Consider the following 72,089-nt stretch of genomic DNA (forward strand, 5'->3'; position numbering starts at 1 on the left):
TCTGGTCTTTGAAGATCTTGACTCTATTTGTGTTTATATGACGGGCTGGGGATTTAATTTGAACCGCATCCTGTGAAAACTGTTACTTCTAACCAAACTTTATAATCACAGGCGAATGAGACGGGGGCAGGGGGTCTAGGGGAGGTGATAGCATCTTACGAACTTACGACTGGGAAATTAAGCACGTTTTGAAGAAAAGACCCCCCCCCCCCCCCCTTTTTTAGGGTAGATCCTGAATCCATCTGTAACGTATCTTTTTGTTTCTTTTTAGGCGACAAGGAGGAGGAAATATTGCATGAGGTAGTGCACCTATTAAAAATGGATTCTTGGATTCAGCATAAAAGTTTGACTCAGAAAACATTTTCAAACTTCTTTGGCCTCAGAAGAGTTATTAAAAGAACCGTAGATCTATGACTATATGTACATGACTGGTTTCCTTAACGTACTATAGTCAATCTAATTAAAATTAGCTCCACTATTACATGTGGATCTAACACCAGCCAGTTGTAATGTAAAACTGAAGACTGATTTTTATTTTTTATTTTTTTTAAATAAATAAATAAATAATTTTTCATGTAAAATTGAAGACTGATAACCCACCCCGTACGTATTGGTATGGTTAGCTGTACTGCGGCCACTAAAATAGACTCGGCCGATATTTTTAGAATTTGTATACTCCCAAATAATGTTATAAAAGGCGAAGTGTGATTGGTCAATATTTAAATTACTATTTACAGACGAAATGTTACCTGGACATTGGGGACTACGCAGTGTTGTTATTTTTAAATCACTGGCAGGATTCTGCAAGTAAGGTTTTGATTGGTGGACATGAGCTCCAACTGGCTGGTGTTAGATCCACATGTAATAGTGGAGCTAATTTTAATTAGATTGGTACTATAGTATGTGTTAGTTTATGCTACTAGTCATTTAAATATGTGGAACTCAGGACACTGTAGAAAGTTTATGACAGATTCCTTTCGATTCCAGTGAACTGTCACCAACACTCTGTTTATTATCACTGGAACATGTCATAAGTTAGAATATCAATCAGTGTTTTAAACTACACGGTTATTTAGGAGCAGATACTGAAGCAGATTAGACAATCTCCATCCAGTCTATAGGGGCGGGATTTGGCTCAGTCGGCTCGCCTGAGGTGTTTGCGTCGCATGATCGAACCACCTCGGTGGATCCATTTAACTAATTGGATTGTTTCTCGTTCCAACCAGTGCACCACAACTGGTCAAAAGGCCGTGGTAAGTGCGTTCCTGTGTAAGAAAGTGCATATACAAGATCCCTTGCTACTAATACAAAAATGTAGCGGGTTTTCCTTACTAAGACTAAAAGTCTGAATTACCAACTGTTTGACATCCAATAGCCGATGATTAATTAATCAATGTGCTCTAGTGGTGTCGTCAAAGAAAACAGACTTTAAACTGAAATGTAGCCATGCTATTAAATACCAAGGTGAAATGTTTCATCGTTAATACTTTCTTCACATCATGTCAAAACATAACCATTTGACACGTGCTACTTTCTACAGAGAGGGACAATTCATATGAACGTCATCTACCGGTACATGTACGTGCACCATTTTTAAATTTGCACAAATTCAATGTGGATTAATTCTCGATGTTAAGAGGCTGGGCTGAGAGTCGACATGCTTGAACCGTAACTGGATATAAACATGTGAAACTGTTTTGCATTTGTAGACGTTTTTTCCAAGTTATGTAATGGTCCAGTTGTCCACGTGATAGTGCATCCCTCCTCTCTTCCCTCCGTCCTGCTTGACCATCCTCCCCCTTTCTACTCAACTTTATACTGTTTACCCTCCCCTCCTTTTTAACACCTCTCTTGTCTGTTATCCCTACCCCTCCAGCTTGGTAGCCCTTCTACCTTCCTGCTTGACAACCTTCTTCCCTTCTATTTAACACTCCCTCTCCTACCTGACAATCCTTCCATCCTGTTTCCTGCCGGATATCTCCCCTCATGCAGTGTAGCCATCCTACCTTGCTTCTCCTACCTTCTACCATCCTGCTTTACAACCTTCTACCATCCTGCTTGAAAACCTTCTACCACCCTGATAGACAACCGTCTACCACCCTTTGTGACAACCTTCTACCATCCTGTTTGACAACCTTCCACCATCCTGCTTTACAACCTTCTACTATCCTGCTTTACAACCTTCTACAAATCTGTTTGACAACATTCTACCACCTTGTCTGACAACCTTCTACCATCCTGTTTGACAACCTCCTACCACCCTGTTTGACAACCTTCTACCATCCTGTTTGACAACCTTCTACCACTCTGCTTGACAACCGTCTACCATCTTGCTTAACAGCAATAGGCCATCCTGTTTAACAACCTTCTACCATCCTGCCTTACAACCTTTTTGACAACCGTCTACCATCCTGTTTGACAACCTTCTACCACCCCGTTTGACAACCATCTACCATCCTGTTTGACAACCTTCTACCACCCCGTTTGACAACCTTCTACAGCCCTGTTTAACAACCTTCTACCATCCTGCTTGACAACCTTCTACCATCCTGCTTGGTAACCCTCCTCACCTCTAACCTGACTATCGCATTCCACAACCTATGTGACAGAAGACTGGTTCTATCTTCCAGTCATGATGAAATGCCCTCTGCTTCAGAAGGTTTTATCCTCCAAAAGAGTCACAATGGCCCACTGTTTGTTTTGTAACTTCAAAGCGTAGAGATGGAAGGTTGGTGTCTGAGAGGCGTTTAGTGAAAGACGGAACGGAATCGAGGTGCTGACTGAACTACCAGAACCGAGAGCGGACCGGGATCTATTCGAGTCGTGTCGCTCGCGTCAAAAGACTTCAGACAAGCATGCCGCTGCCAAACAAAACAAGACTTGGTTTAAATAACACCAGAAATAGTGAGACTTCTATCCCCGAGTCCTTTATGTTTCGCTGACGTTGAACCAACCTTTAACAACACAAGAAATAACCGACTATCAAAGTCGCTGTAACTGACGTTAAAACAACCTTTAACAACACAAGAAATAACCGGCGATCAAAGTCGCTGTGACTGATGTACTCTTTGATTTGTGATTTCTTCCTCTCTGTTTTTTTTCTTCTTCTTAACACCCAAGTATTTTAAACTACCGTGACCAAGAGAAATGTTGATCCAAGCATGTACTGTAAAACTGAGAAAAAGCAGACTCCCCTCAAAAGACGAAAGGCTGTTCTTCAAGGGTCGTACCTGGGATGCACTGACAAAGCCATGCAAGTGGGCGGCCATGCCCCCCCCCCCCCCAATCACACCTCTTCGTTTCCTACTCTTTTTAATATTTGCCTGTCGCCCCATAACAAGACTCGCTGGCAGTGTGAGTGCCCCACACCTCCTCAATGTAGATTTCCCACAAATATAAAATGCAGGCTGCGCCAATGGTTCGGGTAGCAGTACAAAAATAATCGGGGAACAGTAATAACGGGTCTTCTTCAGGCGAACAAAAATAGATTTTTAAACTGAAAATAGCATTTTTATTATTATTTTTGTTTGTTTGGGGGTGGGTGGAGGTGGGGGCGGTTGGGAGGTTGTTTAAATTTCCCTCATTTTTCTCACGCAAGTTTCGGTCCTAGGCCCGGTAACATGAAGCACTCGTAACACATTATGTATGGTGTGTGTCTGACATAAGTGTTACATGTGCTTTATGTTACAGGGCCCTATCTTCTTGTCTTGGAGAAGATCTTGGTTCTTTTTCAGGTTGTTGTTGGTGCCCCACGACTGGTCTATCAAAGTCCGTGGTATGTACTATTCTGTGTGTGAAAATTGCATAAAAGAGGCATTGCTGTTAACGAAATAAAAATGTATCGAGTTTTCCTTGAAAACATGTCAGAATGATCAAATGTTTGACATCCAGTAGCCATGAATAATTTATCAGTGTGCTCTAGTGGTGTCGTTAAACAAAACACACTAACTTTATAACTTTGACCAAAAAACCCCAAACAACCCCACTCCCACCCCAGACCAACTCCCCCCCCCCCCCCCAAACAACAACAAAACAACATCAACGTATGTACCTTGGAGATATTCGTGTTTATCTTCTCAATATTTCATTCAATGGCAAGCGCTCCCTGAAAAATTTATGTTCTCAGACTCGTTTTAACTAGTGTAGATTTACCGACTACGCTATTTGCAGCATGCCACTGTGGGCTGTCTCGCCCATGAGTGAAAAGTAAGTTCATTATAACATTGTCTGCGCTGAAGAAGATTTATGTATTTTCGCCTTTTCGGTACGATGCCATTATACCTGCCAAGAAGAACAAACTAAGTGACGCTTTTCGTCAACAACTATTTGTGGTAATTACCTAAAGGTAGTTCATGTTTAGACTAGTGTGAAACACACAAAGTAAATGGAAGTAAATAAATAAATAAATAAATAAAATAAAATAAAATAAATGAGTGAGTGTGAGTGAGTGAGTGAGTGAGTGAGTGAGTGAGTGAGTGAATGAATGAATGAATGAATGAATAAATAAATAGTAAATTATATTAGATTAATATAATTAAAATAGTTGAGCTTATAGGTGAAAAAGATGTACACACCTGGCAGAAAGTACGATAGTTAGTATATAAGGGTTCGAATCCAAATTTAAAGGGAAGCAAGTAATACTGGCAATGAAACTAATTGAAAATTACAGTTGTATGCAGAAGGTTGAACAAAATATGTAAATTACATTAAGTTTGAATTCCTTTGATATTCTCCCCTAAAATATTTATTTTAAGACAAACTTTTAAATGTATGGGGTTTTATAAAGAATGGTCAACTGTTTGACATTCTATAGCGAAGATTACTTAATCAATGTGCTTTTGTGGTGTCGTTAAACAAAAACTTTAAACTGAAATCTAGCCATGCTATTAAATGCCAAGGTGAAATGTTTCATCGGCGATTAGTTAAAATATGAGATGTTTAAACCATGTACTACCCGAGATACTCTCGGTTTACAACAAAACGTCAATTAATACCATTACTAACGATTTCTCATTCAGAATGATTAATTTAAAATAGATTTTAAGCTGAGATAGAAACCGAACCGTTGACGTGAAACACAAAGTTCAGTTGACCTTCTCTCAAAGTGTATTTTAACCATGGATATAAGTTGTAGAGTCAACGATAAAACAGTCCAACATGTAAGATTATTATGTAAAGAGCAAACACCTGACAAACACGTTCTTCGTAAATATTTATTACATTTATTATAGAATTTTCAAATAGGAAAATATGCACATGCAATCTTTTGTTAAACCACACAAAATACATTATATTTTGTAATTTATTATGTACAAATTGGTTTACTTTTAAAAATAAATGTAAAGAAAAACTGAACGCTTCACTGCACTCTCATCAAAAGGTTAGCAACTTAACCATGGCACCGGAAGTTGTTCACAAGTGGAACGTGAATTCATGAACCATGTGGAAAAATAGAGAAATAAAAATAATAATGGAACCCACCCCCAAAAGAAGTCGTAATAAATTAATAAATAAAATACAGTCGACCCCAAACTACTGTTGAATAAAATACAATTATTGTGGGTTTCAAGTGAAACCAAACACCAATATGTGAAAGGTTACATACTACATATTTAATGTAAGAATTCTCCTTGAACATATATCCCCAAATAACAAATTATAAGGAACGTCTTCGATTATTTTGAGTAATTTATTCATTCAGTGGTCTTAAGTTTATTGCAGCTTTATTATTTGCAGCTTTGTCATTTATTTATTTATTTATTTATTTTAAAACTATAAAGTACAGCACGTGAATTTGTTTATTTTCCTTTTTAGTCAATTAATTTGCCTTAGCCATTATTTATATTGTGTTTGTGGTAACAACTTAATAAGTTTCACCTTACGTACGATCATTATATTGTTTTGAAATTAAAGATATATGAACTATCTTGTCTCTTACAAGCAAATGATCCGAACTGCACTACACGTTTTGAGTTTTGTTTCATCTTAAAGTCATTCCTGATATAAAATGAATTAAACGTTCATTTTCATTAACTGCCTTATTACTTCGAGTACTCTCAACAACTAAAGATATAGAATTGGTCCCGATATAAAACCATTATCGATGGTTAGCTGTCTCTTCTGATCCAATAAATAAATCCGTGATCATAGTGAACATTTTGAAAGAAAAAAAATAGTAGGCAGAATTTACAAAGCCTGTTTTTCTTAAACGCAGGTTTTTAAGCATTGTAAATGTATACACGCGTGTAAGATAAACATGCTTTTTAAATTCAGCCTAGTATGTTACGAATTTATTAAAGTTCGAGATAAGGCCGCGTTTTAGCATTGGCCGAATTTACATAGTCTGTTTTTCTTAAATACAAGTGTTGAAGCATACTAAATGTATGTAGTAACAGATGTATAAGTCTAAAACAGGCTTTGTAAATTTGGCCACATATGTTTATGTTTTTATGTTAACGTATATATTTCATCAGATACATATTCGTTTTAACCAGAGCAACAAAGTGGGAATAAATATCGGAATGGGAGTGATTTAAGTTATTTTTTTTATATAGTTTTGATTGTGCGTTGTTATTAAAGCAATATTTGGGATGTTACTTCAGAAATATCTCAAATATAGTCGTCATTTTGATTTTACATTTTGGATCTCACTAGGATTGTAGGATTGAGGTTCAACAACAACAACAACAACAACAACAACAAAAACAAAACCCTTTGCCATGCGTTATCTCGCTTGGTCATATGCAACCGCCCTCCTACAAACCTAACTGGAAATATTAAAATTGAGATCCGGTGGAAGTATGATTTTTTTTTTTCTTCCATTATTGATATGCTGGTTTGGGTATTATGATGCTGGGTTTTGTGTGTGTGTGTGATTTGGTTACCTTGGTAACCATTGCATAGATCTCACTCAATATGTACAAGTATTTCAACATGTGGATAATTCAGAGTTACTCTAAATGTTATGGACGGACAAACAAGCATGGCTTCTATTAAAAACATAATTGGTTCTTTTGGACAACCATAAGCACACTGTTCCGAAAAGCGGAGTTTTCACTCGGATTCAAAGGGAAGTTGGCAAACCGCTTTTACAGCATATTGAGTCGAGAATCTCTTGATCTCCTGGTAGTCCAATCCAGATTCTGAGAATACTCAGAGTCCAGAATATTGTTATGTCGTGATGGTCTAACCAGAATACTGAAAGTCCAAAATCATGAGATATCGCGATAGTCCAATCCAGATACTAAGAAAACTGAAGTCCATAATATTGCGATGCCGTGATGGTCTAAACCATGAAAGTCCAGAATATTGTGATGTCATGACAGTCCAATCCAGATTCTGAGAATACTGAAAGTCCAGAATCTTGTGACGTCATGACAGTCCGATCCAGAATCAGAGACAACTGAAAGTCTAGACTGTTGTGATGTCAAGATAGTCCAATCCAGAATCTGAGAAAACTGAAAGTCTAGACTGTTGTGATGTCAAGCTAGTCCGATCCAGAATCTGAGAAAACTGAAAGTCTAGACTGTTGTAATGTCAAGATAGTCCAATACAGAATATCAGTCTGGAATCTTGTGTTGTAGTCCAAATCAACTGTTGAGACTAGTATACTTCATGTACGTACCTGTAATCGATCGCTTCGAATAGCATCGCATGCTGACACCTGATAACAACTGTCTACACTATTATTAACAATAGCTTATTGTGTTTATAATTTAATCATCAGTTCATGATCCAAACCAACTGCCAAAAGTCTTGCAACGACTTCGCAGTTGAAACCAATTTCTGAGAAATTGTAAATGTATTGAGTTGTTTCTCATCCAAATGTTTTGTTGAAAATCCTGTGATGTGTTGATCGTCCACAAATCGTCTTTATAAAATGTCTATGGTGTTGACAGAGATCGTAACGAGATCACTATTATTGTTTTTGTTTTCTCATACCATTCATATGACATCCATTGGAATAAAATACCCAAACAGCAAATTCATTTGAATGTATTCACAACCGTCGTTGTATGAACGAACATTCCAAACTTACATACAGTGACACGAAATGTCAGAGCCACGCATAATTATTATATAGCCAACATTTAAGACCACTTAAAATCCGTATGTAAAATAGCACCAGTTGACACTTTATGGCTATATTATAGTTTTCAATCAATAGTCAGTAATATTTTGTTTTGCATACTGATTACAACAATTCGTCTTGCTCTGTTTGAACAACCGATATCGAAATGGAAGCACCGATTGTAAACATTAAACAAAACCTGCTGCCACGAGAATTGTAAGCAGTCGTTGATATGAATATATCAAGGACTGACTTTAAACAATGCAATATCCTTTGTGACTGTGGAAGGCACCTTATTGTCATTAAAAGAGGAACAATCTCCCTATTAGAGTAAATATAAACAATGGAAGAATAAACATGTTCTCATTGCGTGTCCTACAAAACATGGAGTGAAATTCTAAATTTCACGACACCCACACATCGTTATCCACCCGTTAGAGTGCCAGCATTAAAACACCTTATGGATTTAACTAGATTCTAAGACAAAAACGTATTCCACATTCCATTGTTAGTGAGAACTGTTACCAAGACGACTACTTCACGTCACCATGATGGACGCCAACCTGAATCCAGTCGGGCGTTATTTGTATCGGCCGAGGTCAACCGGAACCATCTGAAGTGATCTGAAACGAAATGACAAAGACATTGTAAATACAAGATACATCAAGATGAGTTTCACGTACCATGAGAGTGATTTATTAGTTTTGTTTTCCACTAGGAAAGGTTAGAGTACAATATTTCACAAAAACCGTCATTCTGTTCGCGTGTAGGTTACTCAACTTTAAATTTAGGCGAACTGCCAGTCACTTTCGCGGTGAACCGTTACACAATCTGAAATTTAAAGTTGCACACTTTTGAAGATACTAACCCAGTAATTGCAACGCAATTTTGAGATAATTAATTAGGATTAGTACGTAAATAAAATTCACGTAACCGAACAATTGGTTACCTAAGCAAAATTCACGTGAACCGACTTCCGGTTACCTACGATTTTGAAATGTTGTCCCATGAGAGTGTCTAATACAGAGATTAAAGGAGCAGACCCTAGTTTCAACCTGTGATAATTAACACCAAGTTAATTAACAAACCTGTAGCACATATGGCTATAATTACAATAGAGAGAAATAAGAGTCGGTGACGTTAAAACGGAGAAATACCATCTATAAATAGACTATATTTCGGTTCCACAACCGTTACATCTATGAGGTATGTGTGTTTTTAGAATTGTAAAAAAAAAAATGCAGATCGTGATATCACAACCATCAGGATGACTAGAAACACTTTGGATGTACGGGAATGGATAATAAATGTCTAATTTCATTTATCAGAAACGTTTATAATAGGGCCTAGTGAAACATACGCCGTCATTCACTTAATTTTGTCGAGATATAACTGGGCATTAATTTTTGTTCATGTTCCTGCTGATAGTGCGGTTTACGCCAAGACTGTCAAATGCCATGCAAATTTTTGCAGACGTTTGAAAACCTGACACAATGCCATTTGAAAAATGTTTTTATTGTAGAGCACTTGTCTAAAGTGCAGGGGCACGTCGGATCGTTCCTCGTCGGTTCACCTATTGTGTTAGATTTCGACGATCCGATGATCAATGTCTTTTGTTTTGTTAAGCAGAACAAACTTTTTACCCTTTTTAAAATGAACGTGCATCCAAATGAATGTTAGATTGTTCTTTTGACGGTCGTACCTAGATAGGGATACGGAAAACCTGTTAACGTGCCCCTATTGCCAAAAGGTTTAGGCACCCCCCTCCCCCGGGACCAGCATCTGGGTAACCAGTAACGGTCTAGAGTCAGTCCACACCATGGAACATGAGAGAGAGCCCCTTTATTATATGGCCCCGTTCCACGAAGCGATCTTAGCCCTAAGATTGGCTTAGGCGCATAGCTACCCTATGCACTTAAGTTGATCTTAGGGCTAAGATCGCTTCGTGGAACGGGGCCCTGCAAGACTGCATTTTCCCATATAGGTAAACATTGAAAACTTTAATACAAAGAAAATGTTGCCGGTTTTCTATTTGTTAACCCATACATTAGTCATTTGGTTTTATACATCAATAACAATATAGGAAATTTTCGAAACTGCGTGTTATGTCTAGAAATATGAACGTACTGCGAAGAAAATGTTTTCTACGTTGTTTGCGCACTTAGACTGGCTTACATTCGTAACGGAATCGATAACTTTGGCGCCAAAAAGACACGACTGGTTCTCCTAAAGTGAGTTATTCGCCGCTGAAAGAGTGAGTTTGTTATTAATTTTGCCACACAAGTTATTTGAGAAGTGCTATGCATGCATAGAACGCGGCAAATAAATACACAACGAGAAAAAGCCTTCCCCGAGTCAAATTGCACAAACAAAGGTTTACAATTTTGTGATAAACCTGTCTCCATGTTAACGTGTATAAATAAAACTTGAAATAGTGTTATGCAAGTGACTGTGTAGTGCATGCATAAACTATGAAACAGTGTTATGCTAGTGATCGTGCATTGCACGAAATCGTGAGATCTGCAAGTCTAGAAGGCCAATAAACGTGTCTGGGTATCTAAGAGCGCGAATAGCTCTTGTTTATTTCCTACAGTCCATGGAAGAAAATAAACAAATGTCTTGTTAAACATTCCCGGAAGACACATACAAATTATTATTAGGGTTATTTGGTCAGTTGGGCCGGTTTATTTGTCACACTTTGTTGCAATGGACTGGGCAACGTGCGCACGGTATGTTAGCGTTAGTGTAAACAGTGCTTGGGTCAGTTAGTTTGTGTTAGCACCTAACTCATAAGTTCAGGTAATCACACGTCTAAAGAGTTTTATACTGCTTGGTGAGACCCAGGGTTCGACAAATCCTATCTACAAAATCGTCAGCAGATTGTCAAAGTTGGGAACTTACAATCCTCATCACAGCAAGTACTGACCGGTGTCCCCCAAGGCTCAATTCTCGGTCCACTACTATTTATTATCTACTTAAATGATATACCCTTGTATGCCAAACACTGCTCTATTGACATGTATGCCGATGATGCAACCATGCACACATATGGTAGTAACCTAACAGAACTAGAGTTAAATTTGCAGGTGGATTTATTGGGCATTCAAAAGTGGTGCACAAATAACAATATGGCTCTTAATCTTCAGAAAACAACTTGTATGTTAATAAGTACAACATACAAAATATCCAGGCAGCACTCAATACAAATTACACTAAACAATGAAAAACTTAATGCAGTAAAATCGCAAAAGGTACTTGGTGTTTATATAGATGAGTCACTGACCTGGACAGTACACATTAGAAAAGTGATTTCAAAATTGGCCTCGACTATCTCACTTCTCAGGAGACTTAATATATACTTAAATCAAGCTGCCAAAACAGTTTTCTATAATGCATACGTTGTTCCAATTCTCGACTTTGCTGCTACTGTTTGGGGACACTGTGCTAAGGAACAAGTGGTTCAAATTCTAAAAATGCAAAAACGTGCAATGAGAATAATTTTAAACAAACCATTAATAACTCCATCTAAAGACATGTTCAGGGAACTAAATATTTTACCTTTCCCTGACAGAATAAAATACCACATTGGCATAATGGTATATAAAGCACTAAATGGCTTCTCCCCAGAATACATTACATCTTTCCTTACCCCAATATCTGAAACCTGTAATTATAACCTAAGATCCTCTAACAAAAACAAACTTCAGTTACCAAGGCCTCATACTGAACTATATAAAAAATCCTTCAGTTACTCAGGTGTTCAGATATGGAATACAATACCCCTTGATATTAGACACCAGAAGTCAGTTGCGAACTTTAAATCCAGCCTGAAACAATATCTCATGGATGTTTATTTGGCTGATTAATTTTTATTCTATATAATGATTATGTTTTGAGACTTTAGTGTCAATATTACACAACTAACAGATGTCTGTTAAATGTAAGATTTCTCTAGTCAATATGTATGTATGCATTATTATAATAGTATAGTACTTAGTATATATGTATTTTCTTTTCCAGTATTTCAATGTATTGTTGAGGGCCAAGTGGAAGATTAGCTTGTGCTAAACCTGTCACCCTCATTAAATAAAGTTATTATTATTATTATAGCCCTCGGTCCAGGCTAGTGAAGTCAGGGCCGTACCCTGATCAAAATCCTGGGGGGGGGGAGGGTTGGGAAGTGTGTGTGTGTGTGGGGGGGGGGGGCACTACTTTTTATAAAAAATAAAACACTATACAAATTAAACCCTGAGATGTGTATGCTATTTTCTGGAGTAAAAACAAAAGTGAGATTCTCGGGGGGGGGGGGGGGGGCAGCGGGCCCTCCTGCCCCCCTGCCCCCCGGAGGGTACGGCCCTGGAACTTTGGTCTGGGCTAGTGGAAACTATTCACTTGTGTTACTATAATACATAAGACACTAACCAGAGCTTCTACGAGGGTTATTGACTTTCTCAAACATTTGTAAAACACTGTGATAACAACTGCAATCGTGATGAAATGTCGAGAGATAGAGATACATTCCTATACCTAAATACTGAAATTTGTATGCCCAAATACTGGACTGGGCCGTTTGACTGTTTGGTCAGTGATATTGTATAGTACATTTCACTTTAAAACCACACACACACACACACACACACACACACACACACACACACATTTATTTATTAATCTTCAGCTACTGGATGTCAAACATTTGATAATATTGACATAGTCTTAGAGGAAACCCGCTTCATTTGGTAAGACTTCCGAACATTCCAGCATTCAGTTCATTCAGGCTTAGGTTTAGGGATAAGGTTAGTGATAGTATCAGCATGCATGCTGGAACGTTCGGAAGTCTTTCCCTTCATTTTTCCATTAGCAGTAAGGGGTCTTTTAGATCCCCTTTCCCACAGAGAGAATACAATATACCACGGCCTTAGATATGCGTAGGGTACTGGTTGGGATGGGGTAAATACAATCAGATAATGGGTCCACCGGCGGGGTTCGATCTCACGATCCAAGCACTTCAGGTGAGTGCCCTACCGACTGCGTTAGATCATGCCCTATGTTAAAGACATTTGCCTTGGTTACTAAACCTTGCGCGGAGTAATATCAAAGATGTGGAGAGTGCGAAATTGCGCGGAGTGATATGAAGATGTTGAGGGAAGTGTGGGAGAGTGGCTGTCACGTCTGATGACTCGCCACAGCTGCACTGTCGTCTGATACTGACGTCTGACACTTTCCTCCACGTTTCTCCCCCCGGCGCGCGCGGGAACACGCAGACGGCAGAACACACGTAGCCGTTAGAACACTTGGGCATACTCGCACAGAACACTACAAGTATTGTCAAACAGTACTTGGAATAAAACTGTAATTATTATTATATATTTTCTTATTTTGGCTCTGTATGATTTTCTTATTTTGGTCCTTTATCACTGTAGCAAACACGTAACCGTTAGAACACTTGGGCACACTCGTACCACAAACAGAACGCTATTGTCAAACAGTACTTGGGAAAAAACCCTATAATTACTTAATTATTTTCTTATTTTGGCCCGGTATGATTTTAAAAAATTTGGTCCTGTATGACTGTAGCACACACGTTATCTTTAGAACACTTTCGCATACACTACATGTATTGTCAAACAGTACTTGCAAAAAAGACTCCTGTAATTACTTTATGCTATTTTCATATTTTGGCCCTACATATACATGTTGGCTGATTCCTGTTCGTCAGTTCTTATGTTGACTAAATGTTCTGCACAGATGGAAGTAAATTAATAGACACAATGCAAGATTCCTTATAGTGTTGATCCAAATTAAAGTTTGATTAAGGCGACTGGTCAAGAACAAGGTGCATAATATCACCCCACGACAACCTCCACACCACACCTCTCCACAAACTACTGAGATTTTCACATATTATGGTAGATTGTGTTAGCGATTTGGCCAATATTGTTAAAATATCTGTAACGAGTAGACCTATATGCAGATGGTGCCACCGACACAGTTCGTTCTGTTAAATGTCTATCCATATAGGGCCTAAGGATATCTAGGATAGAGCTCTCCCAACTGGTTTATTAAATGTAGAAACAGGTCCGCACCAAACTTGCCCGTATGACAACATCCTCCAATGTTAATAGACAACAGGTTGATCACACACCCCACAATCATGGCTGAAACTAATTAACACGATGGGGCGGGGGGGGGGGGGAGCTAGGTTACGATGTCGTAATTATACTATGGGTTTTGATTCTAATTTTAGAGGGGGGAAGAGATGTGACAGGCAGAAGGGGGATGGAAATATATTTGAGATATTTATACTTCAAGTAGTCGTACTGTTATGCCATTGATTTTCATTGTGTATTTTTCACAAAATGTCAAAACATATAATTCTTCATTGTTATATATTGTATCAAGAAAACAGTACCACGAGGGTTTTGTAAACCTCTGCCGAAAATTAAGTTGTTCTCACAAAAGAAAATTGAAAAGCGAAATGTAGCAATAATTGATAAGTAAGGTATCTTTGCATATCAAACGAAAATAATAATAGGTTTTTCTGGTAGCGGCGTCAAGTGGACGACAGACAAGGGGGAGAATGTAACTCGGTCCTGTGTTCCTGTCTCGAGTTACGCGAACCGCCAGTTGAAACAGATAGATATCGCTTGATTGTTCTACACACTAACGAGAACAGACACGGGGGTCTTCCAATCGCGATACGCGCTCACTGTTATTCCCCCAGGGCCGGGACTGTAGCCGGACGAATTACCCCTTTCAGTGAACGAGTCGTCTGCGGATGAACGGCTACTTGAAGGCATATCGACGCTGGAGAAGTTGCAGCTTTGATGCTATTACCTTAGCCTGTCTCTCGCTTTTATGATCTTTTAAGATGTGTTCAGTCGGGGTGAGGGCAGCAACCAATCTTGTAAACAGCGAACAAACTTCCGAGATGCCGTAACCGTTGGCGGAAATCACCACGGAAGAAGTAGGATAACTTGTGCAATACTTTTTGTATAATTATTTTATATTATATCGAGGAGTTATCCAGGTTTGGTTGTGTCCAAAGATTTAACGGTTAAATGTTCAGACAAATCCAAACCTAAAGCAATCTGATTTACCTTTCCAAAATCTATAGTTTTTATTATTATTATTACTCCCATTATATGTATGTCTAAAATAACGGTAATAAAGAAATATTTGTTAAAATTATAAATAAATCAATAAATCAATAAATCGATATGCAATCACTAAAACCTATTGTTAAAATAGCGAAAATGGAAAACGTCAAAAACGTTAATCGAGTGAATATGAATTAGATGTGTATTAGATGGTTACCTTCCAAATTAAAACCATGTTACAAGAATTTCAAGTATTTGTGGCAATGCTACAATGCTGTCAAAAGTGCTGTTGGGTTTGATCTCTATTTGACATAACTAGTTCTGGTTTCAACCCTCGATATGCAATTACTACAAAGACGATTGTTAAAATAGCAAAAATGGAAACCGTCGAAAACGTATTACATGTAACATGGTTATATGGTGAATTAAAACTATTGGACAAGAAATTCCGTTATTTTGTGATCATGCTACAGCGCTGTCAAAGGTATTGTGTGCTTTGATCTCTGTTTGACTTTTACTATACAGTAATATAATAAGGTAGTGTTTGGGTCATTGTGGTTGCTAATAATGCATTCTAATTATATGCAAGATGATAAGCCATATGCCTCCAATAGTGTTTATACATTTTGTTTTATGCGTGCAATATTTCCAGTAAATAAACACCAATAATCCATTAACAATTTAATATCAGTCTCATGCTTTATTCATGTTCAGAGTACCATTAGAATTACAAGTCCTATGTGATGAAACTTAAAAGGAATGGAGATCATTCAATAAATGGAATTTGGCGTTAATCGTTTGATGCCAATCGTTTATCATTTCGGTTTTATAAGCTTGTCTGTAGGTAGAATCATTACGGAATGCAGAACATAAAATACAACCAACAGAATCGTTTGACATGTTACTTCTTTCATTTATTAATTTGATAATTAAATTAAAACTTGTAATATTTGATTAGGGTAAAATCATCACAACTGTCTTTGTTCAGGCCCTAGGTCGAAAATTATTGAGGATCAGTAAATGAAGTTTGGCGCCAATCGTTTCACGATTTCGGTTTGGACGTGAAATAAAAATACTAGTATCAAAATCATTTGATGTCCATACAGATATTAGTCATATAAAATGTTTGTTTTTTTCATTTATTAATTTGATAATTAAACGGAAACGTTTAATTTTCGATTAGGGCAAAAGCCACATGTCTATACATCGCTGCCTCTGCACATTCCCTCGTCCCAGGAACTTCAAAGCTACCTGTAATATTTAAGAATTTTGAAAAAAAAGGTAGCTGTAAGTAACCTCGAAAACACCGCTGTCCACGACATACATTTGAGCCCGGCCCACGTGCACACAGCGCATTAGTGCGGAAATAACCATTAATTAGAGCTCAAAGGCGGGGAGACGCACGTGCGCTCGGATTCTGCCACGGCTCAACTAGCGTGTAGTGTCCTCGTCTCGCTCACCGCTAAATTGGACCAAAGTGATGCTGGCGAGAGTTTAATTTGGGGGCCACTTAACTCCATGTTCTCTGTATCGGCTCGCAACGTACAGTACTCTGCAGGTTCTCGTGGGCCAAATCAGTCCCCATTGACGATAATGTTAATATTTTCTAATGAAATTAATATAAGTGCTCAACACAACCAGGCAGTACACCAATAAAAAGTGTGATGTCTCTCATTTAATCTACCTGCAAGAAAATTGTGGATGTGAGATTTAACACCCTTTAACAACCCTCACGTGTGCTGAAAATTGGAAATTCCATTTTAGGTACACTTCACCATAGGAGTAGGGGCTCCCATTTGTTTAAGGGGCCAGGCTGTCTTTTGCCCCAATTAAAAGAAAATACCCGAATTAGAATAACAACATTTATTCATATTAACATTACTATCAAACAGCTATATAGCGTTGCAAACGAATCACTACGTATTTTTACATGGATTAAACTCATTTTACGGTTAGAATGATGGGAATACATTGTAAAAAGGTATCAGACTAGAATTTTAGGTTTTGTTTCAGCACTAGGGAGGCAATTGCCCGCCCCTTTTCTCGTACGCCCATTCTCTTCACAGGTTTCAGCCTCTAGTATATACTGCATAACAGCTGTATACTAAATACAAATGTATTGATGTACTGGCAAAAAATAATAGTATTTCCACACAAAAAAAAACAATATCAGGTTTTACTAACAATCAGATGATGACTTGCAAAGCTCTAGATACGTTTACTCTGTGAATAGTTGGCGGAACTCTTTGATTTGGTACAGGTTCCATTAGACCAAATCAATTCCTATTGCCGGTAATGTTAACGTTTACTAATAAAACTGATATAAGCAGCGTTTCAACACACCCAGGAAGTACAGCAATAGAAAGTGTGGCACCTCACATCTAATCTAGCTGCAAGAAAATGGGGGGTCACGTATCATTTAAGAGATTTAATTTATGTTTTTAATAGCAACCGTCATTTTTGCTGAAAATTGCAGTTCCATTTTTGGGGGTACCCCGCATTAGTTTCAACCTCTGGTATATACTGCATAACAACTGTATAACAAATAAAAGTGTATTTATTTATTGTCAATGGATAATAGTATTAGCACAAATAATCAATGTCACATATTACTACCAATCCCACCCGCAGCTGCTTTTACTCCGTAAATATTTGACGGTGCACGTCGAACCTTGACACGGTACTCTCTTCTTTGGTACTATGCAACCTACAGTGCAACTCGTACAGTGACGTACGGATAGCGCGTCTCAGTTCTGCAATAGCTACGTTTAGTCCAGAAGGAGGCAAACGTACCCTTGGCAGTTTTGTTAAACCTACCTATTTATCTTACAACACTGTGGAATTTCTCTCTAAAACTTATACATGTAGTTTCTTGCTTGAAATAGTTTATCTTTTTTGACGTCTAGTCACGTGGAATTTACTTGTGAGTCACCTGCAAATTGTGCCAGCACTCCATAAACCACAATTTTCAAATAATTTCTGGAGACGAGAAAATGTCTATGTTAAGATCATTTGAAGAGTTCCGAATTATCGAACAACCTGGCGATTCAGCACGATGTAGTTCTAACTCTGGCGTAGCGGGGGGGGGGGGGGGGGGGGGGGGGGGGGGGGGGGGGGGGGGGAGGGATTAGGTATGAGCTATTAACCCTTTTTCTCCCCATCATCACCTTTAATATTTGCCTGTCGCGCCATAACACGAGTTATAGACAGCATGGATGTCTCCCTAATGTCGGTATTCTCCATATAAAATCCGGCTACACTAGTGGTTCGAAAAGCCAGTATCATCAAAATTCTGTTACTGCTGACCCGCCACACCAAGAGTGTCTGATAGGACAAACACGAATATACAGTATGTACAGAAATAATATTTTTAAAGTTTGTTTTATTTAGCGACAGCACCAGAACACATGGCAGGCGCGGATCCAGTATTTTTTAACAGAAGAGGCCCAAAACACGTTGTAGTTTTTGAAAATAGAATTTAAAGGCCCTTGACAGGTGGACGGGATATCTTTGTATTTTTTTGTATTCTGTAATATATATTGTTTTACCAAAAATAGGGTGGGGGGCCTTGGGCGCGGCCCTGAATCCGCGCCTGCATTGGTTAATTAATCATCGGCTATTGCATGTCATATATTTGGTAATTTTGACATATATATAGTCTTCAAAGGATACCCGCTACATTTTGTATAACAGCAAGGTCTTTTATATGCATTTCCTACAGACAGGACAGAATATACCACGGCCTTTGATGTACCAGTTATGGGACATTGGTTGGGGCGGGACAAAACCCAATGGGTCAATAGTGCAGGAACGATCAAACGATCCAAGCATTTGAAACAAGTGCACTACCGACTGGGCTACATCCTGCCCCCGACAACCATAACAAATACGGGTATTACAGAAATATATATTGTAAGAAAGAAACTATGTTTCATCAACAAGTTCCGAGCCCCTGACAACCATAACAAATACGGGTATTACAGAAATATATATTGTAAGAAAGAAACTATGTTTCATCAACAAGTTCCGAGCCCCTGACAACCATAACAAATACGGGTATTACAGAAATATATATTGTAAGAACAGAGAAACTATATATTGTAAGAAAGAAACTATGTTTCATCAACAAGTTCCGAGCCCCTGACAACCATAACAAATACGGGTATTACAGAAATATATATTGTAAGAAAGAAACTATGTTTCATCAACAAGTTCCGAGCCCCTGACAACCATAACAAATACGGGTATTACAGAAATATATATTGTAAGAAAGAAACTATGTTTCATCAACAAGTTCCGAGCCCCTGACAACCATAACAAATACGGGTATTACAGAAATATATATTGTAAGAAAGAAACTATGTTTCATCAACAAGTTCCGAGCCCCTGACAACCATAACAAATACGGGTATTACAGAAATATATATTGTAAGAAAGAAACTATGTTTCGTCAACAAGTTCCGAGCCCCTGACAACCATAACAAATACGGGTATTACAGAAATATATATTGTAAGAAAGAAACTATGTTTCGTCAACAAGTTCCGAGCCCCTGACAACCATAACAAATACGGGTATTACAGAAATATATATTGTAAGAAAGAAACTATGTTTCGTCAACAAGTTCCGAGCCCCTGACAACCATAACAAATACGGGTATTACAGAAATATATATTGTAAGAAAGAAACTATGTTTCGTCAACAAGTTCCGAGCCCCTGACAACCATAACAAATACGGGTATTACAGAAATATATATTGTAAGAAAGAAACTATGTTTCATCAACAAGTTCCGAGCCCCTGACAACCATAACAAATACGGGTATTACAGAAATATATATTGTAAGAAAGAAACTATGTTTCATCAACAAGTTCCGAGCCCCTGACAACCATAACAAATACGGGTATTACAGAAATATATATTGTAAGAAAGAAACTATGTTTCATCAACAAGTTCCGAGCCCCTGACAACCATAACAAATACGGGTATTACAGAAATATATATTGTAAGAAAGAAACTATGTTTCATCAACAAGTTCCGAGCCCCTGACAACCATAACAAATACGGGTATTACAGAAATATATATTGTAAGAAAGAAACTATGTTTCATCAACAAGTTCCGAGCCCCTGACAACCATAACAAATACGGGTATTACAGAAATATATATTGTAAGAAAGAAACTATGTTTCATCAACAAGTTCCGAGCCCCTGACAACCATAACAAATACGGGTATTACAGAAATATATATTGTAAGAAAGAAACTATGTTTCATCAACAAGTTCCGAGCCCCTGACAACCATAACAAATACGGGTATTACAGAAATATATATTGTAAGAAAGAAACTATGTTTCATCAACAAGTTCCGAGCCCCTGACAACCATAACAAATACGGGTATTACAGAAATATATATTGTAAGAAAGAAACTATGTTTCATCAACAAGTTCCGAGCCCCTGACAACCATAACAAATACGGGTATTACAGAAATATATATTGTAAGAAAGAAACTATGTTTCATCAACAAGTTCCGAGCCCCTGACAACCATAACAAATACGGGTATTACAGAAATATATATTGTAAGAAAGAAACTATGTTTCATCAACAAGTTCCGAGCCCCTGACAACCATAACAAATACGGGTATTACAGAAATATATATTGTAAGAAAGAAACTATGTTTCATCAACAAGTTCCGAGCCCCTGACAACCATAACAAATACGGGTATTACAGAAATATATATTGTAAGAAAAAGAAACTATGTTTCATCAACAAGTTCCGAGCCCCTGACAACCATAACAAATACGGGTATTACAGAAATATATATTGTAAGAAAGAAACTATGTTTCATCAACAAGTTCCGAGCCCCTGACAACCATAACAAATACGGGTATTACAGAAATATATATTGTAAGAAAGAAACTATGTTTCATCAACAAGTTCCGAGCATGGGTTTGTTGGTTTTGTTTCATCAACAAGTTCCGAGCCCCTGACAACCATGGGTTATGTTGGTTTGTTTGTTTTTGTTTGTTTGTTTTGTTTGTTTTTTTTTTTTTTTTTTTTTTTTTTTTTTTTTTGGGGGGGGGGGGGGGGGTTTCTTGTTAGAGGAATATGTTCCTAGGTACGAACAGTTGCCTCGATTGTTATTTCAACTGCCAAATTTACAAGTATTCATGCAATACAAACACGTGAAAAGACTATAGGCCGAATTTATTACGCTTGTTTTTCTTAAACGCAGGTGTTTAAACATTGTAAATATATGTAGTTACACACATGTAAGACATAAACAGGTGTTTAAACATTGTAAATATATGTAGTTACACACATGTAAGACATAAACAGGATTTCTAAATTTGCCTATGTATTCAAATTCAACATACATCACTTACAATGCATTGTTGTAAAGTGCGAAACAGCGTTAAAGTATTTTATATATGTTTTTGTCCATGTGTCTGTTTAGACTCCTGCATCAGGCCGGGTTTGGCCGACTAACTGCCGAGTGTGGCTGACTAACTGCCGAGTTTGGCCGACTAACTGCCGAGTTTGGCCGACTAACTGCCGAGCTTGGCCGACTAACTGCCGACATCCAGTGGAGAACTCGGTGAAGCTTTGAATGTGGAATCAGTATCCCAGAGAACTCCAGTGTCCTCTTTGGTTAACACTCTCACTTGGTGGGAAAATCTTCTCTTCCTGTCATAAAAACGCTAAATTCAATAACGTTACCGGTACGATAAGTAGTCAGATAAGTATCTGTACAATATCCTATTAACGCTGAAACCACAACGGTTGATTCCTTTAATTATTCAAACAGAGCAAAAAACTAAACTAGTTAAACAACTCATGTTGTAACAAATGTATTTATTGCCGTCACGTGAAACGTTTTACCAAAATGTGTTTTATATATCCCAAGGCATAATTCATAATAGTGAGAATCAGATTTGGATAGCTCGTGAGATATGAACATAATAATATAAACCTGATATCACGTAGTGCTTAGAGGATACACGTGCTTAATGTTGTTACTAGCATTCATTAATATAGAGCCACTGTTACAGTGGTAGAGCTTTAGTCAAAGTTTGATATATTTAGACAACTCTATAACTGTCTGATACACAGTTCTGAAAGATTACAATATTATAGACATGTACTGTGTATTTTGTAATGCAGTACAATGCTTGTTTTATTAACTCCATGTGATTAATTATATATATATGCTTGAACTTTAATTAGATATAGGCTCGTTAAATACTACAAAATTAAATTAAATTATATGACGTTTTTGTTTTAACTCTGCATGAAGGAAGGTAATTACTGTAACATTGCTTAGAAACTTTCTCTCTCTCTCTCTCTCTCTCTCTCTCTCTCTCTCTCTCTCTCTCTCTCTCTCTCTCTCTCTCTCTCTCTCTCTCTCTCTTGTTATATGTATAAATAACAAAATTAATGGCGAAATGTGTACACTTTTTATTTCAATGGACATTACCGTAACAAATAACCAGTTAACAATATATCAGTTAAATTAAAGAAAAAAAGAGAGAGAAAAAGAAGAAAGATTATATACATGTACTTAAGTCATAAAGCAAGAATATTTTTTTGTAAAAATCCATAGACCTTTCGGTACTCGTATGATTGAATTACCTGATGTCGGAGATACAGAACACCTTGAGCAAATTAGCCAGAATAAAACGTCGCACTCAAATACCGTGACTGCATGTATTCACGAAAAAATAACCTCGCTGCGTGTGTACAGCGAGAAAACTCACATTGTCTGCAAAAAGGAAGACACAGGGATGATTTGCAAACTGTTTCCCATCTATCAGCCATATTGGATTACAGCGGCACCAAGCGGACGTCGCAGTGTGATACACTTGTTCCCGACTTCCTGTGATGTATCTAACGACATATACCTCCTCCAGTTTACCGCCTATGATGTATCTAACAACAAAGTCGCCTTGAGTTTTACTTACATTGCAAGTACGAGCGTGTATTTTATTTCGCTTTTCACGCAGGTGTCCATTTTTGATGCGAATTCCGATCACCCGGATGAAGAAGGCAAAGACCCGAGAAGACTTCCCAGCATTATTTTGCCGACATTTATTTTTGATTTATTGAAAGTATCAAAAAGCCACACTTTTAATACATCAGGCAAAGCCACCGATTAACAAATGAGAAAAACACCTAAGCATATTTTGGAGCGAGGTCATTCGGGATCGAGAATTCTATTAAAATGATATACCTTGTCAGTGCTCGGGCTGGGTCAGGAACAAATTGCAATACTGGTTTTAAAAAGTCGCCGCATTCAAATTTCTATAGCCACATTAAGAAAAATCGTAGAACTTTAAAAATATATGTAACAATCAATAAAATAAACCACGTCATTTCATATTATTATAATATTGTGTATTATATCATATACATGTCAGATATATAAACATTCCAAGCAGATTGCCATCTCAAAACGTTTATTTGGTAATTTGTGGAGTAGCTGTAAACTGCTACTGAGATTTGTTTGTACCTTCAATAAATATGGAACGGAATCTACCGATTCCCCAGAAGCTAAAGCTAACATGAATCAGACGCAGTGAACTGACACTAGTTTGGGGAACATTTTTTTTCTGTCTAGTAACAATTCAAGATTTCGAACCCACCATAATAACAGGCGCATTTGTAGTCATGCCACATGCAAGGTGTGTGTGTGTGTGTGTGTGTGTGTGTGTGTGTGTGTGTGTGTGTGTGTGTGTAGGGGATTTACTGAGATGCCATATTCGTTATACCTAACTGGCGATGCTTTTGTATTACCATGAGAGAGAGAGAGAGAGAGAGAGAGAGAGAGAGAGAGAGAGAGAGAGAGAGAGAGAGAGAGAGAGAGAGAGAAGACTTCATACATTCAAATGGCATTCGTTAGATGTCCAGCGCTGTGATATTATGCAAAGTGCATAACGTTCATACCAATGCCTTTTTCTTTCAACTTTAACCGCAGTGGCAAATGCATGATTTTTCTAGACAGGCGATTCTACTCTACAGTATTACAAAGTACACTAATATGCGTTGTAATATCTATCACCAGAGTCACCAAAGTTTTACGTTACACTGTTTTTTCTTTAGAATATCAGTGTCTATATAAAATGTATATACAGTGTTTTTGGTCTTCTTGTTTGTGATAGCCTAAACTGGATTTTAATTCCCAATAATTTTGTACATAATATTATGAACAAATATAATTATACAGTAGGAAGTAAATTAAAGTTTGAGCTACAACAAATTAGAGAGACCAGAAATACATTGGATATACAAACACTGATATTGTAAACAGCCGTAGTTTTGTTTTTAAATATAAATATGGATTGCCACATTTATAACAATGGTATATATAGACACGTGGCTAGAGTATGTTATTTAACACGTTTAAACAAATTCATCACAGGAAATCACATAAACCAAGACATTGTCCAACAAAATCCACCAAAAAAATGAAGTTTATTCTGTCAATGACTCCACTAGAGCACATTGATTTATTAATCATCGGCTATTGGATGTCACATATTTGGTAATGTTGACATATAGTCTTAGAGAGAAAACCCGCTACATTTTTGCTTTAGTAGCAAGGGATCTTTTATAAGCACCATCCCACAAACAGGGTAGCACATACCACGGCCTTTGATATACTAGTCGTGGTGCACTGGCTGGAACGAAAACTAGCCTAATGGGACCACCGACGGGGATCGATCCCAAACAGCCCGCGCATCAAGCGAGCGCTGTCCCGCCCTTTAAAACCCACAAATAATAACATTACAGGAATGGTCCATATTCACAGAAAATACACAAATATGATACCAAAAATAAAAGAAGAAGAACATTATATCATATTCTATATCTGCACCACAACACAAACTACAAAGTCTATTTTCAATGGAATCTTCCGATTCACCAGAATTAAAAGCTAACCTGCGTGAGAAACAGTGAACTGACATTAGATTGGGGACAATTTGTTTACTTCGAGTAAAAATTGCAAATTTAGAACTCATGTTAACATTATCGGCAGTGCTAATTGATTTGGCCTTGCAGAACTTCTATTCTAGTGATGCTACTCGAACTATCCTCCTGATGGTAGGTAATACTGTATCCTCCTAGTTAGTGCCGAGGGGAAGAAGCGGATCCGCCGCCACGCTACACAGGTGCCCAGGACGTTGACATTCCAACATTTCTGAGAATTTTCACCAAGCATAAACATACTGTCACGGAACTGGAGGCACTCGCCGGAATTAGTGCGGGCCCGAGTATTGCAGTTTATTGCTTGTATACTGTGTGAATTATTTTTGTGGGTTTCCATGGTAACACACAGATGAGATAATTGCTTGCGGCAAATTATTATGTTCAGGCCAAGACCTTTAATACAGAAATCTGAAAGGAGTGTTTGTTTTCTTCCAGGAATATAGGACCAATGAATATAACTTCATTTTCTTTACTTATTTATTGCTGTTTTTGTTTTTTGTTTTCGCGTTTTCAATTAGAAGTTATTAAGACCTAATATACACTCACGGAGAAAGGTTCTGTGCACCAAATAAAATATGTCTCAAACGAATTGCAAAGTTTGTAACTGATTGAAATTAGTGACTCGTGAGGACACACTAATATTTAGCAATTCATTCATTTCAACTTATTTTCGTGCTTATATCCAATTAAGGTTCAAGCACGCTATCTGGGCTGTCTGTCCGCTACAGTGGATTAGTTGTTAATTGTTAGTGATTAGTCAGAGAGAAGAGTGTGTAATGGCCTTACACCTACCCATTGAGCCATTAAGAACTTGCTCTGGGTTGAAGCCGGTACCGGGCTGCGAAACCTGCATCTACCAGCCTGCAGTCCGATGGCTTAACCACGACACCACAGAGGCCGGTATTTAACAAATCGTCTCTTAATAACCATAATCAATTTGTGAAAACAAGTTGATTTTTGTCTTCTTTACAATTAAACATGTATTTTGTACAATACATGCACAGGAACGTTTTTCTCTTGAATACATGTTTATAGCAATGCCAATATTATCAATCTGGACCTGATAGAAATTATGTTTAGCCCATTCGTGAAAACGTAAAAACTAAATATCATATCAACACTGGAGTTGATATTGTACAAATATTTGGCTATCCACGAGAATCGCAGAAAACATACATTGGAAGAGTAGGCCTATATAAAATTTCTCAATGAAGTCTTTTGGCTGTTAGCCATTGCCGACTAATATTATTAGTGATAAATATTACTTGGCCAAAGATAGTGTAGAAGATAAACAGAAGTATTTCAAAACGAGACACATAACTCACTGAAGTAAAATCGCTCATTGTAATCGAGTTCTGACCAATAGAGCTCAGGAAATTACAATAACCGTAACCATTTATATTAGCTGGGGTTGGAAGGGGTTAGACATCTCCCGAAAAACGACGATACAGTGCCCCTATTTGTATTACATAGCATATGAAATGAGCTTGCATTTCTCATAAGCTATCAACAAATGAACAGTATTTCAGGAGGAACATACTCATGGTACAGAATGGTAGCGGGTTCAATATCCTGTTTATCACCCAAGATCTATTTCATTTTATTTTATATGTTTACAATGAAACAAATTCCCATCCCCTTTCATAAAACAGACTAATCACTATGCGAGGGGCGAGGCTTAGCCCAGTGGTAAAGCGCTCGCTCGATGCGCGGACGGTCTGGGATCGATCCGCGTCGGTGGGAACCATTGGGCTATTTCTCGTTCCAGCCAGTGCACCACGACGGATATATCATAGGCCGTGGTATGTACTACCCTGTCTGTGGGATGGTGCATATAAAAGATCCATTGCTGCTAATCGAAAATAGTAGCCCATGAAGTGGCGACAGCGGGTTTCCTCTCTCAATATCTGTGTGGTACTTAACCATATGTCTGACGCCATATAACCGTAAATAAAATGTGTTGAGTGCGTCGTTAAATAAAACCTTTCTTTCTTTTTCTTTCACTGTGCGAAGTAATACACCACAGCCAGCGTGTATTAAACATAAATCCACTTTGAGATACATTACCAAATGAAAATGGTAATTTTGCAAACATTCTGAATTAAAACAAACCAAAAATAGCAAACATTTAAAAATAGGCAAAACACATTATGGCCTCGTTTGCATATATTGTTACCAAACCTGGTTATTAAATTATAACCAATATAAATTTGTATTCAAATGTCACTCAAATGAGAAAAGCAGAGTTTTGACATTTTCGAGATTTGAAGCTGTTTTCATGTGAACATTGCATGGACATTAAATATTGTATAAAACAAAATTAAATAACTAATCTACGAGTTAAAAACCAAGTAGTGAGATATTACTTTGTTTACACCAGAATTTTCAGACTCGCTGGATACTGCAGACACGACATGATGACCGTTTGGTGTGGGAGATGTTGGGTTTTTTCTTTTATGTGCCAGAGGTATAGGTGACCAGAAATAACTAATAAATAAATAATAATAATAAAAAAATCAGGGAACATTTATATCTGGTGTTTTCCAGTTAGACGAAAAAAAAAACCCCAACAACATTTTCTAAACCAGATGGTCACTATATCAACTGCCCCATCCTGCCAGTCGCTGTTAGGCCCTGGATGTACATGGAACCCACTGACTTACTGGCTTCGTTTGATTCACTTCTGCAATTATTCACTGTGTTGATATTGATATTAGTATTAAAAGCGCCACCTGTCAGAGTTTTTGGTAGTTATAAGACCTGAAGCAGCCATTGTTTTCATTTGCCTGTCAAACCTGGCAGAACATAATCTTGTACATTTTTTAATTTGTTTAATTTTTTGTGTGCTGTTTCATAATATTTTAAAAGTTCATCATTAATGCCAATTACCTAGTTTTTGAGGTACGAGTATATTTCTGTTTCGCATCAAATACATTTGGAGATTCTACCAATACCAGTCCGGTTTTGGGAATCGGGTAGCCCAAAGTGGATTTTGGTAACCAAAACACTCCGGGTTACTGCTAATGTCAAGCCCTGACAGGATTATCATAAACACAACATTGGGTTTGACACTTTAATTTTTTTTTTTTTTAAAGTAATGTGTAATTTAAAGGGACATTCCTGAGTTTGCTGCAGTGTTTAAGATGTTATCGACTAACAGAGACTTCTTAAAGGGACATACCCTAGTTTTTAAACACTAAGGCATATTTTTTACTATTCGAGCCGTTTTTGATAACTGAAATCATATTTTACTTACATTTTATGGTTTAGATTATCAATGTCCGTACATTCGAAGTGTTTTTGGTCATCCTGTTGTTTTTAATATCACAAAATGCATTTCTCATATTTTTAAAAACGCACGTGCGTCTGAGAAGTAACAGTTATTGAGTAGTGTTTTAGTCTATGTTAGAGGGTATTTCACCATTTCAAAGTCACAGACTCATGTTTCGCTCAATTGTAACTTTATTCAAATGTGTTACAGGTTTGTAGATTAACTAAACTTAGTGTTAATTTTCACAGGTTGAAACTAGGGTATGTCCCTTTAACGATTGTAATTACACATCAAATATATTTTTCTGCATACAATATTAGTGGCTGTATATTAAACGTGTTTCTGATAGTTCTAATATTTGTACTAGGTTAAATGTCATCTTATTACCTACGAAATTATTTGAAAACAAAATCCAGTTTGGGCCTCTTACAAATATTAAGTCGACCAGAAACACACTGAAAATACAGACACTGATACTCTAAACCAGAAAATATATTTAATATGCAAATTTAATCATAGAAATATTTTATTAGTCGGACACATCTTACACTGCAGAAAACTCAGGTATGCCCCTTTAACGATATATATATATTTTTCTCACTGGCTAATAACGTGGATCAGTTCCTTTAAAACTTCAACACTTAGGCACTCTTAGTGTGTTCTTGAATGAGCGCCATGTTGTTTTGTAAACAGCCGTATTGGGGTTACACTTGTCAGTGAGAACAGATGATGAATGAAAGGTCAAACAAAAATAGTTCGGCAAGGTCATGACGTTAAGGTGTTATGTATGTCCCACTCCCTTCACTACTGGGACGTTTCTCGTTTCTCTGACATGTATCAAAATATTTTCTTCAACTATAATATTAATGGTAATTTTCCCTCCTTCCCCTCACCCTCCCTCTCTCCACGCTCTCTCTCTCTGTCTCTCTCTGTCTGTCTCTCTCTCTCTCTCTCTCTCTCTCTCTCTCTCTCTCTCTCTCTCTCTCTCTCTCTCTCTCTCTCTCTCTCTCTCTCTCTCTCACCACTTTTCCCTCCACCCTCTCTCTCTCCCTCTCATTCAGACGTTACCGAATAGTGTATATATTGACTGAACCGATTCGTATAGCGTTTAATAGTAAACCATGTCACAATGAATCTTTAGAAAAAAACCTCTTTCGTTTATCATGCAGATATGCAGAAACCAGTGTTATAAAGTATGGGTCGTAATAATACATGCTGAACAAGGTAGACATTGCAGTGGTCCTGACCTTGTGGTTTTAACCGAAAATACTGAACATGGACAGAATGAGCACGTGTGGCTATCCAATCCCCAAACCGTTAGCCTCCCCCGAGTCTAATTTGCAATGACACGTAACGAGTAAACTGCATATCAGCTGTTTGGAAAGCACCATCTAATACTCGTCTTAATGGATTTCCGGTGAAACGAGAGGTTAGTTTTCTCTTAAATTGGCTTATCAGGCTTTAAGATTTAGGCCAAACTAATTTAATATATTATTTGTTTCTGTTGTCAAGTTATGATGGATACATTTTAATCTAACATTTCTTGGGCTATCGTCAAGTTCTGACCTAAATTTCTATGACCTGTTTTTCAGTCAATGTAAATTATTTTTATGAGTTGAGATAGAACAGATATATTATGGCAGACAGAGATATGCAGCAGATTTTTACACAGACGACAGGTGGAGAGACAGAAAGAGAATCAGAGGGACATAGTGAGAGAGAGAGAGAGAGAGAGAGAGAGAGAGAGAGAGAGAGAGAGAGAGAGAGAGAGAGAGAGAGAGAGAGAGAGAGAGAGAGAGAGAGAGAGAGAGAGTGGGACAGGTGGGGAAGAGAGACGAGACAGAGAGAGACACACATACACATACACACAGAGAGAGAGAGAGAGAGAGAGAGAGAGAGAGAGAGAGAGAGAGAGAGAGAGAGAGAGAGAGAGAGAGAGAGAGAGAGAGAGAGAGAGAGAGAAAAAAAAAATGAGAGGTTGCCAGTGTCTTGCTGTACTATATTCCTCGACGATGGATAAGGATTCATTTGACTCCCAGACTCCATCTCTGAAGGATGGTATTATTTAGTTTAGTTCTCTAGTATAGCAACTATTGCCGAAGGTTGTCAAAGAACTGGATGCATACATTATTAAGACGGTCACCGTTGGGAGTGTCAGTGTTTCACGAAAATTGCCACGAGGTAATCGTTGCTTCGTCACCAACACACGTAAACTATTTTAGCACCATTCCATGTTTTCAGTATATTGTGTCTAAAAGAAAACTGCCTTGATTGAAAAATCTGGAATAACATTGGTGTGTTCAGAACGGCTAGCTCTTGAGAAACAATTTGACTCGCTTTATGGGTTTTTTAAATGTACTTTTATAGATTGCTGTATTATTATTATTATTATTATTATTATTATTATAGTATTACTGATGAACTGCTTTTTAATTTGTACACAAGGTGAGACGTAAATAAAGAATTTGTCTGTCTATTCTATTTCATCTATTTAAAGTTAACCGGCCTCGGTGGTGTCGTGGTTAAGCCATCGGACATAAGGCTGGTAGGTACACGGTTTCGCATCCCGGTATCGGCTCCCACCCTGAGGGAGTTTTAACGACTCAATGAGTTGTAAAGCCACTACACCCTCTTCTCTCACTAACCACTAACAAGTAACAACTAACCCACTGTCCTGGACAAACAGCCTAGATAACTGAGGTGTGTGCCCAGGACAGCGTGCTTGAAACTTAATTGGATATAAGAACGAAAATAAGTTGAAATGAAATTAATTTAAAGTTAGGAGGAAAAAACCCAGTCTAGCAAGCGACTGCAAGCGATCGACTTCCAGAACATGTCTCGAATGTGGGTCAGAAATTGCTCCGTCAATTACGCATCTCGGTAGCTCGTTGTTGTATAGTATTTAGTAATATTAAACGGACATTCCCGAGTTTACTGCATTGTAAGATGTTTCCGACTAATAAAATATTTCTACGATTAAATTTACATATTAAATATATTTTTTTGTTTAGAATATTAGTGTCTGTATATTCAATGTGTTTCTGGTCGTCTTAATATTTTTAAGAAGCCCAAACTGGATTTTGTTTTCAAATAATTTCATACGTACGAAAATATAATATTTTAGGAAATAAAATGAAATTTAACCTATTACAAATATTAGAACGATCAGAAACACGTTTAATATGCAGCCACTAATATTTTATGCAGAAAAATATATTTGATATGTAATTACAATCGTTAAAAAGCTCTGTTAGTCGATAGCATCTTAAAATTGCAGCAAACTCAGGAATGTTCCTTTAAATAGTACAGCGAATACTATAAAAACATGAATCCGTGTGATCGTGTCACATAACCCAAGTCGATTAATTTATGAAGGATTCGTTGCTGTGTTAGCGATGTGTATCAAAATGTGTGTTCACATGTATACACATAAACTTGTATACATAAACATTTACATGTGATGGCTTATTTCAGATGGATTGTAAACATACATGTTCCATGTGTTTAAACAGGGTTTGTTTAATGAGTTTTGAGACTGGCCAATACGCAAACACCCATACTAAGGCCATTCCCAGTATTTCTTTTACAATACTTTACAACATGACAGATAAATAATATTACAATAATTTGACAACGCTATGGACTGTACTGCGAAAACGCTGGATAGTATATAAATATGTACCTGGAACTAACATGCTGTATGGGTATGGTGGATAGGGGAGAATTTTTTAATACATTTAGGATGGTTCGAAGAATAAACTACTAACATTTCTATATTGAAATATTTTCGGTTAACAGTTCTTAAAGGGACATTCCTAAGTTTGCGATGTTTCCGACTAATAAAATATTTCTACGATTAAACTTACATATTAGATATATTTTCTTGTTTAGAATATCAGTGTCTGTATATTTAATGTGTTTCTGGTCGTCTTAATATTTGTAAGAAGCCCAGACTGGATTTTGTCTTCAAATAATTTCATACGTACGAAAAAATATATTTTAGAAACTAAAATGTAATACAAATATTCGAACGATCAGAAACACGTTTAATATACAGCCACTAACATTTTATGCAGAAAAATATATTTGATAGGTAATTACACTCGTTAAAAGGTCTCTGTTAGTCGATAACATCTTAAAAATTGCAGCAAACTCAGGAATGTCCCTTTAATGAAACAAAAAGTAAATATTTTGGCCACTGTTCATGGGACTCATATTATGTTTGTACAATAATTATGACCATCCCCTGCCACCTACAAAATAAACATAAACAAAATAATGATGACATGGTTATGTAGCGCTAATTTTAAACATTTGTTTTTAAAGAAAAATTAATTCCTCATTTTGGTGTAAAGATGAAGAAAATACTAAATTGGTCATTCACCCATCTACTGCATTCTTTCCTTTCTTCAACTTAATACTCCTAACCGCTTTAACAGCAATTCATATCTTTCAGCGACATTTACTGTCCTGTCTGCGGTAAATTGTATTTTTAAAAATCCATTGTTGCTAATGGAAAAATGTAGCGATTTTCCTATGATTGTTAAAGTTTGTTTTCTTTAACGACACCACTAGAACACATTAATTTATTAATCATTGGCTATTTGATGTCAAACATTTGGTAATTTTGACATATAGTCTTAGAGAGGAAACACGCTACATTTTCCCATTAGTAGCAAGGAATCTTTTATATGCACTTAGCACGGCCTACACGATATACCAGTCGTGGTGCACTGGCTGGAACGAAAAATAACCCACATGGGCCACCGATATGGATTCCTGTGCAGTGTTCGAGTCAGAATTACCAAATGTTTGACATTCAATAGCCGATTATTAATAAATAAATATGCTCTAGTTGTGTCGTTAAACAAAACAAACGTTAACGTTACCTTTCCGACTATTTCAGCGTCTTGCTATCTAAGAACATATCCCAGTATGCCAACAGGTGCTGGGCCGTTGTGACCATTCCTGGCACACACCTGGCATTTAACATCAGCGTCCACTGGGAATTTAACCTATTATTAGTTCAGAGTATAATCTTCGTTAGTTATTTATAACCTGTCTTGTCTGTATCAGTTGAATTTTGCAGTGAATAAAATAGAAAATTAATATTAACCAACACTCCATCACAAAAAAAATACATCGACTGTTAGAAGTTATTTACAACATGTCTCGTATGTATCAGTTGAATTGAGTTAAATAGAAATGAACATTAACCGACACCCATCATGAAATATACATTGACTGTTAGAAGTTATTTATAACATGTCTCGTCTGTATCATTTGAATTGAGTTAAATAGAAATGAACATTAACCGACACCCATCATGAAAAATACATCGACTGTTAGAAGTTATTTATAACATGTCTCGTCTGTATCATTTGAATTGAGTTAAATAGAAATGAACATTAACCGACACCCATCATGAAAAATACATCGACTGTTAGAAGTTATTTATAATATGTCTCGTCTGTATCATTTGAATTGAGTTAAATAGAAATGAACATTAACCGACACCCATCATGAAATATACATCGACTGTTAGTTACAAGTTATTTATGACATGTCATATCTGTAGCATTGAATTGAATCACATCGGCTATTAGGAAAATAATTATCACATCAACATAACAATTCTAAAACTGTTAATAAAACAAACAGTGTAAACAGCTACAAACGAGCCGCAATGGAAGTACAAAGTGGATAAAATAACTTGTTAAATATTAAAATATTAAACACACTGTCAGTGTCATGTTAATGTCTTATACTAGTACTGTAACATGACGTAAATGGCAAACGCTTTATTCGTTTTTAAAAAGTAGACGTCTATTTATTTTTCTCACAGTTAAAACTGCTTCAGCTTTCAGAAGTGTCAGTTATTGGTTTCCGGTGTAACATCCTTATCTCAATTATGTCATGGAATTCAGATAAGAAATTTGATTCCTTCTCTCTGGTCTGACCTACGTGAAGCTTTTAAAAGTGAAAAGTGCAAATAAAGAGGTTCGGAGTGTATTTTGTTTAACGTATTAAAATATTTTCAAACGTATTACCTTCCCCTATAGCAAAAAACCCTAAAATACCAAAGAAATTATAATTATGAACAAAGCCGCAGTTATGTACAGACATATTTAATTAAAATAGCGCAGCAAAAATAATTATCTAGTAAAGTGACAATATAATATATTTAGAAATGAAATAAAATTTGAATGTTTTTGAAGTGCACATTCCATAATATAGGAACACTGTTCCCTATCTTTCCGATGGATGGAAAAGAAAGAAGTGTTTTATTTAACGACGCACTCAACACATTTTATTTACGGTTATATGGCGTCAGACATATGGTTAAGGACCACACAGATGTTTTTTTTAGAGGAAACCCGCTGTCGCCACATAGGCTACTCTTTTACGACATGCAGCAAGGGATCTTTTATTTGCGCTTCCCACAGGCAGGACAGCACAAACCATGGCCTTTGTTGAACCAGTTATGGATCACTGGTCGGTGCAAGTGGTTTACACCTACCCATTGAGCCTTGCGGAGCACTCACTCAGGGTTTGGAGTCAGTATCTGGATTAAAAATCCCATGCCTCGACTGGGATCCGAACCCAGTACCTACCAGCCTGTAGACCGATGGCCTGCCACGACGCCACCGAGGCCGGTCCGATGGATGGAGTGCTATAGTGTTTTTTAAACATTAGTTGTAAGTAATAAAGTTTTTATTATTTTTATTTGCTTCGTTGTTATATTAACAACACAGGGCAAAAAACAATTGTAAAAAATACAATAATATTTTAAAGTAATAATTGTTTGATATATTTATATATTTTATGTCAATGTTTTCTAAACATTTTACTATTAATCCTAATGTATTTTTAAAATATAATTTCGTCGAGTTGTCTTGGGATTCTTGTTGCACTGATGCCACGGAATGGTGGCCAGGAAAAAAAAAAATATATATATATTCTGTTCAGGTTTTGTTTTAGGTTTTTTGTTTACAGTTTAACAAAATAAAATAAACAGTATAGTTAATTTAATCATGAACACGAGTTTGCACACAACACTTCCCCATGCTGAATTCTTGGTTTGCATTAAAATATATACATTTTGAAAATGTAACTTTTAAATGTTCTAAAAATTGTCTTATATTATTCCTTAATTCTTGATGTGCAATTCCGTTTGTTTATGACGATGTTACGGTCTTCTGAGCACACTGTTAATTCGTTTCTGAGCTTAATTTATGAGAATGGTCCATTTCGTGGCCCCATATATCTTCGCGTATTATCGGAACCGGGCGATAAGGATTCCCATAGCGGAAATATACTTACTCGGGTTTCATCGCCGTTGATAACGCTGTGAGCCACAGTCGCGATATCGGGCTATTTAGGAGAATTATTTATTTTTCGTAATAGATCATTCGATTTTTGTACATTATAAACCTACGGGGAACGCAGTCGAAAGGGACTTTAAAGAGATGGGACAGGTAGAGATCAAGGCATTTACTACATTGTTTATTGTTTTAATAATGGATTATTAAATACTCTATGAAATGATGTTTTAAATAATAAATTGTAAATTATTCGAAATGTGCAGTAGAAATTAATAAATTATTAAACTGATAGCATTAAGAATACTGCTTTTATACAATTTTATAATTTATGTATTTCTATAGATATAATTATTATGTTTTTATCGATAAAGTTGCAAATGTTATCAAAATTATCTTGGACTGTCTCTTGTACAAAAATACGATTATTAATGTAACAATAATGTTGTCTGTTTAGCAGTTTAATATACGAACTAAATTCAGAATATTGCTCAGTTTTGTAGTAGTCTTTAAACATTAACGTACTCTCTTGTAATAAATATTAACGCCATTTCACTTATATTATAAAAAGAACGTCACCTTCTATTATCGTGTAATGCGCGATGACTATTTCTATTTATTGTACTTTCGATTTACAATCCAAACTTTTATCACTAATATTGAAAAACAAACCCGTTAGTTGAACACACTACAAGCACGTTATTTAATAAGAGGTTATTTGAGGGATAACAATAGTAGTTGCTGTTATAATGTAATTATTATCTTATAAATAACTTTTAATCATCATGCAGATCTCTAGAAAGTAAATTTGGCTCAGTCGGTAGAGCGCTCGCTCGAGGTGCTTGAGTCTTATGATCGAACCTCTTTGGTGGACTCATTGGTTTTTTCACCCTATCAATGCCCCACAAGCAGTCTGTGAGGAAGTGCATATATACAAAAACCTCTGGTTGGTTTTTCTCCACATCTGCTAGTACCCCACATCTGGTATATCAAAGGCAATAGTATGTTCTGTCTGTGGAAAAGTAGGCCTACATATAAAAGAGCCATAACAGCTGAGGGGGAAATGTAGCGGGTTTCCTCTGAAGACTTCATGTTAGAATTACCAATTTAACATCCAATAGCCGATGATGAATAAAATCAATGTGTTGTAGTGGATACAAAACTCAACAAAGTTTAACATCATGCAAGAGTTTCATACTTACTGGACTATCTATTGGCGTCTGTCACGAGCTGCCGGTCATGGACCACGCCCCTTCCATCCTCCACACAGAAAAGGCATAACTGAGTCTCTCGTGTGCCACGTAGTTGCAGCTCGTGCTCAGCTTGGTGTCTATCTCCTCACTACGGAGGACCTGGTACAGGAAGTCAATGTATCGGGCCGCCAGCTTCAGAGTCTGGATCTTGCTCAGCTTGTCTGACGGGAGAGTTGGAATGATTTTTCTCAGCTGGGCGAACGCCTCGTTCAGGGACTGGGTCCTCTGTCGCTCGCGAACGTTCGCCATCACTCGCTGATTCTGAATGTCCTCGAAGGTCTGTGGCTGCTTCCTCGAACGAATCTTCTTGATGCAGTTGGGGTCGCCCTCGCGTTTGTAGCGCTTTCTCTGCGCCCTCTTCTCTAGGTCCTGGTCGTCGCCCACGTTGTTGGTGTCTGTGCCATCGTAGTCGTCCTCGAGGTCCTCCTCCTTGATGCTGCTGCCGAACTCCGAGCTATCCTGAGACTCCTGGTTCTGGACGCTGAGGTCCTGGTGGCAGCTCGTCTCGTATGTTGTCTGCTCAGTCACAGAGAGTTGCTCGGGGACCATCTTGTTGCTGGCATCTAACACCATTCACGCCAGGTCCTCGTTTATCTTTCTCAACTTATTAGTGCCAAAATTATATACTGTGCTATTTTATTGTGGTTACAATATATATACTTCTGTTGCTCTGTAGTAGTTCATTGTTTTAAAAGTTGATATATTTTTTAAGACTTATTTTACATGATCATATCAGCAACACATGATCAGTAATAAAATAAACTGTCTTTAGAGATCAATATATTATTTCCTGAAAGTTAATTGTTCCATATTAGTTGACAAAATCCATAGTTGAACGAGATCCTATGTTAAAACTACAGCTAAAGCTTTATTTATTTACTAACATCTAGTGACGACATAGATAGTCTTGCAAATCCTCATTAGTATAAAAAGCAAGTCACAGAAACCTATGGCCTCCTACATAAACAACACAGGTTTAGGAACACATCATCACCACCTCACAGAACCGTCTGTAACTCACACCTTCCAGATTTGAGACGCCGTCCAGTTACCTTGCAGAAAACAATAAACAGGTACGATATTATTGTATTCCTCTGCCTCACGTGCTGGCGTGCTAGCGCGAGTAGCTCGTTACTGAGGTACAACTGAGGTCTTCACGAGTGTTTTGGTACCACAGTAGTTCTGCTTTCCTTCGTGGACGCGTTTCGCTCTCCCGCCCGCCCCTCCGCCGCCGTCAGTTTGAGCGACACACGCTCGCGAGCGCGCGCGCACCGACGGGAAGCAGACGTACACGATGCCAATCACCGACTGGATCGGTTCCAGCTTTCCTGCATTCGCCGGGATTAATGCTGACATCTGTAATTGCAGAATAGTATATGGAATACACTCTGGTTAAGCAGCGTTTTCTCCACCATGGTATGTTACATCACCATCATTATCCTCACTATCACTACCACTACCACTACCCCGTCCATCCACAGACTTCCAGAATTGAAGCAGACACACAACACAACACCGCCACGCCATCCGTGCAGTGATTTTCAAGGAACAAAACAGATGCAGCGCAACAAGCTATTTATTATTTACCACCATTATGGAGTCAAAGACCACACACAAACAGACAATAGCGCATAGGAGATATGTTTGGAAATTTTAAAATGCATGTACTATTCCAAGCGTGGCAAGCAGTATTATATGACTATGCAAAGAGTGTGCAGTTCCAATGCATATAGACGTAATATTATGCGACATTGCCATGATAAGAAGTGGACGTGTAGACGAAGGTAGATGTTGGAGTGAGGCGTCTTAAACTTTCAGGATAGAGGTGCGTATACGGGGATGGGGGCATTCGCGGTCGCCCCCACTACTCCCCCTGCTCAAAACAATGTTTATTTTAATATATATATATATATATATATATATATATATATATATATATATATATATATATATATATAATATATATATATATATATATATATATATATATATTCCAAATGATCATGAACCAATCTCCCTAGAAACATCTTTCCCCCACACCCCACACCCTACATAATTTCACACACACACACCTGGGATAAAAAAAAATTGCTAGTTTCTTAAACACGCAAAAACATTGGGTCTCCTAGCTTTTAATAGAAGAAACGCAAAAACAATAATAATAACAAAGTTACATTACTTTAAATTATATTTAAAATGTCTTTAAATAAGTAGAGATGACAATTTAGAGATGCTAAATTTTACCTTTTGTGACACCCAATAGGCGATGTGTATTTTTGTACTGGGGTATTGTTAAAACATTATTTCATTCATTGTATTTTTTTATGTACATATTATTGTAAATTTTGATTAGGTTTTCTTGTATGAGTTGTTTTACAGTTTACTGGAGTTTTACAGATCGTTCAATTTTGGTTAATATAAAACTATGTATCTATGTAATAAATTATACACATTTTCATATATGAAATACAATAAATGTAATATATATTTTGACAAGCTTTGATATTTTCCCTCATCATTTGTGACCTCAAAACATTGCATTATCCTGTCTGGTAAAGGATCATTTAAGCCTATTAGTTCATTTTAAATGTCTTAACATATTCCAACATACTATTTTAGCATACTACTTAATAACTGGTTAGTACATACTAAATATACTAAGCTATCAACCTGTTGGGGGTATCGATATACGGAATAGACAGAAATCAGCTTTGTTTGTGGTCTATCTTTGTGCAATTCTTGAATTGGTGCAGTCAACGAATTTATGGACACAACGAAAATATAATAAATATAGTATAAATTTATGTTATCTTTTCGATCCACGAAATGTATAGTGGTTTTAGCAAAACTACGAACGTTTAAGCCCTCGTAAATATAGGATTTCACAGTAGTGTTAATGTCTTAACCAATGACATAATTTAATAGTTTTAACCATTTCTATGTTTATGTGTGGGTTTCTTTTTAAATACATATAACTGCTGTAATATTTTCATTCCCCTAACTGAATTTTATAACATTTAAACTAAAAGTTAAATACCTTTACCACACCTACAATTCTATGACGATTTCTAGTTACTACTATTAACTAGAAATTGTAATACCAGTAATACAATGCTATTTTCGTTCAGCTTACAGTGTCACTTGCTCCTAGAATGTTTCCTAAACCCATAATTCAATCAAACTCCCGTATTTGAACAACACGCATCTGTGTTTGTGTTACCCATGCACGTGTTTTCAAAATTTAGTTTTCAAACTAAAGCCTCCCATCGCGAATAACGACTGTGGGAGCGTGTTGAATTGGTCTCCGTTCGTCTCGATTGTTGGTAAGTCACTCTTATCAGCTGCTTATCCGTGGAGAGCAACATGTAAGGTAATATCACAACAAACACGAAATCCATCAACATGCTTCACTGTCGGCTAACCCACGCAAGATCTCGCGGCATGTCTTTGAAAACAAGGCCCGCAATCACAGCTCAGCACGTGCATGCTGCACGCCCTCTTGTGACTAAATGATGAATTACTGCTCGATATTTGAAGCAGCGGTTTGTTTTTCCTTCTTTCACACACAAAGTTTAGAGCATTTTCCTTTCGCAATTTGCAACATGTCACGCCAACCGGCCCGACTTTAGCGGTAATCCGTCAAAATTAAATGCGATGGTCTTTTGAAGTAATTCTAATTGGCGAACCAGAGTAAATAAACAGTCTACAAAGATGGCTACTTAATGAAATTGCTTCATTAAACACGTGAAAGTCGAGAACTCTCGTGGGAAGGAGGGGGGAAAGTCCCATTACAATTTGAAATATACGTTCAGTAGCTTCTCGTTAACATTATACTTATAACTAGAGGTAACGATACATTCCTCACTTTGATTTAATTGTACATATAACACATACTAATGCATTTAAATGTAGAAATATACTTATCCCTATATGTATTTGTAGCATATACATAATCACTATATGTAGAGAAATCACGTATAAATATCATTATATGTTGATGTAGCACGTACATATATCACTATATGTAGATGTAGCACGTACATATATAACTATATGTCGATGTAGCACGTACATATATCACTATATGTTAATGTAGCACGTACATATATCACTATATGTAGATATAGCACTTGTATTTGTTTTTCTACTTGATTGGGATGGCGTGCTAAACCTTCCTCTGATGTATACTATAAATCTATACTATACATCAACGGAAAGTTTAACACGCCATTCCAATCAAGTAGACAAATAAATACAAGTGCTACATCTAAAAATACATTTTATACACATGGATTTGTATTTATTTAAAATCTATTACCATCCTTGAATCCACCTATATTCCAGTACATTGTCCTCGTATCAATGGATAAAGTTAAAAAGTTTCTTTTGTTTAAGGACACCACTAGAGCATATTGATTTTTGGATGTCAAACATTCGGTAATTTGACATATAGTCTTAGAGAGGAAACCCGCTACATTTTTTTTCCCATTATTAGCAAGGGCTCTTTTATATGCACCATCCCACAGGCAGGATGGCACATACCATGGCCTTTAATATACAAGTCGTGGTGCACTTGCTGGAAATACCAAACCGACCGCGCATCAAGCGCGCGCTATATCACTGGGCTCCATCCCGCCACTATCAATGGATATGTTTAATACTACCTGGCTGGAGAAAGAAAGAAATGTTTTATTTAACGACGCACTCAACACATTTTATTTACGGTTATATGGTGTCAGACATATGGTTAAGGACCACACAGATTTTGATAGGAAACCCGCTGTCGCCACTACATGGGCTACTCTTCCGATTAGCAGCAAGGGATCTTTTATTTGCGCTTCCCACAGGCAGGATAGCACAAACCATGGCCTTTGTTGAACCAGTTATGGATCACTGGTCGGTGAAAGTGGTTTACACCTACCCATTGAGCCTTGCGGAGCACTCACTCAGGGTTTGGAGTCGGTATCTGGATTAAAAATCCCATGCCTCGACTGGGATCCGAACTCAGTACCTACCAGCCTGTAGACCGATGGCCTGCCACGACGCCACCGAGGCCGGTCTGGTTGGAGAAAGAAGTCGTTACATAGGCCGTGCATTTTAACACTTTCTATTGGATTATGACATATATAAATTCAACATCTTGAAAATAGAAAGGCAAACTGACCGTGGTGGTGTGGTGTTTAATCCATCTGTCTTAAGACTGGTAGGTACTGGGTTCGCACACCGATACCGTCTCCCACCCTAGCGAGTTTTAAGGGTTCATTGGGTAGGTGTAACATAACTATGTCGACTTTTATCTACTAACAGTTCTGGACAGAGCCTACAGGCTCGGATCAAAGATTAGGCGTCCTTGGGGGCGCATCCCCCTTTTTTCGCAGACGTCAAATAATAATAATAAAAGCCTATTCAAATACATCTTACCGTGTTCGGCTACTCTCTCCCCCCCCCCCCCCCCCCCCCCCCCACACACACACACATCACAAACCCCTAGACTAGCTAAACCGAGGACATTGATTTGTTAATCATCGGCTATTGGATGTCAAACATTTGGTTATTTTGACATATAGTCTTAGAAAGGAAACCCGATACATTTTTTCATTAGTAGCAAGGGATCTTTTATATGCACCATCCCACAGACAGGATAGCACATACCGCGGCCTTTGATATACCAGTCATGGTGCACTGGCTGGAACGAGAAATGACTCAATGGGCCCACCGACGGGGATCGATTCTATACCGACCGCGCATCAAGCGAGCGATTTACCACTGGGCTACATCCCGCCCCGTGTGCCAAGGACAGCTTGCCTGAACCGTAATTGGATCTACGAATATAAATTACAACGAAAGAAATGCCGATGTTAATTTATAAGACTCCTGTATAAAACAAAACCCTATAAATACAGAATATAATACAAGCTCTGTTAAATACAGGATTACCAATTGTAAGAAGAATTCACAATTCTGGTCTGTTCACATGAGAAAATGTAATTTAATGTCGCCATTCAATTAAGATTTGAACAAAATATCCAACCGCCCGCGGCTTCACGTAAAATTGAGTTCGTTGATTTTTTTTTTCTCTCACAGAACCATTTTTAAGACGACACCGGTCCGAAACAGTGGCCACTTGTGTTCAGCTGTAGAAACCTCTTGTCGTGGTTTATGTTGGGGAAAGAGTTGGTTTCCGAAACTCTTCCAAGACTATCTGAAGAGGCTGTCCGCGTGCTTCCAGAACAATAGAGGTACTCCACATCTGGACGTGATTGTATATAATAACAATCAGAACTCTTAGACCACAGCATTAACATCCACAGACACTTTATTGTGTTCCCAATCCACTCGTATGAGCTGAAAGGAAATTATTATTTATTTCATTTTTTTGGTGTCTGACATATTGTTATTTAGATACTTGAGAGCATGCTTGGACATAAAATAACGAAATAAATCAAAATGAAAAAAAAAAAAAAGTTTGTTTTGTTTAACGACACCACTGGAGCACATTAATTTATTAATCATCGACTGTTGGAATTTTAATCATTTGGTTATTTTGACATATTGTCTTAGAGTGGAAATCACTGTCTTGTCACTAACCACTGTCTTGGACAGACAGCCCAGATAGCTGAGATATGAGTCCATGACAATGTGCTTGAACATTAATTGGATATAAGTTAAAGTTTGTTGTTTAACGACACCACTAGAGCACATTAATTTATTAATCATCGGCTGTTGAAGTTTTAAACATTTGGTAATTCTGACATATAGTCTTAGAGAAGAAACCCTGTACATTTTGCCATAAGTAGCAAGGAATCTTTTATATGCACCATCCCACAGACAGGATAGTACATGCCACGGGTTTTGGTGTACAAGTCGTAGAGCACCAGCGCATTAGACGGGGGATCGACATCAAACCTACCGTGCATCATGCGAGCTCTTCACCGCTGGGTTACGTCCCGCTCCAAATCGAAATGAATGAAATCGTTCACGGATACACCATATTGAACACTCGTTCTCGTTAACAGTGAAGTGAAGCAGTGTGGCGCTTGACAGTTCTTCGACTAGAGAAAGGAAGGAAATGTTTTATTTAACGACGCACTCAACACATTTTATTTACGGTTATATGGTGTCAGACATATAGTTAAGGACCACACAGATATTGAAGGAGGAAACTCGCTGTCACCACTTCATGGACTACTCTTTTCGATTGGCAGCAAGGGATCTTTTATATGCACCATCCCATAGACAGGATAGCACATACCACGGCCTTTGATGTACCAGTCGTGGTGCACTGGCTGGAGCGAGAAATAGCCCAATGGGCCCACTGACGGGGATCGGTCCCAAACCGACCGCGCATCAAGCGAGCGCCTTACCACTGGGCTACGTCTCGCCTCTTCGACTAGAGATCACCTTGGAACGTCTATGTAGCTGTATAACTCGATTTATAAACAGTCTGGTTGAGTGAAATAAAGTTCTGTTCTGTCTGTATCATCATCATCATCATCATCGTCGTCGTCGTCGTCATCGTTATAGTCAGTCATAGTCATACCTACCATTATCATAACCATAATCCCCGCAATCATAGTCGGTATTATCATCTTTCGAGGTTCAAGCCTGCTATCTGGTGTTACAAAGGTCGTGGTATGTACTGTTCTGTCTGTGGGACGAGGCATCAAAACGATCCATTCCTGCTAATCGAAAAAGAGTAGCTCATGGAATGGCAACAGCGGGTATCCTCTCCAATGATCTACGTGGTCCTTAACCGTATGTTCGACAACACAAGTTAACAGTAGTTTAAAATGTGTTGAGTGCGTCGTTAAATAAAACATTTATTTCCTCCTTTAAATAAAATACATATTTCTTTCTTTGCTATCTATCATAAGACTCGCAAACCAGAAAGGGATTTGTGGATACACTTTTCTGATTTACAGCAAAGAGTTTTATAGAGGCATTGGAAATGTCTAACGTCTTTCAAATTGGAATCCTCATGGATAAACACACTTTGCACTGTGTTCTTCAATTAGCGAATCAATACCTGTGTCCTGTAATCAGCTCTGCGCTGTAAGAAATAAACCTGAATCAAGTATGACTTGCTCTAAGTGGGCTCCGACAGTGCGCGTGCTGGGATGTTCAGTTTAATGCAGACGCACGGGCTTGACGAAAGCCAGAATCTCCAAGACCTCCTATCAGCTTGATAAAAACTCGTCATACCGATAGCTAGCACAAGATGTTTCACCCTCGAGGTTAGAATGTTAACGTTTAAACCAATATCACAATATTTAATTACTGGTATATATATATATTAAATACGCACGCACGCACGCACGCACGCACGCACGCACGCACGCACCACGTATAACAAGCATTCTGAGCGTACTGCTGAAGCAATTCGTGTCCCCTGCCCGGCCCAACACATTTTTGTATCTATCAAGTTCAAGGCCTATAACTCTGTGAACAAAAAGGAGTAAATCATCATCAGTATCAAACGTGATCTGTAGAAATACACGATAAAGCTATTAACAAAATCCATTATCTTGAGACACTGTGAAAAAAGGTCCAGAAAACTATATGTGGGACAGACGGACGGACCCACTAGCCCAAGACTGTCTATGTCTATTTAGGTTAGTCGTGATGATACACACGTCACATATAAGTCAAATATCAAGTCATGTGTCGTATATAATTAAGTCATATACAAGTGAAATAAATCTCGAATATTATGACACTAAAGTAGCCGAAGACTGTCTACGTTGATCGATTAAAAAATTGATAAATAACAGTTATGAAGTCGAGTTTTAGTCTATTTTTAGAGGGTAATTCACCATTTCAAAGTCACAGACTCATGTTTCACTCAATTGTAACTTTATCCAAGTGTGTTACAGGTTTGTAGATTAACTAACCTTCGTGTTAATTTAAACGGGTTGAAACTAGGGTCTGTCCCTTTAAGTCATATATTACATATAATTAAGTCATATATTACATATAATTAAGTCATATATGATTGAAATAAATCTCGAATGCTATGGCACTTAACTAGCCCAAGACGGTCTACGTGTATTTAGGTTAGTCGTGTTGATATACAAGCATGCTATAAATACAAACAACGTCTCTGGGAGAACAAATATTGCGTGGTACCTCTTGGAATTCTGCTACACCGAATCACTGAGTTATCCGCGCGGACTGGGTTACACACCATTACTGTAACCAACTCTTAGAAGATTAGAGTGGTGTGAACAAGCAAGAAGTAATAATCAATGTATTATCGCAGTGGAAATACTCTTTGAACTCTGTCTATATGGAGATGTGATTTTGGACACAGAATTGGATTTGACGAATGCATTAGATTATTTGTAGGATATAAAAAGTTGTTTCGTTTAAAGACAACACTATAGCACATTAATTAATTAATTAATTAATTAATTAATCATCGACTATTGGGATGTCAAACATGTTTTAATTCTGACATATAGTCTTAAAGGAAACCAGCTACATTTTCCCTATAGCAGCATAGGATCTTTTATATATGCTTTCCCACATACAGGACAGCACACACCACGGCCTTTAATATACCAGTCGTGGTGCACTGGTTGAGACGGGAAGAAAGCCAATCAGTGGGGGTTCGATCCGTGTAGGATATCGTCACTGGTCTAACAGAACGATGGGACTACTTTGTAGTAGAGCCACTTGGATTACTCTTCTGGCAGTTTTTCCGTGAATGAAGGTCATTACAACTGTCTAACTGTTCTTTGACCTCTGTCTTGTATGGTGTTGAGGTTTAGATTTGTTACGCCAGTCTTGAGTGGCAGTCCTCGTATAGACAAAGTAAGACTAGTCCTGGGCATGGCCGTCCTTCTACAGACAAAACACCTTCATGGGAACAATCATAGGTTTGTTAAAACATCCCCATTTGACGCTTCCTGGACTGTTTTCTTTTTCATTATTAGTGTTTAGATTGCATCTCGACTAGAAACGTAGGCATGTATTAACTATGCAAAGCGTTAGAGGAACATCCATAATCAGTTGAATAAATATGACAAGATGGTTTACAGGAGGATGAAATATATACATAATATCATATAATAATGATACATAATACATGTTTTCACTTGTATATTATAGTATTTTCTCTTTTTTTTGTGTGGACCTGGAGACAGTGCCGGATTTATAAGGGGGCAAAGGGGATAATTGCTCCGGGCCCCCTGCCAGAGGGGGCCCTCCAGACTAAGGACTTCCTTTATAAAAAAAATTAATAAGCATAAAATGAGTTATTTTTTTATTTGTCATGTAATTTAATTTCTATGTTGAGGGGCCCCCGAATCTGGAATGTCCCGGGACCCCCAAGGTCTAAATCCAGCCCTTCCTGGAGCTGGTTAAGGAACTAATTTAACTCTCTGTAATATATTTCACCCTCACGTCTGCTCGGTAGCTGAGCACGTGCGGACTCGTAATCCAGGTGTCTCGTGCTAATGAGGCTGAAACCAGCAAGAAGTTCATGAAAGAAAAAGTTCCCTTAATGCTGTCGAAATAACCGGCTTTTATGAGCGGATTTATGAAGCAAAGAAAACCGAGGCAACAGATCCATGTAATGTATTTCTTGGTGATAGAAAATACAAAATATAATACATCAGCATTTTTTAAACTGCTCTGATGTAGCGAACGGATTGGAAAATGAATGGACGGATGGATATATGATTTGCACGTATTTACGGCTGGCGGGTAAACAGGTTCGAAATAAAAATAAAACGACAAAACCGTTATTCTTTGTGAATTGTGTTTTTTAACGAACAAAAAGAAGGAAGGACATGACAGAATTCTTATGATGGATGTGTAAGGGAAGGAAAGAAAAGTTTTATTTAACGACGCACTCAACACATTTTATTTACGGTTATATGGCGTCAGATATATGGTTAAGGACCAAACATATATTGAGAGAGGAAACCTGCTGTCGCCACTTCATGGGCTACTCTTTTCGATTAGCAACAAGGGATCTTTTATATGCACCATCCCACAGACAGGATAGCACATACCACGGCCTTTGATGTACCAGTCGTGGTGCACTGGATAAAGTAAGAAATTGTCCAATGGGCCTACTGACGGGGATCGATCCCAGACCGACCGCGCATCAAACGAGCGCCTTACCACTGGGCTACGTCCCGCCCCGTAACCAAAAAAAGGCAAGTCAAGGAAGATCTTTGTATACACAGTACATTGCCAAATAAATAGCGGTTAGCTGTATAGTTAAAATAACCCTGGTAATTGTGCCTCGTGGTCTTCACCATCTAAAGTGTAAGCTAACAAACCAGTTGCTGCCACATTGGCCAATGTGTTCTATTGGAAACATGGTGCCTTTCATATGCACCTTTTGATACAATACTGTGGTATGTCATATGCCGGTCGTAGAGCATTTGTTGGGATGATAATTAAACCACTTGATCTGCTGAGAAGGACAGGTTCTACGACATGCAATACGCCATTCCTGTGAACTCCCCATTCGTACAGTCTGGTACAAGACAGAGTTGAAAGTATGTTCTAACACAGATTATTACATGCACTTGTATGAATTATCAACGTATTTCATTCAGTATGATACAAGGCGGTCTGTGGTATACAGGGCCGTACCCTGATCAAAATCCTAGTGGGGGGGGGGGGGGGAGACTACTTTTTATAAACAAACGAAACACTATACAAATTAAACCATTAGATGTGTATGCTATTTTCTGGAGATAAAAAAAAATGAGCTTCTCAGTGGGGCACCACAGCCATACCATCAATGTAAATAAGCACCACCACAATTGATTTCTCTGCGATATAAAAGTTCACATAACCAAAGGTATAAACTTTATGTTTCAAAGCAAAAATTAACACATATTTTTAGCGGGAACCACCATTATTGGAACTCTGACATAGCCCCTTTACGTGACTCGGGATATGAGGTCACGGTCGAGAGAAACATTTAGCGTCTTACTTAAGAACAAGCTGTTTTAAAAGCACTCCTAACTGGGGTACGGATATGGTTATATTATCTATATCCAGTTAAGCTCATCTCTGAGAGGAAACAGGTGTCGACTGACGAGTCATCGTGGAAAACAAACGTCCTGACATCTTACTGGCGTGTACGCGTCTCACACCTGCGATAACACGACTCGCGCCTGCGCGGTGGGTCGACTCGATATCAGGCTGCGGAGTGATACCTGTCTACAGGGGCTTTTACCTGCCCCACCTATACAGGTATTTAACGTGATGTATCATACAGCTGATGAGTCGCGTGCTCGGGTGATGAATTCTTCAGAGAGAGGATAGAGAATTGAAAAAAGAAAAGAATGAGTTATGAGATTTTGGAATTAGTTACTGGTATATAGCTTGTTAGATTGTTGATTTTTTTAAAGTCACATATCTCTCTCTCTCACACACACACACACCACCACCACCACCACCACCACCACCACCATCACCACACATAAAAAAAAAAAACCCAACACAAAACCCCACCCACTAATAACCTTGTCCACCGTTTGCTGCGGTTGTTTGGTTTCTGGTTGGGATTTTTCTCCTTTTTTTAGGGGGTGGGGGTGGTAGGGGTCATCAAGAATACTTGTCATCAGTAACTTTAAATTAGCTCAACGAAAGGAAATAATATGAGACATAACAAAACATTTAAATGTAATCCTTTTTTCCTTTTGGTTAAATAAAATTATGTTATGAATTGAAACAAAAACAAGAAGATATATACTGTTTTAGTTTCCATTCCTTGTGGAATTTTTAATAGTTATTTTGATTACCTTGAAACCACGGACTTTAAATAAAAAAGTAAGCATAACGTATTTATTCTATATCTGTAACATAAACGTCTGTTACTGTTATTACATTCAAAACACGGAATACCGATTTTATGCATCATCCATATATTAAAATCTTTTTCACAAAGTTTATTGACATGAATTGTCATTTTTATAATCGTTAGATACACTCAGTAACTTGGGTATATCATTATATTCTGTATATTCTGACATCTACATTAAAAAATAACATCTAAACATAACAGAATTCCCCTGTGCGTGCTGTAACCTCACCGTGGTGCAGGGGTGTAACATTCTCTTTGAGAATGGCCAATACAGCACAAATCCCCTTGTTTTCTTCGAGATACAATTGAAGTTTTGAGTAAAAGTCAGTATCTATCTGTGATATTTGTATTCTTGCACAGTTCTTTACACTGTGTTTTTATTTAAATCTTGAATTTTTATATTGATGTTGATCATCACTTTATTTGTTTGCATTACCATAGTTTGACACCCAGTAGCCGATGTATTTTTCGTGCTGGGTGTCGTTAAACATTCATTCATTCATTCATTCATGATAACAGAATTAAAATATTAACACAATTATGGGAGACAGGTATATTAGTAAGAACATTTTGGAAATGTTTTACGTTAGCTGGCAGATATTTCAAAATGAAACGAATAAATTTACATAAAATATTTTAAAATCGATAAAATATCCCATTTTTCTATGAAACAAAAATCATTTTCAATATTTCATTAAAAATATATACCAATATATATATATATATATATATATATATATATATATATATATATATATATATATATATAGAACGTCCATATTTTTTCTACAGTTTATTTACAACAATAATTACTGTGAAGTCTTTTATTTTCATGGGCTTAACATGTCGTGATTTTACTATTAAAAACACCTCATATATTTCATTGGATTCTAAAATATTTTCATTGTCTTCTTAAATTCGTTGACTCGACTAGACACGACCGTTACACCTCCACGAACAAAGGTGATTTCACAGTAAATGTATCTTATTCATCATAACAAATAGATTGTTTATTAAAAGATTTAAACTGGGGCCATTAAGTAAAAACAATTCTGAAACTGTCGTTAATTGCCGATCCTGTTTTTGAATGAAACCAGGTTTCGAATGTTTTCCACATTTGGTTGGAGTACGTGCAATAGAAAAATAGATGTTTTTACAGAAATTGGATCTTTTATCACCTTGTATACCACACATGTACATATAAACATTAGTTGTTATGAGCTGTATATGTGTGCAAGTACTATTATATACATATAACATACACATATTATACGGATGTACATTGTGTTATTCTATGTATATTTATACATGTATTTTATATATCATCCCTATTCTGTGAACATTATTATAGTCTGTATATAAAAAAAAGTTTGCATGTGTATCTTATAGCCGCCCGGTGGGAAGGGAATCCTAACAAGGGATTTTCCCTCTACAACTTCCACTCGACTTCCTGGCTGCCAAACCGCGGATCACGGTTATTATTATAGTCTGCATATAAAAAAAGTTTGCATGTCTATAAGATAAACTGGGGTTTGGGATCAAATATATGTACATATTAATATATTATAGTCGTGTTATTATAGGGTACATAAGCTTGTGTAATATAACCTGGTTTAAAGTCATACTGTCACGGATTCAAGGACCTTATTTTTCTAAAAATGGATAATAAATAAAAATTACATTACCGTATAACCGGAAATTTTCGTGGTCTTAATTTTTCGTGGTTTGGGGTATAAAAACATTTCAAGGTTTCTTATTTTCGTCGTTTGCCAAATCTAAATTGAAAGTGATTTTATTTTTGAGTTTTAGCAAGAATACTTGTTACTGTTGATTAAAGTTTCACCTCGGCTGCCAGTTGTTTGATACCACCGACGTGTAAAGTTAAACAATAGAACACTCAGCTGTAACCTAATTGGCCACTGACCACTATTCGCCAGACAACTGATCACAGTCTTTGATTTTGTGTAAAACCGATTACGACGTATGTGTGAACAAACCACTTAAGGACGCCATGAAGTTCACCACATGGTATTCAAAGCAGGTTTCCCTGGCTATGAAAGACGGCGAAGGTGTAACAGACATCAAGATCGAAATGCGTACTTCGGCGATAAAACCAATTAATGCAAGGTGGATTATGAAAGTTATGGCAGAATTGAAAACACGCCAGGAAATGTTGAAATCTGCATTCATCAACACCGGAATCACTAATGCAGTGCGGGCGGACATTGACAAAACCAATATACGAAATTTAAAAATATTTCATTATATTCTACACACAGTGAGATTCACACAATATCTTTTTAAAAATTCTAACTTGTTGTCTTGACTATACTATTCTCTTGTATCCGGTGGACTGCGCATGACAGGAAATAAAATGTTCCGGTAAATTGTCAGTGTGTTATGGTTTTCACAATAAATATTTTTGATAGATTTTGTTGATGTTTTCATATATTTTCAAGGATTTATATTTTCGATGCTGACTACTTACCCTCGAAACCCACGAAAATAAAAATCTGTCCGGAAAAATTGTTGGAAACCAAATCTAGCTATCGCATCACCTTAACTGAACCATGATGGAGTGAAGTCCATGTCATCCCACTCGGCAATTTTAGTTTTTGAATTATGGACCATTGCCATAATTAAATTACTTTTACAAAATATCTTTAATAAATGGAGTATAGTGGTCATAAAGATGGGTGAATAAAGTACAGTTAGGGACAAGTCAAATTATTTTTGTTCAGGTGATACTTTGTTAAACCATTAAATAGGTCAATGGTCTGTGACAATATGCCTTTAACAACTATTGGCTGTGCATGTTATGGGTGTCACCGGTGGGGCAGGATATGCTCCCCTCATATCATCCTTGGTTTGACAGTGGTTTGTCGAACCAGTCTAGAGAGTGGAAGTCCTCCTGTAAACAGGTAAAAAAGGACGTATCCCCTGGAAGCCAAATGATTTATGTACATTATTTTAATCTTAGTGTTTTATTTGTGCTTCCTTTGTTTTAACTGTTCTATATTGGTTTGTTCTTAGATACGTTTAGCGAAATGTCTTTCGTAACGGAATATAAAGTGGCTCATTACAATTTTATTTATTTTTTATTCATTGCATGTATATGCTGTATTTTATTATGTTATAATGAGGTAAGACTTTAATAAACTATCTGTCTGAATTTATGTCATGTAGACGAAGCACATATAATGGTTCATATTAAATATGACCTTGTCAAAACTCCCCTTTCATTGCTCTTTGTAGAGATATGACTTTTGATTGCAATAACTGTTTTTGTCGTTCATATTCAGAATTGTAAAAGGAAAAGACAAAAAAAAAAGAAAAAAAAAGAAAGAAAGAAAGTTTTTTAATAATAAAAAAGAGAAAAAACAAAACAAATAACAATAAGAATTTGATTTAGGAGTCCTGGCAGACATTGCGTCGCCTGAATATTAACCGGCATTCAGTAAAACGACGCGGAATGTGGATCCGACCTTTAACAAGCCGCCCGGTGGGAAGGGAATCCTCACAAGGGATTTTCCCTCTACAACTTTCACTCGACTTCCTGGCTGCCAAACCGCGGATCACGGTTATTATTATAGGAGAAATTCTTTCATTTTTTTACGCCCGAGCAGGTCCCAAGAGTCAACCTTGTCGCAGACACCTATCAGCATGCAGAGTTTGGCGCCAAAACTACGGGTGGGTTGATTGTTTGTATGTTGGAAAATATTCATAGTTTCAATAGTAAATACATAGTAAATCTCCCATATTATAACGTATTCACATGCACTTTTATTATTGTATTTATTTAATTATATATATTTGTAATCACTCGAAAAAATATTTAGTAAATACTGATTATTTTTACAATCGATGTTTTCATTGAATATATTGATTATGTGATTTTATTATTTGTTCTAAAAAATACTTTCATGTAGGTCATTAAAAGGCCAGGTCAACTATTAATAAAAATATTGTTCGTCTTTTTGTATATTTGGTCTGACCGTTGTTTGTTGTTTTTGTCGTTTTGTTTAAGTAAAACAAACTATTAGCTTAAAACGGCATGCATTGCTGAAAACGTGTAATAAAGGTGTCGGAATACAATAACAATAATTAGAAGATTAAAAATAGTAAACATTTTGTCTAAAATTATCCAAAAAATATGTTTTACTATAGGTTTCTTCAGAAGAATTATGGTAATTAAATAATTAAGACTATTAATAAAAATATTTACAAGTAGTGAAAGTATAATTTAAGAAATACAGTGCGCTATATTACTTAGTACGCCTAACATAATATTTGTTATCAAGATTTATAATGGATGAAACAAAACAAGTTTTAAAAAAACATCAGTAAGGCAACTGCAATTTTAATAATAATGTTAATCTAATTTGGCTAATTATTCATAAGTTTCAATTATTGCATTAAAACATAATCCTTAGATCATTATTTACAAGTTTAGTGAGCACTTTCGAAATACCAATCTCGCGATGCAAGAGGAGTGGAATGTCCATTAAAGTATCTCTTCGGGAGTGGCTGGTCTCCTACAGACAAGGCACTGGCTAAAGATTCATGGAATCATCCACTAGTTTGCCAAATGCCAATTCGAGTCTGCATTTTGCGGAGATACGGTCCTGGGCCCCGTTCCATGAAGCGATCTTAGCCCTAAGATCACCGTAACTGCAGAGCAACATATGCACTTAAAGTGATCTTAACACTAAGATCGCTTTGTGGAACGGGGCCCTGATCATATATTACGGTTTCGTCATTCAGATTTATTTTCATTCAGAATGTATATATTTTCAGAAGACTCAGCCCACTGCAGGAAGTAAAGAAAATTAACTGTTTAAGAAATCAAGCCACGAAAGAGCATCCATAGATATACCTTCCTCCAATCCTCCCTGAAAGCGAATCAGTTTGGTTACATTGTTGATTTTCATTCTTGCGCGGACACCTGTCACAACGCACGCTCCGTGTACCAGTCCATCCCCAGTTCTCGACTGGGGCCAGTCCGCTAATTAATTGTTGTTGTCGAGGCGTAACGTCAACAACGCCCAGTATTCCCTGACGACCGGCTGGCAAATAAACGGACTTTGTAATGAAAACGAATACATGGTGGTGTGTTTTACACGAAGATGCGGACTTTGATTGTTCAGGTGGTGTGGTCGGACAGCCCGAGTCTTGGGAACACTTCTCATCAGAATCTCAGATGATTTCTCCCTTTAAAGTCATACACAGAACCAGATAGTCGCCGTTTTCGGAAACAAAACCCTTCCTGGGTGTCCACTGTGTGTGTATGCTAATACCTCAAGAGTGTCTTTACCAAACTCGTTAACTACACATTTTAGTCAAATAGAGATAATGAAATACAATGTTTGTTTGATATACAAAGTTGCATTAAAAGTTGTTGTCCCAAAGTGGATTAAAGGGCCTAGCCTGAGTTTTCAAGCCTAGCAAGAATCCCATTTGTTCCCCCAACATAATAAACCCATATCATGCTTTTATTTATTTAAATCATTATGTTACTTTAACATTTTTAATATAAAGCATTATACGGATAAATACATTTGGAATGACCTTTGGCCGAATTATTTCAAATTTCGTTTCACCGTTTGAATAAATAATAAAATCGTACGTACGAAATTAACATTAGATATATATTTAAAAAATCGTTATCGAGATGCTACAAAACATAACGATGTATTGGTTCTAAAGATATTCATATTCTAAGCAAGAATATGTAATAAATTGTAATTTTAACAATGTAAACATTATTTTTTGCCGAAAACATTTTCAATGGCTACAAACTCGGAACAGTTCCTTACAATCCTCTTACTTTGTTGATGTTAATCGGTGGTACATGTATTTGTACTTGAAGTTATAAACGTTTAAACAAAAAAACCCAAACAAACAACAACAACAACAAAAAACCCCCACAAAAACCCCAACAACACTTAATGAACTTTGTGGGGGAAAAGGGATCCTCTTCAAATGTAGCCAGTTTTAATATAAAAAAATACAAAATTAAAGAGACAATATCGTTACATATTTTGTTTTGGGTTTGCGTCATGAATTAGCGTTATTAGATTGTCTAAACACATAGTAATCTAATTATGACCTTAGACATTGGTAATTTTGGTTATCAGTCTGTCGCGTTCCGATGAAGCTTCTTTGACTGAGCCCCGTTCCACGAAACGATCTTAGACCTAAGATCAACTTAAGTGCATAGGGTAGCTATGCGCTTACGGTAATCTTAGGGCTAAGATCGTTTCGTGGAAGAACGGGGCCCTGGTAATTTGAAAACACTCGTTCTTTAGTGTATTCCTAATCTTCTTATTCTGTTGCTTCCTTGAACTATTTATATTCATGTCTCCACCATGTCATTCAGGACATTCAAGTTCAGTACTGTTCTGAGATCTCGAAGTAAAATGTAAAGTTAGCTATCACAAAACTATAGAAGACAGAGAGAGACAGATAGTCAAGCAGACTTTTGACATGTGAACGTAAATGTGTAAAGCTTATTATTGGTATGTTGACATATTTTGCTACCCGTCATCTGATTGGTTCTGACAGCATACGCCATGCTAGACCGACAGTGCACCAACTGTTCTGACTGCACATTCTCGTGTCATCTACGGCACATTCTCGTCTTATCATCCATGCAGGGGGCGAAATTTAGCTCAGTCGGTAGAGTGCCCGCCCGAGGGGCTTGGTTAATAGGATCGAACCTCCTCGGCGGATCCAATGTTTTTCTGTGTGTTTTTTCCACCGTCCCAACCTATGCGCCACAACTGCCATATCAATGTTTGTGCTGCCCTGTATTTGGGATGTGTGTGTAAAATATTCATTACCGTTAATTGAAAGGTATAGCAACGTGTTAGAATTACCTATATTTGACATCCAGTAGCCAATGATTCATTAATCAATGTATTCTATGATATGGTCAAACGAAACAAAACTTTTGTTTTAATATGGCACAGTTCTTAAGAAGCATGGCGACAGATTTTCAGTTGTATCATCATCATCATCATCATCATCAGCATCATCATCATCATCATTTCCCGTCATGCCTAGTGGCACTTAGGGCATCGACGAAGTTTCTCCACGCCGGTATAGTTGTATAACACAAGTTTATTAAAACTGGAGTTGTGTTTGAAATTTGCATTAGAAAATGATGTCATAATATTTTGCAAAGAGATTGTAACTTTAAAACAATTTATAACATCACGTAACGGAAAACCTCCCGATAAACCTAAGTCAGTTACTCCTTTTACAGTTCTGTCTGTAACCGTATATCCTACTCACCGTATTATATAACCAAAGTACTGGGCAATCACCTCAGTATATAGTTGAGAGAAAAGCGATAATCGGAGAAATAATTAGCAGTTAGTAATTGACAGCTGCTGCACTAAGAATGATGCATGGTGGTCAATGTTTGGAGCTATTTGCGAAATAAATCAAAATGGTCGACATGTATTAAGGGAACACAGACGCCGCGGTGTCTTTGATGTGGTCGTAATATCCGATAAGAGATGGAGTCGAGGGGTTTACGTACAGTGATTATTATTGACACAACTTTGGGGATAATTAACAAGCCGTGAAATCATTGTCCAGAATGGTAGGATGTCAAACACGAAGCCCGATGAGGATACCCTCGTAAAGACATTTCCAGCTACTGGCCGTGGCACCAAGTCGGTTATGCCATAAAATGTGAAGCTGGTAGGTAGTGGGTTCGCAACTCAGTAACGGCTCCCATCAAGAGTGAAAGAAAAAGAAAGAAATGTTTTATTTAACGACGCACTCAACACATTTCATTTACGGTTATATGGCGTCAGACATATGGTTACGGACCACACAGATATTGAGAGGAAACCCGCTGTCGCCACTTCATGGGCTACTCTTTTTTGATTAGCAGCAAGGGTTCTTTTATATGCACCATCCCACAGACAGGGTAGTCAAGAGCGAGTTTAACGACTCAATAGGGAGGGGAGGGGTAAGGCCATTACACAGACCTCTCTCAGTAACAACTAACCACTAATTCCACTGTTCTGGACAGACAGCCCAGATAGCTGATGTGTTCATAGGGTCTTATTTGAATGTTGGTATATACACAGAAATAAAGTTAAATTTAAATTTACTGGATGTCGAAATTTGCGTTTGTGTACAATGAACACACATTTTAATAAAACAGTTTTCAAAAATTAACATGAGTATATTTCAAATGTTTTCCAAGTGCTGAGACTGGGCGAATACAGTACATAATTGCCAATACTGGATACTGCTTTTAGTTTATATATATATATATATATATATATATATATATATATATATATATATATATATATATATATATATATATATATATATATATTAGTGTGTATTGATGCTTATCATTTGTTTTCCCCTGGGCAGGACGTAGCCCAGTGGCAAAGCGCTCGCTTGATGCGCGGTTGGTTTACAATCGATCCCCGTCGGTGGCCCTATTGGACTATTTCTCGTTCTAGCTAGTGCACCACGACTGGTGTAACTAAGGCCGTGGTATGTATTATCCTGTCTATGGGATGGTGCATACAAAAGATCCCTTGCTGCTAATCGAAAAGAGTAGCCCATAAAGTGACGACATCGGGTTTCCTCTCTCTATATTTATGTGGTCCATAACCATATGTCTGGCGCCATATAACCGTTAATAAAATGTGTTGAGTGCGTCGTTAAATAAAACATTTCCTTCCTTCCTTGTTTTCCCCATGCACTTACATTTGTTTGATATCTAGTAGCCGATCTATATATTTGTTGTGTTGGGGTGTCTTAAACATTCATTCAGTCATTCCGATGCCGTGAACTGGTGTGTCCAAGAGATTGGATTATGTCATCAAACACGTTCCTAATCTAGATGAGGAGGTAAAGACCGATAGCATTGTTGAAAGCGAATCTACAGTGTACACGTCAAGTGACATTGTTTCTGAAATTAACTGTTAGTACGAGTAACATTATGACCACCAGATAACATAATCATTGCCATATCACTCTTCTCTCTCACTAACCACTAACCAACTAACAACTAACCAACTGTCCTGGATAGACAGCCCAGATAGTTGAGGTGTGTGCCTAAGACAGCGTGCTTGAACCGTAATTGGATATAATCACGAAAATAAGTTGAAATGAAATGAATAACTAATTTAATTTATGGTATGGTAAAGAATTACCACTAATTTCATTGGAAATGAATGAATGAATGAATGAATGAATGAATGAATGAATGAATGAATGAATGAATGAATGAATGAATGAATGAATGAATGAATGAATGAATGTTTAACGACACCCCAGCAAAAAAAAAACCCAATTCATTGGCTATTGGGAAAAAGGAAGGAAATGTTTTATTTAACGACGCACTCAACACATTTTAATTACGATTATATGGCGTCGGACATATGATTAAGGACCACACAGATTGGGTGTCAGATTAAGGTCAATATGTAAACGAAATGATAATTAACATCAATATAAAAATTCAAAAGTTAAGTTAAAGCAGTGTAAAGAGCTGTAAAAAAAAAAATTACAAATAGATTGAAGAAGTTTGTTTTGTTTAACTATACCGCTAGAGCACATTCATTAATTAATCATTGGCTATTGGATGTCAAAAATATAGTAATTCTGACTCGTAGTCATCAGAGGAAACCCGCTACATTTTACCTAATGCAGCAAGGGATCTTTTATATGCACTTTCCCACTTTCCCACAGACAGGAAAGCATATACCACGACCTTTGACCAGTTGTGATGCACTGGTTGGAACGACAAAAAACCCTAAATCAGCTGAATGGATCCACCGAGGTGGTTTGATCCTGCGATGCAAGCACCTCAAGAACTCAACCGACTGAACTAAATCCCGCCGCCCCCACCCCCCACCCCCACCCCCGCCCCCCATTAGATCCAATGCAATTGATGTTATTTCTTGGATACCTATTTTCATTTCATTTTAACTTAATAGCCATGTTTATATCCTGTTAAGTTTTAAGCACTCTGTCCTTGGCACACACACACACACAAACACACACACACACACACACACACACACACACACACACACACACACACACAGACACAAACACACACACACACACATACACACACACACACACACACACACACCAAGTTCTATCGTGTCTGTATGTCCAAGATATAGCTTATACAATGTTTAGCATCAAGAGAGAAGTCGGTGTAGTGGTCGGTGTCGACGTCTAACATCTTACATCCTCCTCACTGAGTCGTCAAAACTCGCTCTGGGTGGGAGTCGGTACCAGGATGCGAACCCAGTATTTGCCAGCCTCAAGTTCGATAGCTTAACCATTACACCAATCGGGTTGGCTACTAATTTCTTAAGGAGTGCCGTGCTTTTATTTCATTCCTTTTAATGCGTTGTTCCACTTGTATTTGGCGAACAAAACCGTTAAATACCAAGAAACCACCAGTACTTTCCATTTTCTTCAGATGCTAACATCAAAGGTAAGTTCTTGTCATTGTTAATGCGTCCATTTCGGTGGCCGGGCGGTGCCAACATTGATCTTCCATTCCTCACCACGCCAAGGGGAATGAACTCGTGCTTAAAAGACGCCGTTGTTTGTCTTAGCCTCCAAGCCAACGAGACGACCTGCCAGTCACAGAGTGCGAACTGATTAGAGCACACATGTAAAGTTTGCATGTAAAATGTTAAAGTTTCTATTGTATAATGACACCACTAGAGCCAGTTGATGCATCAATCCTCGGCTAGTGGATGTCACAAGTGTGGTACTTCAGGACACGTAGTCTGCAGAGGAAACCCACTACACTTTTTCCAATAGCAGCAAAAGGTTTTGTTTTGTTTAACGACATCACTAAAGCACATTGATTCATTAATCATCGGCTATTGGATGTGAAACATTTGGTAATTTTGACATATAAGTCATCAGAGGAAGCCCGCTACATGTTTTCTAACGAAGCAGAGGATCTTTTATATGCACTTTCCCACAGACAATAGCAGAAGGGATGTTGTATATTTATTTCCAACTGATGGAACATCACATACCTCGGTCTTTGATATACCAGTCGTGGGGCACTGAATAGGATGGGAGAAAACAACCAGAGAATGTTTCCACCAAAGGGAGTTTGATCATCCGACGAAAGCATCTGGAACGAGCGCTCTAACGACTGAGCTACATCTCACCTCCTTTTGCATTTCATTTTATTTCAACTTATTTTCGTGCTTATATCCAATTAAGGTTCAAGCACGCTATCCTAGGCACACACCTCAGCTATCTGGGCTGTCTGTCCAGGACAGTGGGTTAGTTGTTAATTGTTGGTGTTTAGTGAGAGTGAGAGAGAGAGAGAGAGAGAGAGAGAGAGAGAGAGAGAGAGAGAGAGAGAGAGAGAGAGAGAGAGAGAAGAGGGTGTAGTGGCCTTACACCTACCCATTGAGTCGTTAAAACTCACTCTGGGTGGGAGCCGGTACCGGGCTGCGAACCCAGTACCTACAAGCCTTATTTTCGATAGCTTAACCACGACGCCACCGAGGCCGATCCCTATAGCATATTTGTCAGTATTTTGTATTTGGAATACAAACCAAAAAAAAACCCCAAAATAATAAAAAGGGTTCCTCTCCCTATATTTGCCCCATGTTTGTTTTGTACTGGGTCGTCAAAGAATAGGTCAACAGTCTGACCAATTAAAACGGTACGTTAAAGAATATAACTAAAGTACAGTTCGGACACCCACTGTTAATTTTGTTTCCAAGACCTTTAGTTTTTAAAGCTACGCCCAAGTATTCAGCTGAAATCTAATAATGCCTCAATAATCTAAAGTGTTCACGTATCTAACTCGGTCAGTAGAGCAGTCGTAGGATCGAATCCCCTAGACGGACCCATTCTCGGATTAGGTTTTTTCCTGTCGCAACCACTGCACCATACCTGATATATCAAAGACCGTGGTATGTGCTGTCGTGTCTGTGGGAAATTGCATATAAAATATCCCTTTCTGCTAATGGAAAAAAAATGTAACAGGTTTCTCTGATGACTACGAGTAAAAATTATCAAATGTTTGTCATTCAATAGCAGGACATTAATAAATCAGTGTTTAACTTCTTCGGGTATATAACTTCACTAAAGTCAAATTAACCATTTCTCTAACCGTTTGCGGGAAATGAACTTCACAACTCGTGGCCTTGTGTTTCGCTGCACACTGTCACCGCCGTGTAATATGAAGACATTCTGCATCCCGTGGGTTGCAAACCACGGTTTATTTTCTCCAGCCCGGCCGTGCATGTGCCACTTGCGTTGTTTGCGGTTAAACACGCAGGTGTTGAAAAACACCGACATTGAAAACAATCGCTCTCGGATTATGCACACAGCTCCCGGAAGAGCCGATATTCGAGGTATTCCCAGCACCTGGCAAAACAGAGAAAACAAGCGCCGACAGATCCCTTCGTTCACTTCTTAACAAATATACGAGAGAAATCAGTTACGTCAGTTTAGGTTCGTTTCTTTTTCATGATATCACCATCTCTTCATCTATACAAACACGCAAATACCCACCTATCCATCCATCCATCCATCCATCCATCCATCCATCCATCTACCCATCCATCCATCCAAACTACTGACCCATCCATCCATTCATCCATCCATCGATTCATTTATCCATCAATCTATCCATCTATCCATTCATGCATTCATTCATCCATACAAGACCCATTCATCTATCCATCTATCCAATCCATCCATCTATCCATTCATCCATCCATCCAAATACCCATCCATCCATCCATCCATGCATGCATCCATCCATCCTTACAATACCTATCCATCCATCCATCCATCCATCCACAGATCGTCCATCCACCCATCGATCTAAATACCCATCCATCCAAATACCCATCCATCCATCCATTCATGCATCCATCCATCCTAATACCTATCCATCCATCCATCCATCCATCATAATACCTATCCATCCATCCATCCATCCGCCCATCCACAGATCGTCAATCCACCCATCCATCTAAATATCCATCCATCCAACCATCCATCCAGAGTATTTTTTTAGCATGTCAATTATTTTTTTTTACTACAAACGAATTAAATATTGTCATGTTTAAAACGGCTCTCCATAATCCAAGCGAGGAGAGCATCTAATCACTCCCCTCAATTTTGTTTTCACGGCAAATTTTGGTCAGTTAATTTCCGTTGCTTTTTTGTCCAGTTACAATATATTTCCCACTCTTAGATGTAATAGATTAATTGTATATGTCTGCGCTTTCTACAGTTATATGGGTTTAATACTCAATGCTCGTTATTTCAGATATCCACTGTCATTAAATAGAATGATTTTTTTTTCATCTTTTAAAATCCATTTATATAATGTTTTTATGATTGATAATTCATTTACTGTTGCATTACTTTCACCGTATTTTACGATTCACTAATAATAGAACCTTCGCTTGCCACAGTCTAACCCCCACCCCCTGCAAAAATTCCTGAACCGAGCGGGATCTAGCTCAGTCGGTAGAGCGCTCATCTGAGGTGCTTGCGTCGTAGAATCGAATCGCCTCAATGGACACATTCTATGATTGCTTTTTCCCCCATCCCAACCAGAAAACAACATCTGGTATATTAAAGAGCTGTGGTATGTGCTGTTCTGTCTGTGGGAAAGTGCATATAAGCGATCCCTTGCTACTACTGATGGAAAAATGTAGCGGTTTTTTTCTCTAAGACTGTCAGAAACCGGCTTCGGTGGCGTCGTGGTTAGACTATCGGTCTACAGGCTGGTAGGTACTGGGTTCGGATCCCAGTCGAGGCATGAAATTCTTAATCCAGATACCGACTCCAAACCCTGAGTGAGTGCTCCGCAAGGCTCAATGGGTAGGTGTAAACCACTTGCACCGACCAGTGATCCATAACTGATTCAACAAAGGCCATGGTTCGTGCTATCCTGCCTGTGGGAAGCGCAAATAAAAGATCCCTTGCTACTAATCGGAAAGAGTAGCCCATGTAGTGGCGACAGCGGATTTCTCTCAAAATCTTTGTAGTCCTTAACCATATGTCTGACGCCATATAACCGTAAATAAAATGTGTTGAGTGCGTTGTTAAATAAAACATTTCTTTCTATGTCAGAATTACCAAATGTTTGACATCCAATAGCCGATGATTAATAAATCAGTGTGTTCTAGTGGTGTCGTTAAACGAAACAAACTTAAACTTTTAAATTCCTGATTTTCTTTTATTTTTAGATAAATGGTTTAAACGTTACCATTTTTCTACCAATATCCACTTTATTCTGTGTTTTCACTCTCACACGTAAACGGCGCGCTTAGTCGCCCTGCACGTTATAACGAGAAGAAAATTGACCATATCAAAGAACATGGATTTTTTGTTTTGATTATGTTACTGAGGTAAGTGGAGCGATAAATGTCCCTTGTTCCCCCCTTTTTCTTCGCCTCTCTCAGGCTGCGCCATAAACCTTGCATAGCGGCAAAGAAATAAATAACTAGCGAGTCTGGTAAAGCCATTACACAATCGCAGCTCACTGTAAATGTGTTAGTACATGAGTGAAATATGTTTTATGAACGAGTTGTTTATTGTTCGAAAATTTACTTTTGACATCAACGCGCAAATGGATTTTCCACAGACGGAGCAGAAGACGAGTTTTAAACTGTCCCTCCTCCCGTCGGAGGGGAAATACGAATTCACATTTCACACTTACGTAACAAAAATGTATAAAAGATAATTTAATTTATATTATTTATATAATAATAAACATAACATGGATGTTTTGTCTGCTTGTTCGTCCATCTGTCCGTCTGTCTGTCTGTCTGTCTGTCTGTCCTTTCCTACATGCCTTCCTGTCTATACATCAATACGTACGTACCTACATCATACGAATACAGAGAGAAAACAATAGGTTTCTGTCTTTAGGGGGCGGGATTTAGCTCAGTTGGTTGAATGCTCGCCTGAGGTGCTAGCGTCGCAGGATCAAACCACCTCAGTGGATTCTTTCAACTGATTGTTTTTTTTTTCTCTCGTTACAACCCCAGTGCATCACAACTGGTCAAAGGCCGTGGTATGTGCTTTCCTGTCTGTGGGAAAGTACATATAAAAGATTCCTTGCCGTTGTAGCGGGTTTCCTCTGATGACTATGAGTCATAATTACCAAATGTTTGACATCCAATAGCCGATGATTAATTAATCCATGTGCTCTAGTGGTGTCGTTAAACAAAACAAACAAACTGTCTTTAGATATCGGCTTTATCCTGCGATAGTTAGAAAGGCGATCGACACGAGGCTCTGTCGAGTGACATTCACCATTCGACCTGAACAGGATAAAGTCGATATATTAAAACAGTAACCGGCTATTTTTATTTCCTCTGAAAAAAAGAAAATTTGAAACATAAATGGAATGAACCGTTTTATTTCACATCTTTCCCGTTTTTCATAGCTGTAGGTGTTGAATGCCTTGTCGCCTACAATATCTACACACCAAAACAAAATAGCTCTTAAATAAAAAAATATTATTTCTTAATCATACACATCCATACATCCATACATCCATGCATACATACATACATTTTGCGACAGTTATAATTTTATTATATATTAATTTTTTATTTTTTTTACGATCCCCCTCCAAACCTCCCCAAAGTTCCCTTGGAATTCTGCCTCATGTCACTGGGGCCCCCCTAAATGGATTTTCTGGATCCGCCACTGCATACTTACATAAAAAATAACGGAGAATCTAGTATTTAAAAAACCACAATTTTTGTACAAGTACACCGATATTAATAGTTAATTATTCATTATCTATATCTCCACCATTTAAAAAAAAGAAAAAAAAAAGAGAAAAAAAAGAGACCATCGTCTCGAATATTCCTTGGCACGAATTAAATGAAAATTCAGTAACATTTGAGTTTAATAAGTTTCAACACAACTGTCACCCGACGCGCGGGCGTTTTTCCGACTCCCGTTTCAATAGCCACGCCGTTTACTGGAAACAATGCGTACAGAGAGGAGCGTGCGTTGTTTTATGGGTGGTTTAGATCAACTCGCCTTGAAAATGGCGAGTGTATAAACATATATGAGTACACGGAAACACGTTGCTCAAGTCTAAACAGATGTGCCAGCAACAAAAACGTGTCTTCGTTCTGTCAAAGCTGACTCTCATATAACAATAATACGAGTCGGTAAATACTCTTTTGTTAGAAATGCTTCGATTGGTCAAAATTATATCATGTGACTTTAAAAGGGGAAAAAAAGGACATTCATAACTTTATGAATTTCAATTTTGCACTACTTTCAGCAATAGATCATTTAAGCGGGTTTCTTTATTGTTTAAAATTATTAGAATTTATAGGATATTAAACGAGCTTCCGCTTCGTATCATATTATGCCCCGAGTGAATCTTTCAGTTGTCACAAGCTTTAGTGAGTGGCAATGAAAATTATTTCACATGGGACATAAACATGATACGAAATGGTAGCGAGTTTAATATTCTATTTATTACCCATAATCGATCTTAATTTATATTACTCAACTCGTTTCGTTGGCGTTCCTGTAATGTTGTAGTGCGCCAATTGATGACGTCATAGTGTTAGTCCAACTTGGCGTTCTAGTGGGACGTATCACTTTGGTATGTACCAAAATATTTTTAACCATATGAGTAACAAAACTGTTTACGTTATAATATTTGTTAATGTTAAATCAGAAAATGTTATTAATAATTATTTACTGAAATGACATTTAAAAAAAAATGCATATAAGATATTATTAATCATACATTGTAACTATTAGGATCACTCTTGCATTAACTAAAAATAATCACCGTCAGTTCTTAAAGGCATATTGTCACCGATTTAAGGACCTGATTTCTCTAAAAATGGATAATAAATAAAAAATACATTAATTGTTGGAAACCAAATCTAGCTATCGCATCACCTTAACTGAACCATGATGGAGTGAAATCCATGTCATCTCTCTCGGCAATTTTAGTTTTTGAATTATGGACCATTGCCATAATTCAATTATTTTTACAAAATGTCATTAATAAATGGAGTATGGTGGTTATGAAGATGGTTGAATAAAGTACAGTTAGGGACAAATCAAGTTATTTTTGTTCAGGTAATACTTTGTTAAACCATTAAATAGGTCAGTGGTCTGTGAAAATAATGCCTTTAAATAATACGGTGCTAATAAATTTAAATGTTTGTTTAAAAAAACACTGAAGGTTAAGATTAAAATGGCCTATTCGTGACTCGCATGTCGTGAATAAATGTACGGCCAATCTTGCTGTTTAGCCAACTAAGAATTAGAACGAATAAAGTTAAAACTCATATAAAACATATTATTTAATTTAAACCCATACCAACTCTTATAACAGGGCTTTTTTTCTGCACAAAATCTTAGTGTAATAAAAAAGGTGTCTTAACAAATTACTATCAAATTCCAAATTCTGTTCTATACAGGGATGAAGGCAACTAATGGAACAGCCTAGGTAACTAATTTCCACGCGCAGTTCTGCCTATCGTCTCCGTATACAGATTTGTCGATTACCGGTAACAATTCAAGTGAAACTGCCTATCTTGGCTGTTCCAGCATTTTGTTTTCACCTGATGGTAATTTGTTAAAATACTTTTTTTTCACATATAATGTTTTTTGGTAAAAGATGTTATTGAAGTTGGTGTTGGTTTAAGACGTAAAACTATGATTTTATATGAGTTTTAACATGAATCAGTAAAGAGTTACACACCAATTCGTAAGCTATCTTTTGCCCAAACAGACTTTATTATCTGTGTACTGTATTATCGATTATTAGTAACAATGCAGGTGAAACTGCATACCTTTAGTGTTCCATCATTTAGTCTTCACCCTTGTATTTGAGCTAAATTTAATCTATGCAATTTGGTGGTACATGTACATATAATTTAAGAAAGCTGTTTTATTTAGGTAGAGGGGTTTTATTTTGTTGTAAAAAATATTATGAGAGTTGGTTTGGGTTAAACTGCAATATATGTAATATGTTTCTATATGAATTTTAGCATTATTTAGTATAAAGTTATGTAGTTATAGCTTAGCCAGTTCATCGGATTCCTTTTGACACAAACGGACTATAAGACCGATGCTGGAATACTACACGACACAACGAATGGCACGTGTCTTTACAAATGTGGTTTTACTTCCAGAGAGACTGCGACAAAATGAAATTCAGAATGAGTAATAAAGAGAAGAGATGAATATGAAATTTATAAGTTTTAAAGGACGTGAGTATTACAGATAACTATTTTTGGTTTTGTTTGTAAATGTTTGCACTGTTATAAGTTGATAGTTTTGCTACTATGGTCAACTAAATTTCCAAAACTCAGTGTGATAAAATAAGTTTGTGTCTTATGTATTGTGAAAAAAATCATGTTGTGCTGATAACATATTACATTCCTGATGTTCAGGAACGGACCCCAGGGAGAGGTGTTACAGGTGTGCAGCCCAAACCTCGAAATGTCTCAAAAATCAGACGACTATCGTGTATTTACATCATGTTAGTAGGGGAATGTAATATCTTGATCTGATGAGAGTATCTGGTGAAGATTCTCATCATACATACACTGCATGCTACTTTGTTAGTGTACTTTGAAATCCTGTACGTATCCTTTCTAAACATGCACCCACCCACCCCTTTCTATAAAAAAAACCCCTTGCATCCATCCCTAATGTTGAATATTGAACTATATTATATTACGTTAGACTGAAAGTTTGTATAATGGGTTGGACGCCGAGGGGTAAAATGCCACGCTATCATAACGTTAGTGGCCGTTTGTTCTTTGCGAGACTCCCACTGCAAATGTTCACTAACCAGAGCGGTGTTTTGTTAACATTTGGGGCGACCCTCCCAGAGGACACGATACCACCCAGCACTAGGACAAGTACTTACATATGTAGGTAGATCTGCTGATTGTATCATACTCGTCGCAATGGCTAAACCATCGACTTTATAGATGGCAGGTTTATTTTTGTATTCCTATATCCCAGTGACGAATCCAATACAGTGATTGTACAATAAACGAAGGGTGAGGTGGGTAGATACATACATATATAGATACATACATACATACATGCGTATATATATATTTGGTTTTGTATATATATATACATGTATATATATAATATTATATATATTAGCCAAATCCGTACCTGACAGAAAAATTAAAAAGGTGACAATTTAAATGCGATCATTTCGTCTGGCTGAAGAAGACCCTATAGGTGGCAATGAAGTAAATAGACCAATCAGCGTTATGTTACGACTGTAGTACATTGTAAATATAGTCATTGCACCTATGGATGTTATTCACAAGTTTGTTAAATGAGATAATACTTTCCGTCACATATTTTTGTTCACCGAATATGAATACAAACATGAGGTGTAGTAACTTCCTAGCAGCCGTAAAACGTCAAATTAGAGACAAGGGCCGTACCATGATCAAACTCCTAGGGGGCACTATTTTTTTTTTTATAAACAAATGAAACACTATACAAATTAAACCCTGAGATGTGTATGCTATTTTCTGGAGTAAAAAAAGAAAGAAAGAAAAAGTGAGATTGTAAAGGGCAAGTATTATGAATGTTAACATCGCACTCTGTGGAGTACTCAAACCACTAACCTACCTTCCCACCAACGTAATTAGGAAGTAAGTGTTTATGTTATCGCACACACCATACTGACAATGAAAAAAATAATGTCATGCTTGTACCAAATGGTTGATTTCAATTTAAGAATTCTTTAAAGTCACAATCACAAGTATTATGAATGTTAACATCACACACTGTGGAGTACTCAAACCACTAACCCATATTCCCGCCCACGTAATTTGGAACCAAGTGTTTATGTTATCACACATACGTTATCCCGACAACCAATATGACCCATGTATTCGCTCGACGGTTCAGCAGTGATGCCAAAACACGTAAAAATTAAGCTAATGGATAAACAAACGACACATTTTCTCGAGACTCCGCTACAGAATCTCTCCAATATCGTCTTCCATTGACTGAAGAAAAACTTGATTTCGTAATTTTTCGTTTGTTTTTCGTTTGCTTTAAGTTGCAGTATCGTGTGCTCGTTCCTTGTTTTGTTATCTTTCAGTCAAGACAAACACGGTGTTTACCCTGCCAGATACAAACATCAGATACACTCCGTATCTCATGTCAAAATAAACCAACTCGATCCCGTCATTCTGTGGGAACGAAGGAATTCCGCCGCTGGGGGGCAGCCCTGCTATGCATCTCACGCTGTGTAGTTTTACGTTTTATTGTGGTGATTCGATAAAACATTTAATGGGTAATGTCATATACTGTGGGTTTAAAAAAAAAAAAGATATCGAAACTTCGTACAAGATAAATGAAAAGGGTATTTCCACAAAACGGGGGAAGGAAGCACTCATGAACCTTTTTCACAACAATGGTGACACCACGTATTAACTATGTCAACCCAAGTCTGTGAATTTGTAGTTTTGAAATGTTTATTGAACATGGTAAATATTAAGTTAATAAATAGTAACGGCTATAAACAGGTTTTGTTTTGTTTTGTTTAACGACACCACTAGAGTACATTGATTATTAACCATTGGCTACTGGATGTCAACCATTTGATATTTCTGACATATAGTCTTAGACGAAACCCGCTACATTTTTCCATTAACAGCAAAGGGTATTTTATATATGCAGTTTCCCACAAACAGGGCAGCACATGCCTTGGCCTTAGTCGATTAAAGGCAGATTCTCGCATTAGTGTTAGTGTACTCATTAAGAAACCAACTTAACGTTTTGACAGCCGAACACGATGTAATGTCTAAAGCAAAGGTTAAGTATCTGTACCATCATAAAAAAAACCCCACCATCATATGATTGTAGTATGACATATTTCACTAATGTACAATTTATACATGTAGGCCTACATAACTACAACATATCGGTCTATCGCCATATGTTTACAAAATTCTGTGTAACACAAAACAGTGAGGAATAGCTTGTGAGTTCTAAAATGAAAACTAATAAAAAAAATTAACGTGATCTAGATTAGCCAAGACAATCAAACGATATCGAAGAAAAAAAAAGTTTGGTTTGTTTAACGACACCACTAGAGCACATTGATTAATTAATCATCGGCTATTGAATGTCAAACATTTGGTAATTTTGACATATAGTCATCAGAGGAAACCCGCTACATTTTTTCTAATGCAGCAAGGGATCTTTTATATGCACTTTCCCACAGACAGGATAGCACATACCAACGCCTTTGATATACCAGTCGTGGTGCACTGGCTGGAACGAGAAATAGCCCAACTGACGGGGATCGATCCCAATATTGAAGAATGCCGCGCCACGGTAAGAAAACATAAACGTTGGAACCGGAGGGGATTGGTAAGGATGGCTTTGACACAACTCTAAAGATAATACAACTCTCCACACCGTTGGAAAGCGAATTAATTCATCACTGGCCTGTCCAATTGCTGGCACCTGTGGAGAATTAATATAAACGAACTATTCTAAATGGTTAAATAAAAAAAAAAAATTTTTACAAATATTCATGGCAGTTTTAGTTAAAGAACCGCCAACCCTTGATCAACACACATTCACTGGGATCGCCACAAAGACACTCCTAGCACTCACTGTGGTTGTGAATGTGCATTTTAAATGTGCAGTAAAATCATAACTCTACATTATTGCAGTGTGTCGCTTCTGTGATATGTCCGCATTGACTCCATCCACACGTTTAACGGAAAGGAAGGGGGCGTCACCTGAACACCATAGCACGTGCAAGGCGGAGTTGAAGCGCACGAGCGAACATTTAAATTACATCATTTCATGGGGCATTCAAAGTTCTCACTTTATTGTTTGCAGGTGGAGACCCATTAAACGTGGGGTTTCCATCAAGACAAGTTTTCTCCATTGATATTAAAAAATAATAAAAACATTCCCCTACAGTCTTAGTGCAGGCATAATTGTACTCGCCGCTTAGCGATTTACACCAACATCTACACAAAGAGTTATGATTTTTAAGTTAAAAGTTTTGTAACGACACCACTAGAGCTGTGAGAATGTGGATCTAAACCATCCACCGCATAGGCGCATGAGAAAAAAGAAATGAACCATTTAAGAGACGAAAATTTAATTCTACCTCAAAACATTTCATGGTAATTTCTTCAAACTCATCATCATCAAAGTGTTATCGTCTGCACTCCAGACTAATCCATG

At 37.4% G+C, this 72,089-nt stretch overlaps 1 protein-coding gene across 1 annotated transcript; it reads right to left on the minus strand.

Annotated features, from left to right (window-relative positions):
• Positions 1-5,199: 5,199 nt before the first annotated feature.
• LOC121382185 (twist-related protein 2-like) lies at positions 5,200-37,747 on the minus strand. Its single transcript, XM_041511708.1, has 2 exons — positions 36,953-37,747; positions 5,200-8,694 (listed from the first exon to the last, which is right to left on the minus strand). The coding sequence occupies exon 1, from the start codon at positions 37,574-37,576 to the stop codon at positions 36,974-36,976; it is 603 nt and encodes a 200-aa protein (XP_041367642.1). The 5' UTR covers positions 37,577-37,747; the 3' UTR covers positions 5,200-8,694; positions 36,953-36,973.
• Between the last annotated feature and the right edge of the window lie 34,342 nt (positions 37,748-72,089).

Source organism: Gigantopelta aegis, chromosome 9, assembly GCF_016097555.1.
Source record: "Gigantopelta aegis isolate Gae_Host chromosome 9, Gae_host_genome, whole genome shotgun sequence".
NCBI lineage: Eukaryota > Metazoa > Mollusca > Gastropoda > Neomphalida > Peltospiridae > Gigantopelta > Gigantopelta aegis.

Coding starts and splice junctions, on each gene's coding strand:
- LOC121382185 (XM_041511708.1), bottom strand. CDS start 37,576: ATGGTGTTAGATGCCAGCAACAAGATGGTCCCCGAGCAACTCTCTGTG.